The 72,089-nt window shown below is 39.7% G+C and overlaps 1 protein-coding gene across 1 annotated transcript; it reads left to right on the top strand.

Moving 5' to 3' along the window:
* Window positions 1-4,261: 4,261 nt before the first annotated feature.
* Window positions 4,262-7,700, top strand: zic6 (zic family member 6). The gene is made up of 2 exons (XM_078261347.1): window positions 4,262-5,219; window positions 7,078-7,700. The coding sequence occupies exons 1-2, from the start codon at window positions 4,262-4,264 to the stop codon at window positions 7,698-7,700; spliced, it is 1,581 nt and encodes a 526-aa protein (XP_078117473.1).
* The last annotated feature ends 64,389 nt before the right edge of the window (window positions 7,701-72,089 follow it).

A 72,089-nucleotide genomic window follows, 5' to 3' on the forward strand; every position in this document is an offset into this window, starting at 1 on the left:
ATTTGATAAATGACTTAAATGCATGATAATTATTTTCTCATAAAAAGAGATTTGCCTATGGCAGACCAAACGTCTGGATTTTCTCTTACAGCAATGTTGAGTAATTTTTTTTGTCCATGTTGTCTGGCCGGTAGCTTACAGCTTGGCTGGCTCAGGCCGCTTGTGCTATAGAAGAGTTTGTGAAGTTGAAGTTAACTCAATAGTGACCAGACAAAAGTGAAATCTTCATCTCCTGAAAACAATGACGAAACCATTAGCCCAATAGTACTTCCATACCACTGTATGTGAATGTGTTTTCCGTATTTCCATTTTAAACAGGTAGACAATGGTCAATGTATCCCAACGGCACAGTTAAATGAATATCTTGAGTCACAATTTTGCTTAAATGGACATTGTGTTGAATGAACCTGCAGGTTTTTGCTGTGGTTAAATGTGCCAACTCCCAGACTATGTCTTTGCCTTGATTTAATAGAAAATGAATTGCATTGGGTGCAGTCTCCATGGCACTTTTTTCAGTTCTCTTACATTAATTTGAGCCCACAGCAGTATAAAGGCTCAGGTTGTGGTCTGCAGTTGTATAATCCAGTAGATTTCATACATAATAGAATAAAATAAATTTTGGCTCACATTTGTTTAAGCGAAAATACTGTTTATACATGCAACATTTGCTTCCACTTTTTTTCTGAATGCTTAGGGTTTTCACAAATCAAATATTTACATTATACGTTGTATTTTGAAACACATGTATAATCAAATGTTCTTTCAGAACTCTGTGCAAGTGTCGCAGCTGATAATGACAAGGAATTTGCCACCTTAGATAGTAAAGCTTTACATGACGAATGACAATTTAACTATCTTGGAATTTGGAATTTCACAATGTAATACTTGGCTGTATTGCATCGCTTTCGGGCCTATTTTTGTGCTGTCTGTGTTTGTTATCAGAGGAAACAGAAATGTTTTGTCAGTTCGTATTCGCTTCATATTGTTCAACACAGGTTTATACTTGCATACAGTATAACTGCACAGATTGTCATGGATATTACGCACTTTATATGGTCATTTGGGCCTTGAGTGACTGCTACAGTAGTGTTTGCCTTCATATGGCTGATGGAGAGGGCTAATTGACTTCTTGCTGTGATTTACAGGAGCATCTGTCTGCAAATGGACACATCCCAAACCTGTTAATTCATCTAAATTTCATAAAGTCATGGCAAGACTGTGCCTCTGCCACCCCTCAATTATAATATCTCAGCACTACTCCACACTAATACAGTTGCAGTTGTTTAAATGTACACACAGGCATTCCTGTCTGTACCACATATATGAACATATGCGCGCGCACACACACACACACACACACACACACACACACACACACACACACACACACACACACACACACACACACACTATTATTTTTGTGAAGTGTAACACCTGATGTTTCTTATATACACTGTTTATAGCCTAAACGTTTATCGCCTTTGTGTAAATAGTTTTCCCCAAAAAGGCATTGCATGCTATTTTAAAATAATTCTTCTCCGGGTTAAATTCGAGCTGAATTTTCATTCCTGTCTACAACATGGCATTATATTGTAACTCTGGTCTTCTAACTGGCATTTGTTTTCTGTTTGATTTCTCTTCATATTGCCCCTTTGTCATTCATTTTGTCCATATAAACTGTATGGGAGTGACTGGGATCTTATGGATGTAAAGACTATTCCCTGACATGAGTGTTTTGATAGATATTTTGTGTGCAACAGTCACTAGGATTTTGTCTGGCCTGTCAAGCAACCAAGCATAAATGACCGAACTCATAAAACTGGAGGGTTAGAAGGGATTGCAAGTGTCAAAATGCTAGAATTTGGTACAATGTAGATGTTTAAACTGGAGTTTCATGTGTTTCCAAATTAAAAAATTCTGCTTTGTCACGGACTTGGCATATTTTGTCAAATTTAACAGATAATATGTGTATGTATTAGTAATAACTAATTGTGGTTTATGTTTGCATGTCTCTGCCATTACTATTACAATTGTATTGTTCACACTGTGAAGCTACCACTACAACTTTAATCCTATGAAATACAATTTTTGTTAAACGTATTTGGCAAATTCTAAATATAAATTCACCAATGAAGGCTACTACACTCGTAGTTGATTATGATGTTATTATTAAACGTCCATACTGTATTGCAGTTAAATAAAAAACTGCTTATTAGAGTAAATTCTAATTTAAGTTATGACCAGTTAAGGGTAATTTAAACATTTAAGCAAATGCAGCCTAGATGTTATGAGCCTTTAAATAACCTTTGTCCTTTATACAAAATATACTAGGTCTATAGCACACACTTGTGACTGTTATTGAAAAGGTGAGCATGACTCACAGATTCGGTTTATTAAATCACAAAAGAGGTAGTCCTCTTTCTTGTTTGGCCTTCTAGCTGCAAATGAGGACCTGGAATGATTTGGGGCGCAGGTTTGTCAGTCATTTCTGCTTTCTGAATGACAGATTGGAAACTTTCTCTTTATTGGCCTTCAACCCTCAATCATTTTCGGAAATGCATCGGGTTAAAGGTTGATAAACATGAGCATCCATTACAATCATGACGGAATTAGGCCAGTTCTGGGCATGTCTACTATTTTGCAGCACTTAATGTCAAGTGGGCCCCTTGCTTTGTCTCTGCCTAGGATCCACTGCAGGTGACGTCAGCATAACAATGTGGAAAAGGATTTTTTTCCGCTTTTTATTTTAAGAAAAGGATGAAAATTCCGCCAGCTACTGTCTATGGAAATACGTTTTTTTTTTTCTTCACCTTAAATCTCGAACCTTCAGTCTGTCGTGTAGATTTAAATAAAAGCAAAAGATAAAAGAATTTGTCTGAACTGGGCTTGCTAAAAGACAGAATCAGAGCCACGTTAAAGCGAGGAGACATGCAGAAATATGTCCTGCACTAGAGGAGCGTGCAGGGCTTGACGCTGCTGTCCTCACAGCACCCCACAGTAAGAAAGTTGATCAGAGTTTCCCAGGAACAGTGTCGTCTGTCCACTGCTGTTTGTGACGTTTCGTAATTTACATTTTACATAACTTCTGTGCTAGGCTGCAAGACGCATTGTGCACTTTTCATGATTATTAATTTATTAAAGCTTATAGTTCACGTTGGACTCAAAGGTAACACAGTACATCCCGTTCTGCAGTATTCCTCAGTAAAACTGCTGGAAAATGATCTGCAAATAACTTTTTCCAATAAAATAATTATGATATGGTGCTGGTCCGGTGTCATAGAACTACTTGTTGCTTTATGAAAGTTTTATTTTTCTTTGGACATGAGGCCAACAAGTATTTTAGTTCCCTTAAAAAATGCATGTACTATACAAGTAAAGTGTAATGCAAAGATACTCTTACCTCCATGAGAGCTCAGTCAACTATATATTACAGCCAACAAATACACCCTTAAACTTTGTGTTCATAAGGCTATGACGCACAAAAGCATTATGGGCTATTTTAAATAATTTCAAACAACTGAATTAATTGTTAGAATTACTTTCCTGTACCTTTTATATTGTATTGAAATGTGGCAGACCACTCAAAATGAAAGTCTTGACAATAATTGGCCTGGACACGCTATGGCCACTCTCTATTATTGTTGCAGGGCAGGAGTGGGACATTTGCTTTGGTAAGATTTCCAGCGATTTAAAGGACGGTAGATAGTCTTGTGTTTTTGACTTTTATCAGATGATTGGTATTACACATTAAGCTTTACATTTTTCACATATAGAGATTTAGAGAAGTGGTCTTATGAGAAGGCGCCTGAAGTTAAAGAGGCAGCAATATTTGCATGTATCGCGGCACATTTCAAAGCATTTTCTCTGCGATATTTGAAAACGGAGTCGTGCAGTGAACGCCTGCGTGTCCCTTTTAAAACAAACCCAGCGCCTGTCAATCACACCGCATTCCAACCAATCCCAAAGCTCCCTTTTTAAAAGCAGGTTTGCCTGCTGTGCTTTTATATTGCACCATGGCCTGTTTCGAAGCATTTTACTACCACGGTTATTGCCACAAATCAAGAGGGCAAAGTGAACGGCATGGGACTCACACCAACTTTAACGAAATTGAGTCTGGTTCCTACTTCTGCGAAGTTCACAGCCAAGAATTTCACATGCAGATGATACACAAACAGGGAAAATGGAAAGAGGATTTCTAGGTGAATCCTGAATGCTGAATTCGGTTGATTTTGCAAACTCATAGCCAAACCAACAACAAAAAATGACAAGCCTTTCGAGGTTTAGTGGCTGCCCTCTCTCTTGCGTCAACCCCGGGGAGAGCAATACTGAACCCAGCGTGGTGCTGCCACCTTTGGCAGGGGAGCACATGGGACTCCCCACTGGCAGTTCCTTAAAACTCTGCCCCTCGCACAATTTGCGAGACTACCCCGAGACGAGGTCCAGTGCATATGTTGACCATTCGTTTCCCAATTCTTCAGACTCTGGATACCCCAGCCACCGCTTAGAGCATAGCCCTAGGGGCATTATCATTGGAGACAATCTTTCTGGAGCCGGCATGCCACCCGTCACTGATCAACTGGCATCAAGAGCTAACCAACATGGCGGGATTGGAAGGTATCGTGACTTTCCTGGCTACAGAGACAACAGAAGCCATGGTTTTTTCTCAAGTTATCAGGAGCAGGCCCACGCCTCCACCGACGCATCTCGAGATTTTGGCAGCCAGATGATGCTGGGTTTACCTGGCGACCTCCTCGGCCGGACGCACCCTTATGGCCAAACTATCAATCCCAAGGGAAACAGCCAGCAACTTGTCTCACAATTCCTGGGTCTGTACAAACCCCTCAACATGGCAATTCACCGTGGAGGAGGCGACGCTTTCCTCAGGTGCTCTAAACAAACAGTGAAGCATGAGCTGGTGTGCAAGTGGAGTGACGGCCAAGAAGGGGCTGGGAAGCTGTCTTGCTCCAGAGCCTTCGGGACCATGTATGAACTTGTCACCCATGTAACAGTGGAGCATGTCGGAGGACCAGATCACTCTGAATATGTGTGTCACTGGGAGAATTGTGCGAGGGACAGGAAGCCTTTCAAAGCCAAATACAAGCTGGTGAACCACGTCAGAGTGCACACAGGGGAAAAGCCCTTTCCCTGCCCCTTTCACGGCTGTGAGAAAGTTTTTGCAAGATCAGAAAACCTAAAGATCCACAAGAGGACTCACACAGGTTAGTTCATAATTATACCAATGCACACGATTTGATGATATTAATAACACTAACAATATTAATAATAAGTTTTTGATAAGTGATATTTTAAATAAAAAAACTATTTGAGTTTTGCAATGTTTATCTGTGTGAACATATCCTTATGTTATTGATTATAGAAGCCAATTCTGTCACAATGTATTATTGTTATTGTTTATTATTGTTTATTATTATTATTATTATTATTATTATTATTATTATTATTATATTATTATTCATTATTCTGTGCTGTTATTTTGGCCAACATTGTTATACAATGTTTTTATTCACAGCTTCTCTCGCTGCTTTTTGCCGTCCCTGTGAGTTTTGCAGGAGAAAAGCATGTTTAGGCTCCATGCAGGCACCACAGATGAGTAGTAGTAGGCCAGTTACAAACGAGTATATTCTGCAGGCCTAGTGGTTTGGGTGCCTCTCCCACTTCATTGACTGAAATTATTAAATAAATGCCGGGACACCGGAGAGTTGTGACGTAGCCGTTACGCTGTATCTGCCTCCCAGGGACTCATCTCCTGTGCAGGAAGACTAGCAGCACAGTGATGTAGGCCTAGAAGGAAATAAAAAGGCGAGCAAACGGATGACCTCAGTCAGCAAAATGAAATGATTAGCAATATAAACAAAATGAGTCACATTTCAAAAAGCTAATTTATTTATAACCATATCCTAATTTCTATCACTTTGATAGGCCTGTTACTTGCCATGAAGGCAGCACTGTGGAATTGTCATAAAAACTGACTGACTGGGCTTTTCCTTCTATGCTCCATTTGAGCACAGAATCTAATATCTTCTATACAAAGGATTTACTGTGCAATCTTATTTTATACTTATGTGTTACACACACTTTAGGGATTGCAGTAGAAACCTGATCTCACAAGGTGTAATAATACTGAAATGTAGGCATTTAAATTGAAAATATAATTAACGAATGAAGTGAATGGCCCTCAGAGAAAAAGAGAGGCTGGAGAAAAAAAATATTTATTAGGCGCCCCCTTTTACTTCTGGTGTTAAATTGTTTTACTAATGAAAGCAAAGAGAATAGAGAGAGAAAAGGGACGCTTAATGACATTTGTTATTACTGCACATGCGTATTGTGTTAATTAGACATAATTTATGTCAGAAAAAATATATTAACATTTCTTTGAAATTCCAAAAGATAGACATCCATTTAGATACAGACCTGCACAATGATTTAACAGAAACTATTAACGTTTTATTGGGAGCCATTCCAGCTCTTTCTGGTTGGCCGCTACATCAGTGTGTGTGCAAGGAGGGACAGTGCGCAGCTGTATAGGCAATTTTGTGCAAGAAGATCAATTAGCATCTTGATAGCCATAATTCATTCTGTGCATGATAATTCCATTTAAACCAATCTTTGCACATGCTGCCACAGGTTTATCATAATCTAATGCATGTTTAACTACGGCCCAGTTGACAAACTGCCTCACTTGTTGCGGTCAGGACTGCACCAAAGTTTCAGCAAATAGTTTGAACTCTGTAATTGTATGACCCATCGTTTTTGCACATCAGTAACAAAAAACTATAAAGATGTGGCATTTTTTAACATCTATAACCAAGGCTGAAAAGCGGTTGTCACTGGTTAAAAGCTTAAGATCAGATAGCCATTTCAGTGTCGAGTGAAGCCTGAATGTGCATTTTTTTGTTTTGTTTTGCAGGCTCACTTTTCATATAACATGCCATGGTGATATAGAGTGCACTCAATTGACTTAGTGCTATAAATATTAGCATATATGGCCAAGGAGAGCATGCACGGGCCTGCAAGCATTTTCGTAACTCGCCGTCATTTCTCTCTTTGCACGTCTAGGTGAAAAACCTTTTAAATGTGAGTTCGAGGGCTGCAACCGGAGGTTTGCGAACAGCAGCGACAGAAAGAAGCATTCTCACGTGCACTCCAGTGACAAACCCTACATGTGCAAGGTCAGGGGCTGCGACAAGTGTTACACCCACCCAAGCTCCCTGCGCAAGCATATGAAGCTCCACTGCAACAAGGCCCACGTCGCCGAAAGCGATGACGCGCGTCCCGGGGACGGGGGTCACATTGCGGAGGCCAGGTCATCCCGAGTCCCCGATGGAGCCCATGTCAGCCCTCCTCACCCTCCCACCTCAACTCAAGAAGTCCCCCTGTCCCCAGAGAGTCGAGATGATTCGACCTCGAGGTCACGTTTCCATCACACGTTTGATAGCAGTTTGGACTACTCCACACACAGGTCACAGCCCCTCTTGGACCCTTTGTTGCTACAAAGAGGCAGCTACAGGTCCCAGTCCTCCCAGTACCCCTGCGGCCAGACAGGTCACACTTTTGCCCAGAGCTCAAGGACTTTCACCACTTCTCCCTTTCAGAAAAGTATTGTCAACGGATGGTACACATGCCACAACGGCGTGGACTCCTTCCCACCAAAGCAATGTAACAACATCCCGTCTCTGTGAGTTCCTGTTAGGACACATGCGGGCGACCTACCCTATTTTTTCGGGCCTATTTTGCATGTTATAGCCTAAAAAACGTACAGCTGTATCTATATTACTCTCTGTATTTTTGTGAATGTAGTATCAAATATTTTGTGACAAGTCCTGAGTCATCCTATTGAAATATTGCATTGTGCAATGTGGCGAGCTTTATGTGTTGTTGTGAGGCCTGTTTGGTTGGCTTTGGCTTGTAGCCACATCTCTCCCACAGTGGGTTATAGGAACTTTTACAAAGTGTATATGCCTAATTGTTCGCTGTGTTGCATAATTATTAAAGATATCTGTCTTAAGTGAGACAAAAAATTACAAAGGATTTTAATGGAAAGCTGCGTGTTAAGTCTTCTGAGCTTAGACTGGAAGGTAAAAGGAGACGTCTTGCTGAATGTAGCCCTTCATTAAGTGTAGGGGTCTCTGTTGAATGTAAACTAGATGTAATGTATGCCGGGGAGATAGAAACATTATTCATGTCTTTATGTATGTCGCAAGATGAAATAAATATCAGAAAGATCTTTTCTCAAGTTACGTTTTGAGACCTAACAAGCCTGCGTGATGGGCCTGAAGCATAATTTGTCTGTAATTAAAATACTGCGAGGCTCAGTAGGTTTTTTTCCCCCTCAACTTGATTAAGTTCCACTTCGTCCCCCTTTCATTACACTTTCGTATTCTTGTTTGTATTATATGTATATTTCACATTTCTGTGCAAAGTAAGACCAGTGTGAGCATAAACCAGTGTTCGTGATACTATTAAAAACGTTTAATTAGCATACAGTTCTACTGTACATAAGCCTATACTGTATAATTAATGTATTCTATATTTTATTAAAGTGTCTATATTCTCTTTGATCAGGCGTGTGATTAAACCCAATCAATGCATTTTCATCACATTGTTTTTTTATCCTTTAGTAGCCCACGCCATATTTTCAGGTTTGCAATTTTGTGCAAACTAACACAGCGGGTATTCTCACATACAAAAGATATATTCTGTGTTTTATCAGGAATTGTTCAGACCTTTACCACAAAGGTATTAAAATTGGTTTCATTAAGGGAAATCTTGTGAACAGTAACATGTGAGAAACTAAAATGTACTCAAAATTGCTTAAAACAAATCATATATTAATGTGATGGTCACTCTGCACAACAAACAACAAACTGCCGTCTCAAAACTAAGCGTTCACTTTTAAATCAGATTTTCGTTTTTTTGGGATACAGGTGTATTTGCAACAAGGTCACGCATATTCTGTCTTTCAATGAGGCGCCTCCTTGAGTGCTTTTTCTTCCACTTTAGGTCAATTTGCAGATTTTATATCCTATTAATCCATTTTTATATTTACTTCTTTTATATATACTTTCTTGCTCTGTCTTTCTGTCACTCAATGCACGAATACATGCGCGCGCGCGCGCACACACACACACACACACACACACACACACACACACACACACACACACACACACACACCCTAAAACATCTTACCTCGAAGGAAAGCAAGCTGCAAACACAAATATGTAGCATCAAAACATGTTTGTATTGTCCAAACACTAATACATAAACGCTCAATTATTATTACTATTATTCTATTCATAACACAAACACAACACTTATATTAACTCTAAAAGGCTTTTGCATTCAAATAACTGTGAGCTTTTCACTTTGAGTCTGAATTCATATTTTTTGGATTTCACTGATCAAAAATGACAATACTACTAAGAGAGGACAGATATGTGGTGTTCTGTGTAATGTGGTTATTAATTAAAGTTGAAAAAGTAAAGAAAAAAAAAAAAAGAAGCAAAAAATAAAATGAGAGAGGTTAGTTCTTCATTTTTTTTGTGTGCACACACTGTTAATACTAAAATGTTTGCTTCACTCCACCTACGTTACAGTTTGGCTGGCATATTTGCTCATGTTTGCTTGTTTATTGTGTTCTTGAATGTACATTTCAACCAACGCCTCATTATTTTAGAGAATAAGCTGAGTAGTTTTCTCTTTGAAGCCTGCCTTTTCCTCAGCAGAGCTTGAATTCAGTTTCACTGTTAGTCCTGGAGCAGAGCTAAACTCCTCCGTAGTAAGTTATTATTGTCACACAGCTCATTCTCCCCGTTTCCTGTGTCAAACATTACACCTCTCTCTAACAATATAAGTAACTTAAAAGGGAGAGTGATTGGAAACTGAGTGAGCAGGTTGAAGTACAGTTATTGGGCCATTTAATGGCATGTAGCTGAAGATTATGTATCCAGTGAGTGTCCTCGTCCCGCTCAGAAAAGCACTTCAATAGCTAAATTATTAGGGAGGTCGGATGGGTCACAATTATGATGAATAAGGTAATGAAATAAAGCCTCTGCCAGTAGCAAAGCTTTTGTACCTGTATGTATGGATGTCAGCATTTTGCATCGGGATGATGACTGCTATTATATATAGTTATATATATATATATGCTATTTGCTTCACACATATCAAAAGGAATTCAGGTCAAGAGTGCATTGATTTTACATCTCTTTGAAATATATGCTTACAGTGATCTGACAGCTAACTAGCTGTAAAAAGGATGTTCCTTATTCCAGTGTAAGGATTTGATGGAGGGGCAGTTGTCTGGATGGCAACAAAAATACATGGAGTGAATGCTCCAAGACTGCATTAGATGTTTTCCTTCCAGTGTCAACCATATTAATACACTTTCGGCACTTTAAAAGTTCAGAAGACTTTAGTTATTGTGCTGTTATAAGACAAATTGCTAGCAAGATAGGCCCACAAGACACTCATATTATTTTTACATTTTTACATTCATCCTTCCATATTCAAACAAACATTTCAAAATAACAATCATCACAAAACGGTTTTAATTCTCATATTTTAGAGTGAAACATTGCACTGTAAGCACATTTTACGTGCTCAAATTGTAATTGTTCTCAATATTTTGCAAAGCTGTGATGAAGTAGTTTGTGTGTTGTGTGCTGGTTAAAAAGTGCATGTTGCGCATGATATTTATGAGTATACATCTTTAGGGACAGTCAAGAATTTTTGATGATGCATTTGCAAATCCCTTTTGAGTTTCACTGCAGTAAATTTCCACTTTTAGCTTTCCATGAGGCATCTTGCTGAAAGCCATCCATAAGTTTCAGTACCTGGATTTTGGTTTTGATAAAGACAACTACGCTACTTTTTTATTATTTCTTTAATGAGTAATGAATGTGTATCTGATAAGTACTGCTGATTCAGTGCTGCTCAGGTCGTTTCAGATAATAATTTTCCTTGAGTTGAAGATGTTGTGGTAAGTGGTGTGATATGGTCTAAGATAGATAATTTCAAGTGGTTGATGTTGTAAAATATTTAAGTTGTGAAGATCTTCTTTCTTCCAGTAAATTGAGGTGAACAAGGTTGGCTTTGATCAGAGTACTTTAATGATGCGATGACTGAAATGTATGAGTTATCTTTTTCTTGTATTGCAACCTTATCAATAGCTTGCATCAAATGTTTTTAGTGTTACTGTAGTATCAATGCTTTTAGAGGAATCTAAAGATATTCTACCTCAGAGCTCATCTTCTAAACCCCAACTATTGTATGCATTGCCATATTCTGCCCCTCTCTTCTCCACTTCTAAAAATAGTAAATCTCTCTACAGAAAACACAATAGAGGTGATCAAACACTATTTTGTGCATAGAGAAGCCTTTTGTTTTTGCAATATGGAACTGAACTGATTTTCCGGTTGTTGTGTGAGGACATGTATGAAGCCATTAGGCAGCAACCTAAACAGTGAATTTCTCCGACTATAGTGGCCTTCGTAATTCTTCAGTCGTGTATTTTTGACCAAGCCGTGGTAATATTCCATAATCACTGAACCCTGCCACACCCTTCCCCCCAGTAATCACAACTGATTAGACCTCTGCTTCCCAGTTTGCTATTTGCCCGCCGCCATCTTTACTCTTGCGCTCTTTGCCTAGCAACAAGCGCAGGCGCCATTTTGGACAGGGTATACGTATGGTATACGTATCAATTTATTGTAAATAAATCCATTTCACCTTGGAACACATTGAATTGCCATCTTGCCTCCCCCCTGCGTTTCTGTTATGCCATACTTGGGTTGAGCCCCAGCTTTGTACCAGGAGGTGGGCTTCTTTTTTACACCAGGGTCTTTGGTTTTATGCATCATCATAACCATGTATGACATATTGCGTAACTTACACTGTGCGGCTCCCATACTTTTCCAAGTATGATTTAAGCACTCGGCTCGGGCTGGAGAGGCTGTATCAGCGTTGACTCGGACTGACCTAGTGCGATTTTAATTGAATCTCTGGCTTCAAGCCAGTGGTGATGTTGATCCCCAAGTTGCTTTCTTTTCATCCACCCCTCTGTGCCCCCTCCCCTTTTTTTTGCCAGGTCCTCTTGTTCCTCCGTCTCATCTATCTCTATCCCTGCAGCTCCTGGCTATCTTCACCCTCTATGGCTCCTTCAGGTTGGCCCCCTAATCTCTGCCAGTGTGGTTCCATGGTAAATCGCCAGATTCTCCTCCAAACATGCATGGAACTTGACTCATATATCTGCTTTTCTATACACTGCCCCTCTCTCCATGGAAAATTGCAACCCCTCATGGTAAACTGGATGCAGCTTCACTGCTGCTTTAATTTATTTTTCACATTCTCTCCAGTTGGAGAATGGTAGCTACTGAGGGGTTGGCATTGAAGCATCAATGATGCTAACAATGCATACTGAGGACAATTGTAACAATGAACAACGATTGATTCTAAAGGGAAAGATTGAACAATACATAATAGAACTGTCAATAAGAAGAAACAGTGGAGTGACGAGAATGTGTAGCTCATGTCACTTGTTCTTCTCTGAGAACATTAGTAAGGTAATCTGTTTCATGTCTAAGCCTGTGTTAATTTGACAGCTTGACAATTAATAATCTTTAACACACCTTCAGAAGCAGGGCTCTAATGTAAGATAATGCAATCATTACAATTATGTGCACATGTTTAATGTATTTACAGACCATGGAATGGTGAATATGAATGTGGAGTCCCTACGCTGTGCTCTTATGACTTAATCAGACTGATCCTTTAGATTTCTTTCTCATCTTCATCTGCAGTTTTCTGATTTCAGCGGTGCCAGCCCCCTGCATAGTCCAGCCTGCACTAGGGCTTATTAAACTAGGCTCCTATTCACACTCCCCAATGGTTGCTCCACTGTCAACTTAAGCCCAAGCCCCTTGAACACTCACTGATACACACCAAAAACGGAGTATCGCTGAATAGCCCACATGCAGCGGAATAGAAATGCCCTGCCTATCCTCATATCTAATGCATATTTGTCTTTTGATGCATTGCAACTTGCCCCTGTGGATGGTTCATAAAAAGATGTCTTTTTTTCTTCTTCTTTTTTTCATTTATTATCCATGCCTTACATAACAGATAGACATTTTCTGATGAGCCAGTTTCTGAGATATCATGAAGACTTTTAATGGTCTCCTATGAGCTGGTAAGCTCACGAGATAACCAAATGACTGACAATGATGACCTCATACGAAGAATAAACAACAAACTGAGAGGAAAAGTTTTTAGATATGGCCTGCTGTATTTGTTGCATCCTGATGCAATGCAAAAGGAAAATAAATCATATTTTAAAAGTCCCCATCTTTCAAAGTTCATACATCTAAGTTTTTTGGGGGAGTTAGAGCAGGTTGTGTGGGGTGAGCAGACCTTTGAAGATCTTTCAACTCCTGTAAGCTCCAGGCCTATGATGATGCAGTACCATCCTTTTAAAGGAATGACCATAACTTTGGTCCCCTTGCTTCTAATCCCTCCTCCAGACCCTTGTCATCAGAGATCAACCAGTCTGAGCCTTAATGTCCTCCACTTGCTGGCAAGGGCAGCTGGTAGCTTTCATGTACGTGAAGAGCCAGATGAATATGCTTAAATCTGCACGTAGGAGCAGGAATTGATGCCTTTATCTTAATTTGTGCTTCTTTACACTTCTACGGTATATGATCTTTGTTATGTTCTTTTGTTACATTTTTAAAACCTCTGCTTAATGATTCACATTTTACTGAATTCATTTGAAGCATTTGTTAGAAAATGTTATAAAGGCTTTGATCGTAACGCCTAAAGAGCACAATGCCTTAGATTTTACAAAAACGGTTGCAAGAGACCCTACGTGCCTGTTGCCTTTGCTGTCTCTCAAAACTATCACATTTCATTAGCAACAAATCACTTCTGTTATGAGACTGCATTTGAATACTTTTTCTATGATTTCTCAAATCTCTGTCCTTTGAGGTTGAACGTTAAAAAGAGATCACATTGATCACAGTCCCGGGTGTTTCAAAGCAGTAAGAAATTGGGAGTGTTTAATTTTATCTGTTGCAGTATGCATTGCAAGGCGGCTGTGTAATCAAGCCTGTGAACTCGACATCTGAAGGAAGGATTCTGTTTCTGATCACATCCCTATTGAAGTCCATCCATTCGATCAACAGGGACGTGTTGACACGCTCAAGCTGGCACTACTTGCGTATGTGGCCGTCAAATTAATATGTACTTGACATGATGCTGTATGTTGTCTTCAGCTGATGTGTAGCGTTTGTTGCAGTCCTGGGGCCCTACATGGCCACATTTTAGAGAGCTGTAAGTGAGGACGCATGGCGATCTCACTGTTAACCTTCAGCGTAACAAGAACACCCCAGGGCCTAACTTTACAATGATGGATGTAGGGTGGCGGGGGGTTAGGGGGCCCCACACACTACCCAGGAATTCCCCTTGGGCCTTTTCAATTACAGTTAGACCAAGCTCCGCACTGTGATGATATGTTGCTTTAAGGCCGTGACATTAATGGAGGGGACAAATGTGATTTGGTGTGGTGTTGACCCTAAAGTGCAAGACACAGACAGAAGCACTCTCATGGCACAGAGATAGCAGGAATACAAGGTAACCAGTTGTTGCTTTATTTGTTTACATTCAACAATAAAATAATCCAAACAGACCAAATTGTCATTTAGGTTCCTCTGAAGTGAAAGAACTATTGATGGGAACTGTTTATCATTAGCCACAGGCTAAAGGGAGCACAAGGGGCATGAGAGAGAGTAATTAGCCACTAGAGCTACTTTGAAGAGCCCAGGTAACGGATTTAAGAGTGGCAAAGGGAAAGTGATAGACTGTCCCTTCATCTTTTTCATGATCAATGAGGCAGCCTAACCTTGTATTGGATGTATGCTATGATATGGTAATGGGATGTGTAGGTGTGTGTGTGTGAGCTCTTTTAACACATTAAACATCAAGAACAGCTGCAGTGTTTTTGTCCCATGGATCAGTACTATGCCAGTATCCCTGTTGACTTAAACCAGTGAAGTTTGCACTCTTCCACAGATGACTTTCAAAAAGAACAAGGCATAACTGACTGCATCTATTTCTGTCCGCAGGGAATAATCCTGTGTTCGAGGTATCTGGAAGAGGCAGGGGATCAAAAATCCATCACCTATGCAAAAACAGAGCTTTTCATATAGTCCCTTTATTAAAGTGGGATATGGCTGAGGTAATTAGCACTTATCCTCAGCTCCACTCCTTTATCTACATTATCTGTACTGTTGTGGTGTGAATGTCATGGTATTCCTTCAGTTATGTAATTGACAAAATTATGCAATTCTTCTGTGTAACTGGGGTATGTCTCAGAAATATGTATCTGCAACAAAAATAACTTTATTCCCTTGGAAATGCAACGCCTTCAGTATAACAAAACCAAAATCCCCACCCTGCTTTGACAGATATCAGGTCAACACATGTGGAAGAGAAGACAGATGAGTTTGCTGTGGAAACAGTGACATTCTTGTTTGAAATTGTACAATATCTGAAACTTAAGAGCACCAGCATACCAAGCCCAGCTATACATTAATCACTAAAAACTGTACTGTATTTAACTTGATCAAACACATCATTAACTATGCTCTGTACATTGACTTAATTTAGGATATACCACGTTTGAGGGGCCATGAATAATGCCAAGAAGCTTATAGGGAAAAGAAGACGCTACTCCTTCTCTCCAGCTTCCTACCACACAGCTGTACTGTAAGTACAAAATGTTTTGAAATGTACATTTACTTCCTTTTTATCAACACATAAAGTAAAGATACCAGCCAGTAACATACACAACCGAGTAATCGGATCAGGAACCAGTGTGGGCTGTTGGTAATACACATGTGAACAAGATGCCAGAGGCAACGTGAAGTCACTGACATAATTATCTAAACACGCTTTATTATTCATCTCCATAATAAAAACGGTTGTTCTATGTTGTAAATCCATCACCCAGGATGCCTATATAGATGATCTCTCATCTCATATATCATATCAGATATATTGATATTAATTTATGCTTTTTTCTATTAGTTCTGTTTAATGGGTGGACAGCCTGAGCAAAGATGGAGGCCAATATGTCTTTTATTGTCCCCTGAGAAAGCAAGATGGGTGGAGTAGGTGTGTGTGTGTGTGTGTGTGTGTGTGTGTGTGTGTGTGTGTGTGTGTGTGTGTGTGTGTGTGTGTCAAAGTTAAGCCTAGGCCGCAGCAGCGTGGAGGACTGAAGTCCCTGTGTATTCTAGCTCACAGATCACAGAAGTTATGAGAGAGTGCTCTTTGATCATTTCCATTTTTACAATAATTCCCTTTGAACATTTCAAGTCACTTGTGCTTTTATTTATAAAGCCTATTTAGACAATCAAGGGGTTGAAAATAATTAGGCTTGCATACACACGAGTGTGGACATGTATTCCCTTTCAATCAGTTAAAACCAGCTCTGGTAATTAAAGTTCTGAGCTGTTACTCTGCCCAAATAATTTTCTTATTAGCTACTGCATTCCTCAGATCTGCTGTCAGCAGAGCACATTTTCGTTTGGTTGCTCCTTTTTATTTTCTTCTCTTACAGAAATCCCACTGACCCATATAGTTGATCTCATTTTTGAAGCTTATGATATAGATTCCAAGTTAAGAGAACGGAGGCTCTATTATTAGTCCCATTTGAGTTGCACAGCCTCCTTCTAGGTGTTGCTGAATTCCCTCAGTGAAAGCATTATCATCTCATTTGGGTAAGGGTGAGATTACCTCATGCAACTGAGCTGTTTCATCACAGAAAATGCAGGGAGACTGCCGACTGTTTATAGACAGCTGAAGGTAGAGACATTCCAGATACATTTCAGAAACATCACACATGACAACTTGTGATGCCACCTTACTGATGTTTCCCTTAAAAGGTCTCTCACTAACAACAACATCCTATTGATCCTCAGCACCATTTTAACAACCTACTCACACCTTCTCACACATACAGACCTGAGTGGGTATGGATTGAAAATGGTAACAGTTAGCAGGCTAGCTTTGCCAACACATCCTGGTTGTCAATTAGGCCCAGTCTCTGTGGGATCAGCCCAAGAGGAGTCTTGCGCAGGGAGAGAGTGATGAAAATCAGTAGTGTAAATAACGTGTGCTGAATTAATATGCAATACTTAAATTTTTGTGCTGATTAAAAGGCTGTGGCACATGATGAGCTATCAAAACAAGAAATAAACTACTCGGATTAGAATTCTGCTTTTAATTGGATAGATGAAAGGACCAATTAGTTGCAGTTGAGTAAAGTTGTTTTTTCCCCTCTCCAAGTCAGTTCGTCCTCATTTATTAGAAAAAGGGAGAACAAAGAAAATAATGCATTTGAACTGTCTTCATTTTTCGGCTTTATTTACACTCAGTGGCTACTTTATTAGGTACACCTGTGCAATCAATTCAACAGCTCTGCCATCTATTCTACCTTTTAAAATTTGTAAATTCAATTACATGTTTATTACTGAGGTTGTAGTCAAAGGTGGTGGTGTTGACAGGTCTAATTTGTGTCCTCCATATTTACAAATGAGGGAGGCAGAATATTAGAAACACCTTTGAATATAATGCAGTCAACACCACCAACTATAACCTCACTGCTAAAACATTTAGCACTGCACCGTTGAACACAATAAGCATCATAAAAGTAGACATCATGCACAGCTGTATTGGATTGCATTAGATTGTACAGGTGTGCTTAATAAAGTAACCACTGAGTGTATTATTACTTATTGTGATGATGGTTCTTCTCCCTGTGGTTGTGATGTTAAACCGTGCTGTAGAGGCCAGAGGGTCAAACAATACTGCATCCATCACGAAGTTGCTCCTATACAAGCAGGTTCGCTTTTTTAGATTTTAAATAGTTAGCACATACCACTCAGTTGCTAGTTTATTGGGTACATCTATCTTAAACTAATGCAGTTAACTGACGCAATGGAAAACCCATACTTTAAGCATTTATAGGCAGTATATAAAGAATTAATAAATGGTGTATAACACATGTAATGTAGTATATACCAACGTTTTTAAATGTTGATTAATCAACACTATTTGGCAACAATTATAACTTCTGCTCTAATGACATATTTTATATTATACTGTAATATATTATAACTGTTTTTACTATATTCAGTCACTCATCTGTTTATACAGGAGCCTCCACTTATGGGAGCCCATAGAAAGAGTTTTTGATAAATGCAAAACTGATGTACAACTGCATTATAGAGTGTTGTAACCCATTTATATATTTGGAACTTTGTGGTCATATTGGAGGATGTACTTTTTAGTGCTGTTTCACTGTATTGCATTTCACTGAGAGGTGTTTCTAATATCTGTGCCTTTGTTGATATAAATGTGATATTGCAAAACATTAGAAACACCTCCCAGTATAACGCACTGCAATTCAAAAGAACAACAAACTACAGCTTTCAAAATGACCGTAACATTGAATCAACACCTCTCTAATAACCGTTACAACAAAAAAATGACAATTAAAAAACACTATAACCTTTATGAATTTAGTATTTACTACAGGGCTGTATTTGAGTTTGAGCTTTGCTTAGCTAAACAACTGACACCTGAGTGTACATGCTCTATGATAGTCTTTTGAAATAACAAAAACTACAGGTTTGCCTCCATCCATGCTCAGTCAATATTATGTCACATCTTGTTTATTCTGTACATTTTTAGCCTTGAGGCACTTATTTTACAGTTTAAAATGTGATGTGGCAGCTGCTGAGGGTCTGAGGGGCAGGGCTGCTTTGCAGTTTCCTGTTGTGGGAAAAGGGCCAGTAGTGTCACTCCTTACTCATCAATCAGAAATCAAAGTTTTGACAGTTGCTAACATTAAAGGGCTTCTGCTAGCGTGTCCTGTGTCAAGAGGCCTCTTTCTACTGAGCATATTAATATACTGTAGGTTACAAGGAGGCTCATCACTGATCATGAAGGGAAGGATAGATGCTCCTGAGCCACACCAGGCACGTGTCTAGTCAATATTCATTCTGCAATATACAGTCATCAAAGACAGTAGTCTTTAGTGGGCAGGCAGTAGTGGACCACTGGAATGATTGTGTGGTGTGACCCACTATTTATTTTTTATATCTACCAGGATTTTACAGTTGTCAAATTTTATATAAAAAAACAAGATATAGATTCATTCTGGCAATAAATAAATGAATAAATAATACAATAATTGATATGTTGTTAAGGTTTCTTATATAAACTGATTATTTGTTCAAGAAGGACAGCTGTTACTTATTGTTGGTAGACTGATTGCATGTTGCCTAAAGGCCTGCAGACGTGTTTGTATTTCTGGCTGATTTAGAAATTCAGCTTCAAAAATAAACCTAAAAAAAAAAAAATCTAATAAAGCCAACCGTGATGTCACAGCTGCCAATTGCAGGCTGTGTCAAAACCCCCCAAAGTTTTCATCCCGATTTCACTTATCTGCGTTTAGGTGTGCTCACTACATTCTTTCTCTGCCCCTTTTGTGATTTTTGACTCCGGCAAGATGTCTGTTTATCTGAACAACTAGGAAAACTTCAACTGAGTCGCTTTTGCATTTAAGTTGCGTCTTTAAAATGTCAAGGAAGTCAGGTTAACAATCAAGCTACCTACTGTAACTCTCTTTGATCTGTTGCTTTAACCACACATTAATAATCACATTACGTTACGTTTTTTTTTTTTTGGCAGACTGACGTTTTTGTGACATTTTAGTCCATTTTGGAGTAAGTTAAAGTATTAACATGTGAAATGTGTGTAATGTAAATTTAAAGTGTGCATAGCATGTTTATTAGATTTGTTATTACTACTTCTATCTTCTACTTCTATCAATGTGACTGTGGCCATTCTGCTTATCAGAAGTTAACTCTTCTGTATAATATGTGTGCCTGAAAATGCACTGCATACTGCCGCTTTACAGCATCACCAGTGTCCAGTGACTAGTGCTGTTTTGCAAGGGTGGCATCTGTCAAAATGAGATGGAGCCATAAATCACCAGTTAGACCAAATATGTGCAACACAACATGCATGTTTCATGATGTCAGTGACAAGACATTCTGAGTTGGCACCATGTCCCGAGCAATGTAGTTGTATGCCTTTACCAGTATTTAGAGTATCTTAATTCTTATGCAGAGATTGTGATTTAGCCTTTTTGTCTGTGTACCAGGACATGTTTATTGGCTAATAGGCCTTTGTTAGCAGTACTCTATTTATTTAATACAATTGTAGTGTGAACAGAAGGAATAATAAACAGGCTGACTAAACATACGATTCTTCTTTTGGGCTGAGAAAACCCTGTGTAAGGACACAAAAGGGGGACGTTTCCACTGCAGAAAGTAAATTCTTTTGAAGTGGAACTAATCATCTGAGGGATGGTTCTCGTTGTCCTAACAACGCAGCTGAATTGGAATGAGCCTTTTTTTTTGTGGAAGATATGTTTTCTTTTTTTCATTCAGAGTTGATGATGATAGTAGTTTCACGCCCTGTCCACCCACATTGTCCGTCCAAACTTCTTTGCAGATAAGTCTTTACTTGGAGACGCCGAACACACGGCGGGTGACTCTTAGTCTGTGACGTCAGCCCCACTCCTCTGTCTCCCAGTCTTTACGCTTTTTAATACCGTTAGAATGAATAGGGAATCTCACAGCAAATCCTCTCCAGTAACAGTTCTTTCTTAGAGTGTGAAAAGATCAAGACTACTCCTGTATAATAATGTACCGGTCACTCTTAAGATAATACTGCTCTAATGTTTAAACTTTTGTCTGCTTTTAACAAAATTAAGAGTTAAATGTGTACACATTTATGTTATTTTATTTATTTATTTATTTTTAATATGGCTGTAGCTATGTTACTTTATACGCTTATGGACTAGTTTTTTTTTCTTACTCTTATTTTCTACCTTAAATCTGACTGTGAGCAACTGCAACTTAACAATTTCCCTGAGGGGATCAATAAAGTATTCGGATTCTGATTTAGATACATTGTCCGTCCTAGGATACTGTAGGTTTTCTTAGTGTAGAAATTTGTCATGAAAATAGTCCAAATATTCTGCAGTAAGTGGCTTTAATGCTCTTGTTTCTTTTTATTATATTAGAATATCTTGAATGCAGCAGTTAAAGCTACCATTAAAGGTCCATACACTGATGTCTGTGTTTACATTAGTGAGATAGAAGATAGAAGATAGTGCATGCCATTTCCAAACCAAGTAAGCAATTATTGGCTGGAATGATGAGGTCTCTGATTCACTGCGACAACTCCTTTGTCTCGAGATGAAGGGATGTAACTGTGTTCTCCAGCTTGAGTCCAGGGTCTCCTCATGGCCCTCAGGGAATTAAGAAAGGTAACTTTGGCTGTCTGACCTCAGACTAAGAGAATTCCGATCTCTTACCGTTACTAAATCTTTATCTTCACACAGGCTGTATAGCTTCGCCTCTCTTGAGTTATAAACTGTCGGCCTTTCTGCTAGTCCCATAGTCATCCAGCCGTTTTATTGTCTCAGTGGGGGTACAGAGTTCAGGCAGCAGTCATCCCCAAAACAGAGGTGAACTGTTTAGGGAAGCATTTTGGCTACTGTGCTAACTTATCATTCAGACCTGTCAAGGCTTTGAAGGAGCACAAAACAAACACAGGGTGGATTCTTCATTGTAAACTAGTTGTAGATTTTAGTGCGCAGACACGTTTGTCTCACGAATAAACAAAAGTTCTTGTTGCACTTGTTGAAAGTTTAAAAAATATTTACCTCTTTATCTCAAACAAGCAGATCATTTGTCATTTGATACACCATCTTTACGGTGTAAAGATCATTGCAATGGAAATGTTAGCATAAATTATCAATCAAATGTAAATGAACCATAATTAAGATTTAACATCATCAGATCAGATCTAATGAGCTTATTATTGGATTACTATATTTGTAATATTCATACTTTTGCATGGCTCTATTCAAATCTTTCCTACTGTGTTTTCATACTTATTTTATATTCAGACTTCTGATGGCTGTAAGTCTACATTATTCATAAATTCTCTAATAGATGATTTATGAATTTTCAGAATTTGCTGAGATTTACATTTCAGATGTACGTTATTTCTTTTTAAATCAAACAATTTTTTAACTCTCCAGAATAGTAGCCTGTTGGCAGGGAATTCCTAAATGTAGCCAGAGATTTGGCAAACAAATTAGACCCAATATGAGTCTGTGTTGATAACTATAGTAAAGTATTTGTATTAGAGAGGCAGGTGGCAGCCAAATGAACAAGAATAAATCTACAGGATATTCAGTTAATGCTGCAGCTTTTCACACACCGATTAAAGTGTATTTCGAATGCTGATGCAGGATTTAGTTGCAGTTTGTTCACAGTGATGTCACGCAGGGGTGGATCTCTGGTTGCAGTGACAGGAGGAGACAACTCTTGTCTTCTGAAGACAATAACAGCAGGATTAGCCTTGACTTTTTTCTTTAATTGTGAAACAAATGGATGTTGAATCTGTTTGCCACTGTCTGCTCTACACTGCCTATTTCTCTCAGCTGAAGCTTCAAACGTGCACACACACACACACACACACACACACACACACACACACACACACACACACACACACACACACACACTATTACTGAGCAGGTTAAGGCAGGACACAGCAGATAAGCTCGTGGCACACTAGAATGTAGGCCACTTTTAGTTGGTTAGAAGAAAAGCAGCCCTTTAGAGGATACAAACTTAGAATCCTCAAAGAACTAAATTTCTTCTTTCCAGTATAGCAATTGCCTCTTTTAAAGCCATGGAAAGCACACTGTACTGTAAACACTGATGAAGAGGCCGATGTCCTAGAAATGCAAAATGGTTATAGCAATGCCCAGGAATTATAGTAATGCCCAGGACTGCGTTTTCGTAACAGAGCAATTGGTCAGTGGTGTTGTATTATCTTCATATCTTCCAAATATCCCTTGGCTTGCTTTGTCATTTCTACATGCCATGTAGTAGCTGGTTGCCATTGTCATCATGGCAGACTGGGAGCCGGGGAGAGGACGCCAGCGCTGTGCCAGTTGGCTGAAGTAGTGAAAACACAAGGCAGGCACAGCACCATTCTAATCTTTATCGTTCCAGGCACGAAGGTCACTTTTGTGGCGATTGCTGTTTTTGTGTCCCATTAGTCATAAGACAGATTCCATATACTATGTATGGATCTATAAATCTTCCTACAGTAGACCATACTCTCACTGCTTTTCACGTATGTATTTAACGGAGTTAAGTACAAGATTCAGCCCATGTACACCATTAAAATAAAAAAATTAAGAGAAAATAGATTGAAGAGAAGTTATACAGACCAGTTTATGTAATACTGGGTACGCCAGAGCCACTCAAACAGGAAATGTACAATTATATTATAAGGATGTAAATGCACATCTAACTTGTAATATTTCTATTTCTAACGACAACATCTGTACAGATGGTAGGAATGTTGTTTTTTATTTGACTTACAACTGTTCCCCTATTCTGTTAAAACCAAACAAATGCTGCTTTCTTTTTTGCTGTGCTGCATTCACTGTAGCTTTCAAAACCTTAAGTTATTCTATAGCTTTATCAGTTTTCATGCAGCTCTCCAGCCTGTGGACCTATCCTCCTGGTGGTGCTTTGCTTGGTAGACAATAGTCCTGCAAATATCAGGGGCCAAGTCATTATCTCTTGCTCAGCAGGTGTAGACATTATTGGAGTGTTGAACTAATGATATGTAATGAGCTCTCTGTGACACATGTCTAGCCATGTCTTACTATCATGGGGCCCATTAATAGATAACAGCATCATAATTAGCTTTGTTGGGAAGCCAAACCTAAGCTTATAAATGTAGCAAACTAAATTTAAGTTGCGTGTGCAGCTTCACATGCTGTGTGTTCCTGCATTGGGCCACAAAGTGTATTCATCTGGCTTTTACTGTTGTTTAGTGACATTAGTTTGTGCATCAACACGGTGATGCTTACATACTATCAAAGCCCTGATACTAAGCACAGTCTTCACACAAGTGCCCTTTCTAAATGTGCACATGTGTAATTGTAACGACTTTTCTTTTTTAAACAAACCCCAAGAAATTTATTCCAGGACTAACAGAGGGATGAGTCATTATTTGTTAAGTGTTTTCAGTGTACTCAGTAAATTTAAAGCCCAGGACACAAATACATGGCTGTCTTAAACATTTATATTGGAAATGGTTTTGATGTTGTACCCCACTGCAAACACTTTCAGCCTTGTGCAGGTTTCCTAGCAACAGCAAACAAAGGCAGGACCCATCTCAAGTTTCCCGTGGAGCGGCCAGTCCGGCGTGCCTTTGATCTTGACTGGGAAAATAGCTGAGTGGGCACTACTCGCATTTGTCTTTCATTTACTCCAGCCCCCCCCCGCCCTCCTCCCAAAATGTTCCCTGAAACCGCCAAATCTTCATCTGTCCCCAGCAACCAACACCCCTCCTGGATAATCAACCATAGCGAGGGAAGTCATGGAAGCGCTACAAAGTTTAATCGAAATTGGACGTGTTTTGTTTTGGAGCATAGTAGCTTCCTTTAGAAGGCTATCATTTGTGGTTATTCTGTGCAAGAAAGTGAGTGTGTAAACCAAGATGGTATTTTATCCTTTGTTTACATTGTCTCAATGTAGTCGTACTGCAGAATGTATCAATCTGTGTCCCGGGACTTTGAGGTGAAAACCTTAATAAACACATAACGTGCCTTTCACCCTGCCTTTGCAAGTGTTTTCTACAGGCCAACCTGAAGACTGGGCACACGGTGCAGCTGATGTGTATTTTAAAAGTCGTGTGGCTACAACTGAGTGCTCTTATTTTGAATTCCACATTTAAAAAGTAGGCTGCATACAGGAAAAATTATATTTGTGCTTGGTTTTCTACGTGCTTGATAATGCTTTCTAAGTAAGTCCCAGTAATCTAAATATAAATCAGTTCCCCATTCATAAATACGACCAAGGAGAGATAGGGCAATGTGCCGTATCTTAGGGCTGTTGAATAGTATCTTACTCCAGTGCTTTGCTCTGCTTTCATCCAAAACAGCTCAGACTGCTCAGGAGATTTTACAAATGTAAGTGTTTCACACTGTTTTAGTGTAATTTACTGTAATTGATGTTTCCATCTAGTGCTGAGGCCTTCTAAAGCAATTGCTTGTGTTTGTAGGAAGACATGCAGCCCAGTGGGGTGTATTGACTTAGGCTGTCGACTAATACTGCTCTATTGGCATGTTTTAATGCTCTCCCATTGTTTGACTTAACAGACTCCTCTGTAAAGCTTAAAGTACACCCCAAAACAGCTTAAAATGGGGATCAGAGTATGTTTTATACTTTTTTTCACACTGCTGTATCTTTGAAATGGAAATAAACAAGTTTTATTTTGGTGTGAATGGGTCATCATGGGTTGTCTAACCTAGTTCTCTAACCATACTAGTGATCTGACCCGCTTCTCCTGTTGATCTCAGGAATGATTGTAGTTTTCATAAGAAGAAGAAAACATTGAAACACAATTAGCTTGTTAATGACGTGTACAGAACAACGGTGGCAGGCCCAGTTCTTTTGTTAATAACCCATATTTACTTTAAGAGTAGCCTGGTGTAAGTGTTTCAGCAAACATTCTATATTTTACATTGGTAGAAGATGTATTCACATCCTTAACTAAAGTAAAAGTAGGTGTAAAAATACTTAATTTCATACTCCAAGTCCATAAGAATTCTCAGCTAAATGTATTTCAATATACAGTATAAATAATAATTTCCCTCTGAAATGTAGTGGGGTAGAAGTAAGAAGTTGCACAAAATAAAAATACTACTGAGGTACAGTACTTAAGAACTGTAAATGTACTCAGTTACTTTCCACTGCTGCATATTCAATATAATAATATTCATACCAGAGATAGTTTGTGTATTTAAAGGTAGATAAACAGAAATTTATAAACCAGGCAGGTAGTGTTTTCTTCACCAAATACGTTATGACATGCACAACATTAGAGATATCATGAGAAATCATAGTATATTATGTGGTGAAATATTTTTGATTGAAAGCTCAGATGCATTTAAAAAGTCAGGGAAAAGCTAGTAAGTGGCCTTTGAGTTGAGATTGTCTTGTAAAACTGTTTCCAAGGGGAAGAATGAACTTTGACGCTCAGTATATTTTAATGATCAACATATTCCATATTATCTCTCAGAGCTATTTTGGCTTTGTTGCTCCTGCCTGTACACCAACTGATAGCTTTTTTTGTTGCAAAATGTCAGCTGCAATTTAACATACTAATATCACATTTCTGTGAAGGTACATGTAAACACACACACTGCAATTTGTCAAAATGCTGCAAAACATTTGACATGGCTGTGTTTTGCTAACAATATTTCATGTGAGTGCTATTTGTGTATTTTTAAGCAGCCTTTAGAGAGAAGAAAACCCATATTTCATGTGTTATAGAGATGCTTGTTTGTGAGGAACACCCGTCCTAGCTGGATCCTGTTTTGATTTGTCAAAGCAGAGCTGCAGAACAGCAGGTTGTTCCATTCCTTCATTATCCTTGTGAGTGAGTAAGGTTTGGGTTGTTACATATGAGCGCTACCTTTACCTGCCTGTATCCTCCCCTGCATTCACTTTACACACTGAGAAGTCTTACATTTGTTATCTCACAATATTCAATGCTATGTAGTCGCATTGCTCAGCACAAGACCTGAGGCAGAAAGGTACACTGTGCCAGCATGACACAGGATGGTAAACAAAAGGTTGTGATCTACTGCAGAGAAATTGAGGTGCTCAGATAAGCAGACCCGTACCTTTCAAGCAGTCTTGTGACCTGGGAAAGCCATTAAAAGGTTTGGTTTTATCTCTAACCTTCAAAAACTATTTTCTAACTGAAAGGATTTTTGTGGGTATAAAAAAGAAACATTTAAAGCCGTTTTTTTCTTTCTCGCATAAACCCAACATTTTAGCATATTTATTTATAGCGCGTTTCTGATTCAAAATCCTGCGCAAAAAGGTTGTTGTGGCATCAAGGATCATCACATTACCCCTGACAAAAAATAAAGCATGTCTTCATGCTTGTCTGCACCAAACCCCACACAGAGTTCTACCCCTCTGATATAACTGCATGTGCCATCTGACTCTGACAATAATGTTGGGGTAGAGAATATATTAATATCCTCCTGAGCCCTAAGCATGCCCATTTACTGTCACCTTTTAATTCATCCGTTTATATGCTTATCAAATATAGGTGTCCTGAAAGGTGGAATTTCAATATTTAGCCCTACTGTAGCAGAAGGGTGAGGCAAATTTTCTCTGAAAGTATCATATCAGCATTTGTTCAGTCATATAAATTTGCTATTTTTTAAAGGCAGAACTTAACTACCTTAAGAGGATGTTAATGCTGGCTGAGCTCAGGACGGCCTTATCTGATTCATTTTGGAATTACAGACCCTAGAACTGGTTACTGACACTGTAAATAGAGTTGTGGTGATGAGGACAATGATCTTGATATTTTACAGTTTGTAAACATTTATGTTTCAATATAACTTTCAGCCACCAGTAGCAGCCTTGAGGACAACAGAGCAGCACCTTGCAGTGCACAACACAATTTTTTTTTTTACAACCATTTAATACAATAATAATTGTATTACCCACAGATTTCTTCTGCTAGGCTTCTACTGTTCTTGTTCTAACATAAGACACTTCTTCATCTCCAATATGCGACCTGTGAGGGACCACAGCATGAACAGTGAGCTCACGATTCAATAATAATCGATTTTTTAGATTCGGTTTACCCAAATAAAAATAACTAAATAGTATTTTTTTCATTTGTCTCTAGTGATTTGTAGCAATGGAATGAGATTTAGCTCTATTCAGGCATGTTTTGAGATATTAATCTTATCTCATTTACATTAAAAAAGAAAAGAAAAATCTATATAAAGCAATGCCTTTTTCCAGAAACAATGGCCCCTTTACTCTGTGTCATCCAAAAACCTCAAACCCCTCTGAAATGTTTTTTATGGAACTACTTTATATTGAAGAAATAGTCCAGTTCAATTGGTGGAGGCAGAAATCTCTCAAAACCCAGACAAATTAAACCAAAACTAGATGTCTCGAGTCTTTTTTTCTTTTTGTAAACTCAAAAGACACTCACTGCACTATAACTTGTACAGTATTCTGTTCCTCCTGGGTCGACAGACTTCATTCATTACTTGAGAATAATAATCTTGCTTTGAGGGACCATATTGCTCCTGCAGTCCTGTTAGTTACCGTAATGTCTCTGCTCATTTGCAGAGTATTTGGTCCCAGTCACTCTACCACCAGATTGCAAAAGAGATCAGTTTAATTTTCGTCTGTGAAAGAGGATGTTTCAGTGTGGAGGTGTTTCTCATTTGACTGGGCCAAACCCACCTACACTTTAACAATGTGTCATAATATGAGTGTAGACCATTGTAGTGGCAACTGCAGTTAAGTTTTGCATGACATATAAAATTATTAAATACACTACCGGTCAAAAGTTTGAGGTCATTTAGAAATTTCCATTCCACTCCATTATAGACAGAATACCAGCTGAGATCAGTTGCATTGTTTTTTAACCAGGGCAGCAGTTTTCAGATTACATTATGTGCTTACATAATTGCAAAAGGGTTTTCCAATGTTTTCTCATTTAGCCTTTTAAAATGATATCAGATTAGTAAACAGAATGTGCCTTTGGAACATTAGATGAATGGTTACTGATAATGGGCAATGTAGATATTGCATTAAAGACCAGCCACTTCTTTCTACAACAGTCAAGAACCCTTTTGCAATTATGTAAGCACATAATGTAATCTGAAAACTGCTGCCCTGGTTAAAATTTTTTATCTCAGCTGGTATTCTGTCTGTACTGGAGTGGAATGGAAATTTTGAAGTGACCCCAAACTTTTGACCGGTAGTGTATGTAAACACCAACTTTTAGAGGGTTAAGTATGCTGTTTATCAATACCGTTTTCTGCATTTCTGGATTTTCTGAAATGCAGACTTCTACACAGAAACAAGAATACTATAGATTTTCACACATCACTGAGGTCTGCAATAACTTTAAACTAAGAATATCTTTTTTTTCACCTCCAGGGCTTCTGCGTTGAGTTCCTTATCCATTTAAAAAAGTTTCCACTGGAATCTATAAAAAATGTGCAACGCTCGCATGGCTATTTAGAGTAATGCAAAGATATATTACACCATCTCAATCTGTGTCAGCCTATATGCTATGTACATTTGGAAGACATCAGTGTCTGTTTGTGCCATATAGAATTATCACCTCTTAACTATATGACATTTCTGGAGAGAGAAAAAACAATCATGGCACAGACGGAGTGGGGGTGGGGTGGCATTTGTCAGTGCTCTCATTGGGGTTCAAAAGTAGAATGTAAAATGTCTGTCTTTGTCTAATCCAACACATTTTATTTTTGTAACTGCGAAATCTGTTCAGGGACCCCAACATTTTTTCCAACTGTCAGGGTGTCATTTGTCAGAAAAAAGTGAAACTCATATCCCACCCCCGGTCCTTCTGTATGTTGTGAGGTTATAGCTGTTTCAAACACACAAGGTGGGGGCGTGTAAGGGACACACACATTGACATGGCAACTTGTCACCTCAAAAACACACACACACACACACACACACACACTTCATGGTCATTTTGCCCTGCAGAATGCGCTTTCGCCGACCTCCTGCCTTCCTCTTTGACACTGTTATGCCCTATAGCCTCACCCTCCATCAGTGAACGATGACTTTTTAAGGAGCCAAAGCCGTTGGACAAGTAAGAATTGTCCGTCATGATTGAGATGTCAACCTTCAGGGCAGCCCCTTGCAATTTAGTGTCTCATTTTTTCTTCCCTCTTCTTCTTGTTCTCCTCCGCCTCCTCCTCCTCCTGCTTCTTCTTCTTTCCTTTACTGATGGTTTCTCTCTGCCAGCAGCCTGCACAGTTAGGCCGTTGAGCCATTAATGAGTCCCAGCACTGATAATGAAGCCACAGAGGTGGTCTGAGCCAGTGTGGCATAGGAGCTGGAGCACAGAAGGAAGGTAGATTAGGATAATTACCTGGCCACGGGGGAACGATGAGTAAGATGTGTCACTTCCTCGACGAAGGAGCAAGTGCGATATAATGAGGTGCAGACACCATTTGCTCAGGAAAGGAAAAAAAAAAAAAAAATAGTTCCTAATGATCAAAATGTCAAAATATGCATTTTTGATTTTGTTGTGACACTGATTGCTCATTCTCTGTTTTTGCAGGTGTCAGCCACATCCCTCACGTATGTATGTATTTGTTGTTTATTTAGCGGTGCTTTAGGTCTCTCACACATACTGTATGTAAGTCCTAAATATCCCCACTCACAGAGACTTTGAAGAGCCTATGAGGTCAGGTTTTAAATTATGGTCTGCACCCACACCAAGCTTTCTCTCCCCACTCCTGTAAATCCATTTTTCACACAATGCATTTCAAATGAAAGCAGCGTCACCATAACACGCCTTAGGAAACATTAAGCCATAGTGCAGTACTTTCATGTATGATAGCATAGCCCCTGTATGCTTTGATGTGCTCACTTTTTTTAATGCTTTATTAATAATAACACACTGGCTTCTTCTCACACCAACATCAGCTTCTGGTGCTCCTTTTTCTCCTCCTGAACTACATCCCTCACTCCTTCCATGCCTCAGCTCCTTCATCCCTCCCAAGCCCCTGAGCCTTGTCTCAGGATTGGCCTGTTTGTGTTTGGGAGGGGGATTAGAGGGAAGGACATAGGCTTTGAGATGAAGAGAGTGACAAAGACCTATCAGAGGGCAGAGAGTACACAGCGCTGCATCACCATTGGTTGCTGTGGTAATCAGACACGTCTTCATTTCTTCCAGCCATCCTCTCCGAAATGCCCAGCTGTCATTTCCACGCCCGGGGAGGGAAGCAGGGAGAGGAAGAGATGGGGGGGTCAGGATTAGAGTTTCTGTTTGTGCATTTAAGTGTGTGTGCAGTGCATGTGTGTTTGCTTGCATGCTGTGTGCAGTAAACATCTTAGATATACAGAGGGATGAGCGCGTAGACACTGATAGCACTCACCTTCTCAAGGCTGGCCAAAATACAAATACAAATGCTGGAACAGTTTTGTGTCGTTCTAGCTGAATGGGATGTTTGACTCATAGATATGTAAAACCTATTTAGGATACAAATTTCTCTCATTATTTCAGCTTTATCCCCACATATTGTGCATTAGTGTTATAGGCAAAGGTACCCAAAAGCACACAATGGCTGTTCAGTATTTGCTGTTTTTTCTTTTAACGATTTCAAAGCAATGTCAGCAATTTACTGGATCACTTATAGCAGCCTCCCCACATTCACATGCGTGTGCAGATGTGCACAAACATCTACTGAATTAATGTTCCGCTTTTGTGTTTTCGTTTTGTCTTTGTTCCTGTTTGATGTTTATTTCCTCTTTCTGTTGTGTGGTATCATTGAATCTTGATGTTTGTTATTATAATTTCAGCCCACAACTTCTGCAGCAGTTTCTCAAGTCAGTTAAATGTAATATGTGGTTGTGTTCTGTAAATAATTATACTAAAGCAGCTAATCTCCATTTCTTTCTAAATGTGCTCTGTGCAGCTAAATCTCCAAAAGCTCTACATGGATCTGCATGTATTTATTTTGTCATGTGTACCATACTGGCATGTATGCACACTCACCAATTAGTCAGTGTTATGCAATGTTTATACACAGATTTGACAGCATTCTGCAGTGGAAATCCTTTCTAAAGTTCTCATATGATGCCTATTGAGCTTGTTGTGCACCAGACTGTTGTCAGTATTTGCCTGCTTGTTAGGATGCAGCCAGTTGACTCTGGCTGTCTGAGCAGTGATATGACTGAGAGCAGTGGGGCTGGGCCCCAGCCGACTCTGCGCTCTTCTTCGCCCATAATAGACCTGCGTGGTCTGCAGGCTCTCTGGGGTCACCTGGTTCCCCTCCCTGCCATCTCTGGCCGGATCAATCGCCTAGGCCGTCCCAGCATCAGAGATCAGGGTCATTTTAAAAGGCCTCCTGCCCACTTCCTGCCACCTAGTGTTCCATCTCGGACAAAGGGTACATTTCCTTTCCATTCCCTCCAACCTCCGTTACCCTTCTGCAAACAGGTTAAGGACATGGAGGTGGTACAGCTCCTCTCTGTGATCTCCTTCAGCCTCATCCCCAGTTGCCCACACAGTGAGAGAGGGTGAGAGATCAGTCCCATCTAAACACCACACAATCACACACCCATTTAATGTCAAAATCTGTTTTTGGCCTAAGAATGCAGACCTCCTTACATGGAAGTGACTTGGTAATTTTTGGTTACCTTTACCTTTGGTTACATTCTTTTTTCATGGACTGGCAGGTGTTGAGTGGACTTAAATCTTGTATACAGTGCATCCATAAAATATTCTAAATTAAGTGAGAAAAAAACTACACACAGAACATTATTATTCATTCATAGGATATATTTTTATTCAGACATTATTACATTACAGTATGATACCAAAAGACATGTAAGGTAATGGTTTATAATGATGCATTAAATTAAGTGAACTTGTTGGCTCTCACTTGAAACATGTTTCATTATTAACTGATCAACAGATCTGCTATGGTATGAATCTCTCCATCTCATTCCCTGTTGGTCAAGTCACAAATGGCACTGCTATTGAACACACATTTTTCTCCATGAGGACTGTTGGACAATTAGCTCCAAGAATACATATTAATCAATCGAGATTTTTGAATCTGTTTATAAAGCCCAGACATTTTTTTTCCCTCCAATACATTAGCAGATCTCAGTATGTCCGCTACTCTTGTGAACAGGGATGAGAAAGAGATAGAGGGAGAGGAAATAAAGGTCTGATGAGTTTGGCAAAGAGAGGATGGAGGCTGAGACAGATGGCATGAAGTCTGCAGCACTCTGGCGTGGCTCGCCTGGTGCTAAAATCCTCCTCTCTCACATTCCAACAAATCCTACCAGGAGGCTGGGGAGTCTGTCACACCACTCCAAGGTTCCACACGGCTCTCTTCACCCCCTCCTCTCTCCTCCCCCTATTTTGTCGCCCAGGCCCAACCGAGCCTCTGACCGCTCTGTATCATATTTTATCCTTACATATGTATACATTCACACATTAACATGTATAGAGGTCGACCATTACAGGCCTGGTACGATAAGAAGCCCCAGGTGGCGCAGATATGACCAAACACTGTCTGACTGCTCTTATGGAAAGGAACCAGGGGGCTTAATTGAGAGAGGTGGCCTTTACTGACACTCCAGTATAAGAAATCGTATTCAGTAAACACTGGGCCAAATCATGGGGGAACTATACAATCCATTTATATCAGAGGAAGAAGACATAAGAAGCTTTTTGATTAGTTTCACCACAGCCCGCATCAGCCTATGGTGTTGAACAAAAACACTGTAGCCCAATCTCAATCCAAACATGCACTGCTCAGACCCATATTCCAAGGCTCCCTGTGGGCATACTATCCTGAAATGGACAGTAAGTGTAACCGTGATTACACACAAAGCACAAAACCAACAACTGGATCATGGGCTCTACGTGACATCTTCATCTCCAAACACTGAAGATATCCTTTGAATTTCTGAAGCACGCTTTCTTTTACATCTTAAAGTGGTTCATCTAATAAGAACAATCTAATTTATTTTACACTGTGCTCTCTCCCCATGTCTTTTTCTCGCTGTTTTTCTGCCTGCCTTCTGTTTGTTCTAATGAATGACTTCTGAGATGAGGTGCTGCTGTGAGGAGGTCACGGGGGGCTTCAGAATCACATTATTGTTAATGATAATAAAAAGAACAATCTGTGCTAAACCTCTTGGATGTCTTCTCTTCTCTCCCCATATGGAATGAGTGTTTTATCTGCTATTGTTTTGAAAATCTTTACATGTTTGAATTGTTCATGCAATTACAATGCACAATAAATATGGTTTTGTGTTTTTTTTTTATTATTCAGACATTTTTATTGACAAAAAAGGCTGATAAAAGGTATACAGTGGTGCACAATCTGGGTTACAAAGTACACCATCAAGCACAACATCAGGCACCTCTTAGCAACATGGTGCAGCATGATAAATATATATTCCCTACGGTAACATTTTAAGTGCACAACGAATGCAAAGAATGATCAAAATGCAAACACAAGTTCTAACTTTGACAAGGGTTATGCAGGAGTCTGGTTTTATATTGATGTGACTTCAACTTTTACTGACAAAAGGTTACAGGAGTTCTCAGCTTTTGGTCCAACTCAATTTAAATTAAAGCAATAAGGTGGAATATCTTTTTACAAACAAAGCTGTCGCAGCATGCATTTGATAGATGCTTATGTTTACACCAACACTAATAAGCACTGCATTTTTACAACTCAATGCAATGTAGAAACACTTTGAAAGAGCATTGGAAAAAGTTTTGAGCTGAAAACATAAACATATTCCACATAATAATGCACCTCGTAACTCTGGACAACTATGAACAAGTTCCGTCTTGCTATGCAGGTTTTCAACTCTAGTGCAAGCTGTCATATCAACATATACTCAACCCCAAAGTGTTTGCTGGGGTTGTTAACATGGATCTGACATTCACAAGCAGATCATCAGTGACATTACTTCCCGCTACCACAGAGATGGAGTTCCTGGCTGTCCTTCCTACGTGGAAGGGCAACGCGGCGTCCCCAGGCTCATTGGCACTGCAGCTGTCACCCACAGGATGGGAAAGTGGCAGGGTCGATGGCTCCACGGCGTGGCTCCTGGCAGCATCCGTCCCTTCCTGGCCCGGTGAAAGGGCAGGGATGGGGAGCCCGGTCTCTCAGTGCATTGATCGAGGGCCAGCTCTCCATTAGCCACCGTTAGAGCTGAAGGTCAGCTAAGGCCAACGGATGGGTCCTGTGTGCGCATCCTATGGAGTGACTTATTCTCACAACCCAAGGAGTGAATCCTTGTCACTTTGGTCTGTACTGCCCCCTACTCCTGGTGGCCACATGACGATGCCTATTCCTTTCAGATTAGTAGACACCTACCTGATGCGGACTAAACTCCCTCCAATATTGTTTTTTGTTTGATGTCAGCCACATTATGCATTATTGTTGCTTTTAGAGATATTACTATCTCCTGCCAAATTAAAAGAGCCTTCCTTTTAATTTTCTCTAACAGAAATTGCTTAATAAATGAGCAGGCCCTGATTTGCACAGATGATCACACAGCAACACAATTGTATCAAATTGCTCACCCAGAGATGGTGCACCACATCATGCTCATCACTAAGTGGCAACTACTGCCTGGTGTGGTTTACATTAATGCATCCAGGCTGTGAAATGGAGGATAATTGTGGTGCTAAATGCTGTAGAGGCTGACAGGATCCATTTCTTGACTTGTCAAGGGCAGCAGTGATGGAGAGGGTTGTGCCGGGGTCTACACATAGAGGCAGATTATTATTTGCACCAACACCCGTGCACACATGTGGGCACATAAGCACACACACACACACACACACACACACACACACACACACACACACACACACACACACACACACACACACACACACACATAGGCAGACAAAATCAGCCACACTGCACATAGAGATGATTGTCTCTTGCCTCTGTCAGGTTGTGCTTTTTCTCTCCAGCCATGGAGACCTCATCCTGGGAAATTGAGCAATTTCTGATTGAAAACAGTGGCGGTAATTAGAGCACTCACTATTTGTAAGCACTTGGCATTGCATTAGTATGCAAAGCTGGCAGCCAGCTTATCTTGGGGAAAACGTTTGTTTCCTTAATTGCCCTCTTAGGACAAAAGTGAAGGGGGTTGGTGGGGAGGGAAGAGAGTTAAAATGTTAACGTACTGCAGTAAGAATGGAGCCTGGTGTGTTGAGGGGATGTGACTCCCTGAACACAGGGGTTAAACTCCACTAATAGGCTGCATACAGCACACATGGACACACACACATACACACAGGCACAGAGTAACAGTGAAGCACTCATACACCCACATATGGGCACACACTTGCGTTGGCACATGGGCACATGGAGGCACAGACAAAAAGACAACTATGATGAGCGCACACATTCCAGGACACACACGATTAGGTACAATAAACGCCACAGACACACTGTATACTGAAAAATTAGACATGTAAAAATAACTATTCGCTAATGAATCAAACAACCCTGTCTTTAAATAAAGAATCCATTAAGGTGAAGAGTGGGAAATGAGCTTCATTCTAATGGTTTAATAAATACTGTCTTTCAAACATACAGCACATATCCCAGAATACGCAAAATGATTCATCACCCCCTATCATCCATTGAATGTAAAGCTTTCTCTGCATTTTCCACAGCTTTCACTTCATCTGTATCATTAAACATGTTAAATCTGTAAGCTCATTCCTACATGGCCTCTGTCACACTTATGGTACTTCTCTTACTGTCACTTTTCGAGGGTAGGAAGAGATGAATCTTTCATGTCAAATTCTGCATTATTTTGCTGGAAATCTTCTCCTTATCATGTCTTCACAGTAAGATGCACGTGGAAATCTTAACTGGACCCTGATGGGATCAAAACAGAAATGTTCCCGCATTGAAATGTTACTTTTTTCAGTGAAAACTAGGATTCAGGTATGCAAAGATGCTATTTTTTTTTTTTTTTTTGCACCAGTGACTCATGCTGCGTTGTACTTTGAAGTAGATGCTGAATTACTTTGATTCCCCCTGATTGTTGGACAGGGGTATATCTCAGAGGAGCAGAAAGTGAAACATTCTCATTTTCACAAAACACAAAGGAAATGTTGTATAATTAAGACTTATGCAAAGACAGGTGGGCATATTTACTTTTAATAACCACCTGTGTACATGTATGGAATCACACATGTGATCAAACAAAGGGTTTCCTGATTTTTTTGTTTCGCAATTTTCAGAAAATAAATGCATCTTTCTTGTTCCTCCACGAAAAAGACAAACTTCAGTGTGAAGCCCTAATCTTTCTGAAAAACTATAATGCAACCATTAATGAAATGGCTTGTATATCTGCATGTTGAAGACAATTTCACTTAGTTCAAACCTTCCTAATGTGATAAGGAGCGTGATATTTTTGTCTGTTTTGTAAAAAAAAAAAAAAAAAAAAAAAAGAAAAAAACATTTAATGAAATATAAGAAACTGTGATGGTGAAATGTTCTCCTCTTTGAAGAGGTTATCACCACATGTTGAAACTCCTCTGTCGAAGTCTAATCCTCACAAACAGACACAAAGACGCAAAATCATTTCACATTAAGCAGAATCAAAGTCAGTAGGCGCGAGCTTCTGGGCGATCTAAATAGAAACTGAATTGAAAACACCACAATATGTGGGTGATACAATTTTTTTTTTTTTTTAAACTGTAAACGCCAGTGATGCTAAATGTTTGTTTTTATCATAATTATGACTATAGTGTACTCCTTGGGCAATGAAAAGTGCCGTAAAGAGGTTGATTTCCCAATCGAAATATGACAATTAGCTATTGTTTGGATGATGTAAATATAATTTGCATGAATTAGTTTTTGCCTTATGTAACAATGGGTCAGTGGTAGACAATAACAAGAAGATATAACGGGGTTTGATATCAAGATTGAGCGTCTGAATATACGTCTGTACAGTTTATCTTATGTATTCTAAATAAAAATGTCGTCAGTCATGATGCAAATAGCAGCCAGGTTTAAATTACACACAGCAAATTATTATCAAAATAATAAAAAGAACGCAAACGAAATGGCTGACACAAGTAAGGCAAAAACACTTATGTGAAAACAAAAGTTTTCATTTCTACATTGCAGCTGACGCAAAATGAACAGAAGCCTCGATGCTACAGGTGATGAATAATGACAACATATCGTCCAGAGTGGGGCCTTTAGGCTTGCTGATGTACTTTGGCTACTCAGCTTCCCATAAAAAAAAAAAAAATCCGCATTAAGACTATTTTCAAATCAGCTTTACGTTAGTCACTAAAATATTAAAAGGGTCATGATGTTACATAATAGGCCAATTCCATATTAATTGATGCCCGATGAAATAAAGTTTCCTGAGATCTGTTGCATCTCATATTCACAATAAGGCAGCAGAAAGTGGAGAGAGTAAAAATAGAAGTTTTACGAGAGAAATAAGTTGATAACAAAAAGATGGGACTGCGTTCTGCAAAGTTTGCAAAAATAAAAGTACATAATCTTAAAATAACATCAAAATATAGTCTCTTCAAAACTACCTGACAGGCATGAGGGACAGTTGACCGCGAGCATCACACTTCCTTATTATTCCTAATTATTTGGATGAATCAAATTATGAAGATTGATATAAAGATAGGATACGTTCTGGGGACGTTTTAATTAGCTACGGCTAATAAACCAGTCGTTAAAATTGTCTGGCTTAATTGGTCCAAATACTGCAATTATTAAGAGATATGTGCAAATGTTTATATTTACACCTCGGAATACAGCATGCGCGCACTCACGTGCACACGCGGCGGGTGGGCTCTGAGACTGTGTGGCTGTGGAGGATTGTGCAACATGGTCACATTTCCTGATAAACGTCATGTCACTCAAATCAATCGTTCATGCGTCTGTTGATTATTTTTGATTCGATAATTATCAGTCTGCGGTTCAGCAGTTTGCTAAACAAATTCCAGGCGTCATGTGATGCGTTTAAGACATCAACAGGATGTTTTTCTTCTTCTTTGTGAACTATAACGGAGGGCTCGGACTGAATTCAATGTTTTTTGTATTTTGCCCAACAAAACCTGAACTAACTCAGTGATGAATGCTATGCAACTTCAAAAGAAGTCCCCCTTTAGATCATCTACGGCTGAAGGTTTGGGAATGTAAGACTTCCTTAAAGTTGTTAGGGCCAAAATGGCTTTAGGAGAGTTGAATCAGTGTCCGTGTGTACACACCACAACAAAAGCAGAGGCTAATCCACCTAATTCACACAATGCACAGGGCCCTGCTTACATGGGATATACCCACAGAGGGCCTCTGTTTCGTCTCCCCTACATTTCTACTGTGTTTTCACTCTCTCATATGCGAATGAAGGCAAAGTGAATGAGCATACAATCTGCAAGCAAAGCAAGTAAAGCCACTGCTCACTAAGATAAGTAATTCCAAATTTAGATTTCATTGAGACATTTATGTCAGAAAGTCTACTCCGCGAAATGTGCAAAGTTTATCTCAGTAGCCTACATTTATTAAACTGTGTAACTGTAGGCGAGTTATACTTAAAACAAGACTCGATAGTAACTAATAGGCATATCACAGAATCCAGGCTCTTTTTTCTTTTTTCTTTACTAAAATAAGGTATAGGCCTAGGCCCTAACTGACAGAACTTTCGATACAGCTCCGGAACACATCACACAGACGAACAAGGAAGAATTAACCTAAAGGATTAGGCTACATGTATTTATAACCAGAATAAGGTGCACTTGTTGTTTTTAAACGCATAGCAGGCTACTCAAGCCAATACGTTGTTATGAGTCTAACTTGATTTAATTACAAAAGGCATCTAATTTGTACCATGACTTTAAATGCAACAATAATCTAGCCTATATTTAATCCCAGTATTTAATACTGTAATATTAAAAACATGTTTTTGGCCTTTTTACTTTTTTCCATCCCCCTGTTTATGATTTCCATATATAACCTCAAACTACTGCCAATCAGTCTTCCCCACAATCATTAGAATCAATGCATGTTTCCACAATGTCTTTTTGTTGTTGTTTTTTTTACATTTTTTTTACAAATATAGCCTAATATAAATATATCAATATTAAAAATATATTCCCATCATTTATTTCTGTGTGGTCTTAGAGTATACACATTTGTGTGGGCAAATCTATGCTATTTTAGCAGATTATACTGGATTTGTTTTATCCAATTCACTACTAAATAAACACAAAAAAATGAAGCACTGCATTTTCCTGCGATTATAAATTCATATTCAAGACAGATGTTTCCGATTTCTTTTCGTTTTCAATGAACGCATCCCAAAACTATTAAACCCCAATATGTACCCTACAAAAAGATAACAAATCAAAAATGGTCTCCGTTTTGGAGACTTCTTCAAACTGTCTCTACGTTTAACACTGAATGCAGCATTGTCTTATTTTATGTCTTTTCAGCTCAATCACCTATTGACTATTTAGGCAAATTAAGAGTTCTGGCAGCTGCGTCTTTTTTTTATTACTTTCATTACAGTCGTAGATTTCCTGTTTATTTGGCTTCGAGCCCTTTATGTCTTCCTCGTCTGTAGGTGCGTTTCACTGTTTCCATAATAGCATTTTACCAGAAGGGGTAATTACTTTGGCACAGCCAGGTAAATTCCGCAGCTAAATTGAAAAATTGTGCTTTAATCCTCCCTAAATCCCAATTCTCAGGACACGGAGATGTTAGCAGCGGAGGAGTCATGTGGAGCTGCGGTTTCTCTTCAGGTGAGCGACGCGTCGCGGGGTGAGGAGGAGGAGGAGGAGGAGGATCTCCTCTCGCCGTCATAAGCATAAAACAAGATTAGGCTAACAGATCTTTATCACTTAGCGTTTTCCCCCTTACAGAACAGCAACTTCACAATCTCAGCTTCTGATAGAAAATGTTACATAACGAGCAAGAAATTAATTGTGTTTTTGTTTTTTTTATGAATAAGTAATGAATCAACTTCCCTGCATGTTTTCCAGGGGTTTCATACCTTTAAGAAAAGAGCAGGTGAAGTTGTTCATGTAAAGGACTCAGAAGAGGCAGTGGTAATAGGTACTTGATATCTTTGTTTTAAATGATATTTGAAGAAGAATAGGCTCTTATTAAAAATAAAATCTTTTTCTTCTTATTAATAAAAAAAAAAAAATCATGATTGATCACAACCAAAATCTAGATACCAGTTTTTATTGCAGGAGTAAAAACTGGCAGTAGTTTCAACATTCTGCTTGTCATGGTGCTGCCTGAATTTACCTTCCCCATATCTTTAATTTGTAGTCACCAGGAATAAAAGGCTGATTCTCAGCTCTGGCAGCTCCCATGTCACTCTTTGCAGGAGTGGGTGACAGAGAACAGCAGAGGCTGATAGCATGCTAAAATCGCTTCACTAGAGACCCTACATCAAAGTAGACCAAACCTCATATTGAGTGAACTTTTAAGCCAGAAAGACTGTGTGACATCAGAGCACCTAAAATGTGACTGTCATGTTTTTCAAACTTCGCTGAACACAGCCTCAAAGACTTGAGAAGTATTCAATGGTGTGTTCAAACACACACACACACACACACACACACACACACACACACACACACACACACACACACACACACACACACACACACACACACACACACACACACACACTAATATTAGCAGTCTTTGTCTTACAGGAACCTCAAAGACCAATTAGAATGAGAGATGGGTGTGACGAGTTTGTCAAAAATAAGATGATAGATATCACTTTGGCAGTGAGCAAACATGGCTGGGGATTTCACTCAAGTGTAGTCATTGACAAGGCACTGTCAGAAAATGTGTCATCTTCAGCAGACCTGCCAGTTGACAAGGATGCAGCTTGGGATTGAGACTGATCAATTCCCAAACTGCCAACAAGACATGGCTCTGATAGTATTTTGTGAAGTAAAAAAGTATTGCTTAGTTGGATATATTGTCAACTTTTTACTTGCATCACAAGCCTGAACCGTCCCAAGATACAGAAGTAAGAGACGGAGTGCAGCAAATTTCAGCTAAAAAAGAATCTGTTATATTTATCCCATGGTTTTAAAGCGATTAACCTTCTGACATTTCTGTTTGGACATACTTACAGAAGTGGCGTATAGTTCACATGTCTGGTTTTGTTGTTTAATGTACACCAATTCATCACGTCTAATACTTGAGCTAGTCTTCGGCCACAATTTCTAAAGTGAAATCCGATACTCAAAGCACTTTCCACTTCAAAGTAGTTTCCTGTTGTGCTTTGTGACCACAATAGTGTCAATCTTATACTTTCAAAGCCTCATCTCCGTGTCAGCTTTGAGTAGCTGTCTATACATGTCTGCGAATAGAGTCTAAGCTTTGATGGCTGGTCTGAAAGCAGTTGAGAACATTATGAAAAAGTCCAAAAAGGAAAAACTATTTCTATTGATTTGGCTGCACGTGAAATTTGACCTGTGGTTTGTGAATTTGCTTTCGTAAGCAAAAAATTGTGTTTGATGGTTACAGAAATTCAGAAACATATAGGTATTAGGCTAAAAAGCATCGTGGGAGATAGAGGAAGGAAATTCCCCATCAGCTGCAATTGACAAAAGGTTATCTCTAAATCTATGGATACCAACACTCAAGTTTGGCTCACACTGCATATTAAGCTACTTAGAATGAGCAGCATGCAGTGTCAACATTTGCTGCTGCCAGATGTTAATGTTTGAGTAGGCCTATTTGCTGCTTGTCTTTCTTCATATAATTTAAAACCAACCAATACCTTTAGCTTTTGGAGACAAAACAAGCATATTTAGATAAAGCCCTCAAACTTGTAATGGGCATTTAAAAAAAAAACCAATCAATTAATGGAAAGAAATCAACAGATAAAATAAAAAAGAATCAATAGTTTCAGCCCAGCCTTCAAAAGTAATGCGTAACACTGTATTTCAGTTTGAGATGATTGCCAAAGTATTCAATTTCTACCACCATGAATCATGCATTCTTGTCTTCAAGGATATAATAGTCAAAGATATGAGGTTTGTGGACATGTTAGAGAAAAAGCTCTTAGTGTTGTCCTAAAAAATAGCCATTTGAAAAGCTGCGTTTGAAGCCATGCCAAGTGATTGGGAATAATCAAATGACAATTATCAGATGAAAAGAGAGGCAATCTCAATAAACTTTGTCATTCAACTATTCAAGGTTCAATCATATCAGAGGTGTTTTGCATAACTCTGAGACCCTGGTTCTAATCCTCAAAGGGTTTGGGCGCTACTTGGCTTTGCACTGTAGTCATTCAAGGTTTCAACCCGGTAGGAAATATTGGGCTGCCATAGCAACACAAAGATGGCCTCTAAAGGCTTAGCATAATTCTTCCCTAATAGAAAAATAACAGCGGTAAATCCCGTCCTTAGTGAACTGGCTTATTTGACAGAGGCAGACTCCCACCTGTGAAGCACATAGTCACCACACCAATGCGCTAAGACTACGATAAGATGAAAAAGAGCCCATCTCTGGATGGGGATGGGCGCCCTAAGCTCAAGCCAAATTCTTTCTCCTCTCTGAAGCTGAAAACAGCCCACAGTGTGTCTCTGGCTTTAAAGCTGGACAATATGAGCTGCCAAATGAATCATACTCTCTATATAGTACTTAACTTTGAAGTGCTTAAGTCATACTCTGAGAAATTCTTTTTGGCAAGAGGAGATAGCTTATATTGGATCTTATCTCAGCCAGTGAATTGTTTTTACTTCCCCTCTCTGGTTTTAATGTTCACAGGATGTTCTAGTGGTAGTAATAGGGCATTAGGATGTTGTAAACCTGCCTGTAACCGTTACTCGCCCTTCTGATTGTGATCACAAAATATGTCATCCCCCTCCCTATACCCCTCCTCCCGCTTTGTTCCCAGGTACCACAGAGATGGATTCTTGTCACTGTGTGAGTTGCATCAGGATGATGAGCACCGGGGAGAGAATAAATGGAGAGAATAAATTACCGCCACACTTTAGAGTGGGAGGCATGTAAGTATCAGCTGCTACAGCAGTGCATTGCTCTCTGCTTATGGAATCACTAATGAGTGATATCCAGCGATGTTGCAGCCATGGCGATCGAGTTAAAATCAAAGGCTTTATGAAATCCTTACTGTCAAAGCGAGCTATACAAATCAAATGACTGCCCAACATGGCTTTCTGTAAGAGGAATTATAGTGCTGTTTTGTCTCATGCAAAGGCTATGATAGGGAGGCAGAGGGAGAGAGAAAGAGAGAGTTGTAATCGAGAAATACGATGCTTCCTCTGCTGCACACCTGAGTCAGCCATTTTTAGCTCGACTGGATTTCTGTTTATTCACTATTCAACAGCTAGAGCCTCATTGTCTGGCTCAGACGCTGCAGCTTCCTGTCAGTATCCACTTGTTTTATTCAGCTGCATTTGAATGGTATTTCAGCCCGCCGGGATGAAGTCCTGCTAACCCATTCCTGACTGTGTATAATCTCATTATTGTCAGCAATTTTTTGCTGTTTCATGGCATTCAAAAGCATGTAGTCAAGATGACAGAGCAGAACTTAAAGCAAGATTATCATTATATCATGATGTCCTCTCAGCTCAGGGCAGAGAAAGCTACATGTTTTTGGCTTGCTGTTAACCTAACAACAATATCGATATAAAAATCACAAAAATCTAAAAAGATTCAAGGCTTAATATCTTAATTTCATTAAAGATCATTTCTCCCTATCTTAATATCTGGCACTTGTGGTTCTGATAACCATGAGGGTGATGTATTAGTACTCTAAAGGGATTTTTTTGTCATGCAAATTAACCAGCATTCTTTTCTTATCAATTCATCTTTTTGCTGTTGGGCAAATATGCAAAATTAATATATTAATATTCTATTCTTCCCAATATATTAAGACTTATTCAATGTATTTTCATCAAAAACAATATCTTCGCCCTTTACACCTTGAAATCCTGGCGATGAAAGCCTCTTCACTGGAGCCTGTACATTCCCGCGGCTTGTCTATATTATGGAGTGATTCGCAGTGGTGTCTTCACATTAAATAGGCAATGACATCCATAATGGCCATATGTGGGACTGAATCTATTTTATAGTGCAGCCTTAGTGGCTAGGTATGGAGTAATTAAATCAACGCTGTCAAATGAGAGGCCAGAAGGGAATGCCACTGAATGTTTGCCTGTTAGCCTCCTGTTTCAGTCTTACACCTAGCACCTTCCTACATCAAAGCGTGCTCCGAAACCATGTCTCAAAGATTCACATCTCCAGGAAAGAATGGCCTCTGCTGAGATATGGGCACCTCTGGCCTCATTTACCGTGCATGGTCCCCTCCCCCTCTCCAGGCCTGAATCTGAGGATAGAGTGGCTATCTGACGAGATCACACAGAGAGGTGCGGGAACTTAAAGGCAAAGAGTTACTGTGCATCCTACCAGGAGTGTTAAAAGGGTTCTATTAAAACACGTTCAATATGCCGGTCAGGGTTTTCAAAGTGCTGCACACCCTCTAGCCCCGGCAAACTCAAAGGGCATCAGTGCACATTCAGTGAGGGGAATCTGGCCCCCATTAATTTAATTAGTCCAGGGTATTAGTATGCCATAGCCAGCTGCAAAGTCTCCCTTTTTTCATCTCTGGTAGAGTTTTTAAAGAAAGATCCACCAACTTGGGTGTGACAAAGGAGAGCAGGGAACGAGGTGCGCTCATCTAATCTGAGATCAATTTCTCGCTGTCAGTCCTCAGAGGGCAATTTCCAGTGGTTAAGATGTCTTTGTGCAAGCTGGAAATCCAGATAAAGAACGCAGAGTGGCACTTTTACTGTCACCAAGAGAACTTTGCAGTCTCTTAATCATGATTGCATCCTCAAAAAACAGACACAAAAGTTGTAAAAGAAATAATAATGGGAAGGGGATTGGTGCTCAGAGACATATTTGCATAACATATTTGGAAACATGCTGTGGTCATTATAACACCGTGAGTTTTTTTTTTTTTTTTTTTCATTTAAATCTTGTCTACAGTCACTACACAGTTAATTAGCTTCGTAAAGAGCGATGTTGCTTTCGAAAGCTCTAACACCTGACTTAAAGAATAACACACAGCCTGTCACTATACAATGAGCTGACATGCAACTGACAGTCACCTGTAAAAGATTACAGAGACAGTGGAGTTTGCCAGGGCCTGTCAACCAGGAAATAGCAGCTGCTGGAGCTAATTAAAGACATAGCAACATGGTAACATAGCCCAGCTCCGGGCCACATCAAACGCTCCTCTTCATGCCAGTCTGGAGTCTCATCTTTGGGATGTTGAGGCCCTTTGTGACCTGTGCTGGGAGCCTGCTGGGCCCTAGGCCTGACCCCTGAGCTGAGAAGTGAATTTGAACTGGTCAGGATCACTGTGGGGTGCACCTGGAGCAGACTTACCTGCGTCTGTGTATCTGCATACCAAAACGTGGCCATGCGGCTGTGTAGGCGCGGGTGCATGGACTATGACCTGCACAACAAAGTGAAAGAGAGAGCCTTGGTGAGAGGTCAGGAGGAGACAGGAGGCTCAGGAAAAAGCCCATAGGATGCATTGGCTAAACATGATCAGAGGGACACATATGGCTCAGCTGAGGTAGAACCAGATGCCCTCAGATGTCCTAGTGAAACATAAGCTCAGTGTAAACAGTACTCATTGTGTTTAAGTTATGCTCAATTTAGCGATAAGCTTCCATTAGGAGTCCATAACACTGTGTTTATCTGGTTATGTCCTGATAAAAAATAATTATATTTGCCCAGTTACAAATTAAAAAGCTCTTTCTCTCAAAATAAGAGTTCAATCATATAATGAGCACTCTCGCTGAACAAAAGTACCTGAGGCCCACTGAGGAAACGTTCCAGCCATTATTTATAGCCATTATTTTTTTGTGATAAAAGAACAAATAGTTGACTCTCTCTGGCCCGTCTGTTTCTTCTCTGATTCTGTATGTCTGTTGTAGAGCCTGTGTGTAACTAACCAGAGAGACATATCCTAACAAATCTATTATGAAAACTTTGCACAGATGCAGTTGCAGCGATGATATACCAGATAAAGCAGTGGAAATAAAATTCCTTCCCTTAATATTGAGTTAATACTAAAAGCTTCTGCGTAAATATAAACTGTTATTTGTGTTTGAATATTGCACCACCATTTTCTGATTTTGAATTTTCATCACCTTCTGATCCAAATGTTTGCCTGTTTACTTACTTCAAAGTCAGCTTTGAAGACTCATAATGGCATGACAGGGTTGATGGGCACGATAACATAGGTGGCAGTTGCAGTAATGATTCAACATTGAGCCTAAAAGGAGTGTGGCAGAAGGGTGTGGGCGTTGTCTATGTCCATTGATCTGGCCCTGTTCGGTGGAAGGCTCTGGGTGCTGTTGCAGGAGCCCTGCAGCCACGTCTAGGAGGACATCTGCAGTACGGCACCATGGCACGTCTCCCCGGGGAGCCACGCTGCAGCACACGGCCCACCTGAAGCAGGTCTCTGTCTCCACCTGCCACACACAACGCTGACACAACGTCACCCAGGGATGCATGTAGGCAGACCTGTCTGCAGGCATGTCACTGTCAGCTGAGACAGACACAAAGTTCAAATCTGCACCCTCAAAATAGAGGATTGTTTTTTTTTTTTTGTCTGCTAACTTCACAATAGCAGTGAAAAATTCAATGCAGCCTATGCTGAATATTTTGTGTGCCTGCCAAGCAGTAGGCCTGGACAAAATGAAAAAGTCCTTGACTGGATTTCGGGGGCCTAATAATATTTTGCCACCCAGGTTTTGCAGCCCAGGTTCTCTTGTTGTGTAAAATAGAGTGAATGAAACTTTCCGCTTCAAGTCTTTATGGCTTCATGCTCAGAGTGACTGGCTGTGAGGGTCTGAGTGCTGTGTTCTTTCAGCAGTCATCGTGTGGTCTCAATCTCTTTACACGTTTCACTGCCAGGCTCCTCTCTACCAGGCCTCCCCAAACTGTGTAATCAGCAGATGTCTTTATAGAGCAGCCCACAGCCACATGCACACCCTGCATTCTTTGCCAATTTCATTTTGGCAATATATAATTTTTCTTTTAGAATATTATTATTCTTTTAAGCCTAGCAGCCATGTTGATTTGGTTCTTAATGTCGCCTGGGGTTGCAAATATCGCTTCACTCAGCAGTTTGAATTCATATGCCTGAATGATATATCCCGAGTGTACTTAGGTTAGTCCATTCTATTATACCGCAGACCTGCTGATTTAAACAAACTGACGTAAAATAATTCAGCTAAATCCCTTGACCTTCATAAAGACAAAGTCAAACCAACTGAGCAGGTATAAGGGCTCAACATCCATCAATACCAAGGACTTTACTTGCCTGAATTACTTCATACAAAGACACACAAACTGTAACAAAACTCCAGATTATGGTCTCTCTGAGAGCAAACGTATGAACACATTTTCAAAACTATGATACAAAACATATAATGTTAAATGAATTAGCAGTGACATTTGTGATATTGCACTAAAATTATAGACAATACTTGGTTTGGCAATGCCTCATTTACACTATGATGAAATGGATGTCATAGCCATGCACATACATGAGACATTAGTCATATAATCAGCGCACTATGTAAGTATGATTTTGAGGCACTTGTTTTTTACTTTAGTATTTTCATTTCATGCTACTTTATACTTCTACTACATCTCAGAGGGAAATATTGTTTGGAATATTACTCTAATGCAGCTATAGCTGGTAATTTCTTTTCAGATTACTGTATGATAAATTTGTTAAATGATACATTGTTAAGGATTAAACGAGGGCTGCAGCTCTCGATTCATTTCAACAGAGGTGGAAAGTAACGAAATACATTTACTCACGTTACTGTATTGAGTAGTTTTGTTGTGTATTTTGTATTTTTCAAGTAGTTTTTTAAATCAGTAATTTAAAATGTACTTGATTACATTTTGAGTGAAGTATTGTATTTCGCTACATTAGAAATCCCATCCTTTACTGAGTAAAAAAAACCAACTTTGACTAACAAAAACCGAAAGGAAGAAAAAAAAATCACGCCCGGAACCACTACAGTGACGAATTATAAGCATCTAGGCTGCCTACCAGGCGCCAGGTCTTTCTGTAGGAGATTAAGAACGAGATGGAGGTGGATCAGGTGAGTGACGACGGTTCAGAGACTGTTACAGTAGAAATTCTAGCTGAAACATCGAATTCTGCTGCCCAAAACGACGAAAATCCTTGGTCACATTTGAAAGACTGTTTTTCATTTAAATTCAAGAGGGCCAATAGTATCATCATGAAATGCCAGATGTGCCTGCCAAAGGTGACTGAACTGGCAGCATTCAATAACGCCACACCTAATCTGCGGAAACATGTTTTGGTAAGTATTTGTGCATTGGTGCATGGCATTGCATTTTCATGACTAATAGCAAATTGCCAATTAGCAAAACAACATTTTTCGTGGCATTGCTCATTTTTTACTAGCACTAGCAAACCGTAGGACAACGTATGTAGGACACTGGATAAATTAATTCACATACATCTAATACGGGCTACTTAGGTGTATAGAAGCTAGTTGCTAGTCTGGGCTGTGAACATTAGTCTTGGTTGAACAAATCCGCTGTGACCCACCAAAATTGTTTGAATGTAATCCAGCCTTTGAATTTACAGTCACATCAAATGTATCAGCAGTGTGAATGGTAAAGGGAGAGCTCAGTTTTTTTGGAGAGGATTGTAGCATGAAATGTCATGTGTGACATGTGTTATGTTGTTATTACATGTGTATACATTTGTATAGATGTTTATACATTTGTATAGATTTTTCTTGAAATAAAAACAAAATAGTTTTGGATTTATGACCCCTTGTCCTATTTTCACTACAAGGGAGAGATCCCCCCGCCCCGTTTTACAGTTTTTTAAATGGAACTAAGTAACTTTTACTTAAAGTACATTTTAAATTAACTACTTATTACTTTTACTTGAGTCATTTTTCATCTAAGTATTGGGACTTTTACTTCAGTACAATGTTTTAGTACTTTTTCTATGATATTTAGTCATAGTATTGAAAAACAATTAACGCAACTTGGCTGAGCCCAATGTGATGTCTTTAAATACCTTGTTTTATCCGACTGGTAGTCCAAAAACAATACATATTTAATTTACTGTCATATATAATATAAACAAGAACCAGCTGGAACCAGTCTGGCATTTTGCTTGAAAACGATTAATACCGACGAATATCGGTAATAGTTGCAGATTAATTTTCTTTCGATTGACCGATCGATTAGTCGACTAATCGTTGCAGCTCTAGATTAACTACCTGATACTATATAAAGTAGTTAAACTTACCACCTTGTACAACTAAAACATTAAAATGCTGTTTATGATTAAGAATATAATGATACAACATAATGATACAATATAATGATACCTAAATATAACACTGACAAGCAGCCATACACTGAGTACTCTTACACTTTTGCTGCTAATACTTTTCTTCTTTTACTTCAGTAGAATTTTGAATACAAGACTTGTACTTACAAACAAAGTATTTCTAGAGTGTGGTACTGTACTTTTACTTAAAGGGATAGTTCAGATTTTTTGAAGCGGTATTGTATGAGTTACTTATGTATAATCAGTCATATTCGGTCGGCATATCCCCAGTTTGGAGAAGAAAGCAGGAGCTAAGCAATGTATTGATGTGGACGCAGCAGTAGTATTTTATTACCATAAAAAAATCAATATCAGTTTTAGAATATTTTCACTTTGCCATCAGGAAACACTTTACGACGGGTAACTTAATCCATTATGTACTATATATATACCCATTATAACTATCTAGGCTCTCTTCAAAGCCGCCAGAATCCTTTGACAAAAACAGTAATTTTTCCTCGCAGAACACTGGAGTTGCTGGTCTACCTCCTTGATCGGTTAGTTTGTTTGTGTTATTGTGTGACTTTGGTGTTTTAAGGGGTTAGCTCAGATTCACCAAGGTCACCAATAACACAAACTAACTAACAGATTGAGGCAGCGGTATACCAGCAACTCCCGTGTTCTGCGAGGTAAAATTAGTTTTTCATTAGTCAAAGTAGTCTGGTGGCTTTGAAGAGAGCATAGATAACGGCTTCAGTTCCCCGTCAAAAAGGACTGTCTGATGGCAAGGTAAAGTGGTGAAAATATTCAAAATATAGCGTACACTTAAATTGATGATGATATTTTTAGGTAGTCCCTTTTTTAGGTGGCTATGTTTTGCTGCTGGCCCCGTCCACAGCAGTACATTGCTTTGCTTCCGAGCCAGTATTCCTGCCTGCTTCTCCAAACTGGGGGCATGTCGACAGCCATCTAGTGTAGGCACACAGTACCTCTTAGATTACAACTCCACTTAAAAAAAATCTGAACTATAAATCAGAAACAGTTTGCAAAACTAACTTTTCTGGCCTCAACATGGCTCAGCAAGGCAACATCCATTCATCCATTATGGGCATGTGGCAGCATGTATTTCAGCACCACCAGGGCACCATCAGCATGCCAGTGTTCCTTGTCTGTCACCATCTACAATATTGTTGCAGAAGGCTGCAGACTTGTTAAGGGTTGGGTACTCGTGAAGTGAGCTGTCAAAATTAGCAACGTTTCTGATTTGCTTAAAAGGCAAAATGGGTCGCACGCCACGGCAACAGTTAAGACCCAAGAGGGATGCCGTGATGTTCGTCACTGAGAAATTATTCATTATTGTATGTTATCACATCGAGAAAATGTTTTAAAATGTTTCCTCATTAACATCTGAAATAATCTGTCAGTTATAGGAACTAATTATTTTTCATAGTAAGCCATAAAATAGTGTTGATACTTCTGTCACTTAATGTCTAACCTGACCTTTGATAGCGATTGTGTTAATGACAACTCCAAGAATTCTCTTTTTATTAATTGCCGATTTTGCTAGTATAATGACATGGAGATAGGGGTGTGTGTATGTATGTGTGTGTGTGTGTGTGTGTCATAAGAGGTGATGTTAGACTTGTGCACTTGGCAAGCATTTTTTTCACTCCATTTGGTGACAGATTGGGTTTAAATAACATTATATCTTCACAGTTGTGACTCACAAGCCTCAGCGTTGCAAAGTCAGGGTGAGGTTTAACACTTCAGATGAGGACCACAGAGGACCAGGTCGCCTCGTCTTTTAGTTTATCACTTTCTGCTGGGCCTAATATGGGACTCAATAAAACAAGCCTTCAACACTTACTGTTGTCAATCAATCCAGCCAATCCCATTCTTTCTCCATCTATCTTACTGATCTATTCACTGCATATATAGTGTTTAGTGATATACATGCTTAAGACACTTTGGTATAATGTCCAACATGCTTTAAAAATATAAATACAGGTAAGCAGCTGACATTTCAACTGAAAAGGGGTTTGCAAAAGTTGTGATACATGCAGTAAATTGAACAGCACAGTGGCCAGGGTTTGCATGCCTGCTTTACATTGATTACTGAATGTTGCATTGTGGGTTGCTAAAGCATTGCTGAATAATACTTAGCAACCATGCTAACAGCAGTGCTATAGTTTTTAACATGACTTAGATTTTTTCAGCTGAGGTCTTAGCAGGGTGTGTCTTCTCTCTGAGCCCCAGGTAGGAGGCCATGCCAGGGGATCTTTTTTTTTTTTAATATCAATGCTCCTGCCTTGAAAAGCTCCTCAGACGGTAACGTTGCGTTAACTCCCTGTACCAGTATATGTTACTGTCGGCCCTGCCCATCTCATCAGCCATGTTTGTTTTTGCTGGTGCTATCAAAGGCTATAACTGCTTTACAGCACCTCCTGGTGCTCCCCTAGAGGAAACTTTCCCTTCTGGAATAAAAAATGCAGCAGACAGATTTAAAGGCAATAACAACTGTCGGTTTCACAATGTTTCTATCATTCTGTTCTTTTTTAATTTAACAAAATGTTGTTTACTTTTGCTGTCAGGATCCAGGATCTGTCTGACCATGGGGCTTTTAAAAAAGATGTGAGGATTTGGGTGGCGGATTCATTATAGATCAACTTCACACACCCAACAGATACTTCTTGCTCATAGCTGTTGCCCTTTAACTTTTGTTTGGCTAAACCTGTAGCTGTATGGCAGATGAAGCATTAACTGTGACATGTCTTTTTTAAGCAGCGAATGTGGTGTACTTGTTGTCCATAAAAGATACACCGGAAAGTGGCCTTTGCTCTAAAGCTTTGCTTACGCTCTGCTTTGGTGCACTTGTTCTGTCCTGAGCTGTCTGTCCTTCAAATCCAGGGCTTAGTATGAGGTGGGGCACAGAGGAGGGATAAGGGCTGTCACTGCTGCTGCTGGGGTGCCCACGCCAGCAGTGCACAGAAACTAATAAAGATGCACACTGGCAGGACCCTGCCGACCAAGCAATGAGATGTCACCATAAACAAGCTGCAGGACCTTGGCAGTCAACTTCCTGGTTATATAATGCCGACCCATTTTTACTGAAAGGAAGATATAGGTCCCACTCAAGTGTACTGCACCAATCTCAATTCTGAAGAAAACTATTTTTTGTTATTTATGAAGACACCAACATTAGCATCACTTTGTTTAATATTCTCCACTGTTTTTCATTTTTACAATTAAGCACAATTTCACCAGTCACTCTGCAGCAAAGATGGCAGATGTCGTCTAACATCGATGCTAGCTGCAAATATGTGTTTTTACAAGCATAAGCCAAACTAAAGGTTACTAAATCTCCTCACTTTGTCAGTTTCACTTCCTCTTTCAAACTTGCACATCAGAGTCCTTCAAATAAGTATCAGCTCCAGCACTAACATGTGCACGGGTCACACATCATGTATCATGTATGTCATCTTTTGCAAATATTGGGTGACATGCACCAGAACAAAAAGTGATGCATGGCAGCACTCAGCTCAGACAAGTGTCATGATGTGATATGTCGTGATGGCAGGACAGGTAACGACATTGTTGACAAATCTTCATCCAAAATATACATCAGCAATCAAAACAGAGTACTGATATAAATAACAAACATGACTCAAGTGTAGCCCAGATATGATTGCATGTCTTCAAATTTGAATGGAACTGTTATAGTGTGCCGAAAAGCAGCGAGCTAAAGGTGTCAATCCATCAACATAAAAGTAAAAATGTAGATTAAAATAACTTACAGTATTTCAATTTCTAACAATCTCTAAACCATTATTTATTCATTTTACAAAATATATATCATTTTGAACAATTTAACACAAAACTATAATTTCTCAGATTGCATAAATTAAGGAAAAAGCCTGAAGACCAAACAGCAGGAATAACACCAATGGAACTAAAATATAACGGTGCTTTAATTTGACAGTGTGAAATTGGAGCCCCTTTAAAGAACATCCACAAAAACCTACTCCCTATTAATTTCGCGTCGATTGTGGGACTCTGACATGTCCCTTTTGTACACTAGAATTATGGTCAGGCTCCTTTAAGGTACATTTAAAGAAATATGTGACCAGAACCTTCAGGTGAATCAATTTAACTCGACAAAATGAAAGTGGGGCCTCTGTGATATAAGCAGGCCTCCTACTTCTTTGAATGGATTTACTTTACAGATACTGATACTATTTTCACAATACTCTCGGTCATCATCATCATCATCATCATCATCATCATCATCATCATCAGCAGTTTTCTGATTGGTAAAACATTCAGAATATCTATTGTAAAAGAAAAAGCATTTTATTGTTCCCTTTTACTTAAGGGCTAATAGTGTTTAAAAAAAATAATAAAAATCTGTAATAACAAAAAAACATTAAAATAATGCCACAGCGTATTAATAGGAAACGGTCAAATGTTGTTCGATGTTTTGTTGTTGTGCTGTTCGAACTTTTCATTTGTAGAATAAGTCGTACTCCATAACTTTGACTTTATAATATATGTGAAATTAAAATTCACATCACACAGTCACATAAAAATTCATTTGATAGTGTTGCTGTAATTTAAAGCTAAGGGTGTAGCATATGTGGTTTTTGTTTAAGTACATTTTAAGTTTTGGTCAAAAATAAACTTAAGAATTATATTATTCAATATGTAGACGTAGATAAACAAAAACAAGACTATTTCAAGGTACAAGCGATAATAAAAAGCAAGGTATTTCTAGTGTTTTTATTCTAGATTTAAAAATACATTAAAACAAAATGTATTAGCATATTGATGAGATAAGTAAAAGGTTCATTTAAAAAAAAAGATTGTAAAAACTATTGCTAAATTTACAATTTTACAATCTCGCTGTCAGTGAGCACAGGTGTCTTAAAATTTAAAACCTTAATTTTCATTCAGTGTGCAGGAACTTGGTTTTGACCTCGTATACACACACAAATACTTTTCACGAAAGAGAAACAGTTGATTACTCACAGTAATGACAGTTCTAAACTGACATTATGGTTTTAATCGTAGTTTCAGCAGATGGAGAAAAGAAAGTTATACGAGCATTGTGGGAAACTTTTCTGGCTTATGTCAGACAAATGTATCTACGAGAACAATCGGAAAGTGATTACTTTGTGTTAGTTTAGCTGTTTGTTGAAGGAGCCATCTGTTTGTACGTTTCTTTGTAATTCTTTTTAATTGTTTTTACATTTGTAAAACTTCATGCGCAGCATCAAATGGAATGGAATTCATTAGCTCTCTATTTCAAGGTGGCATCTAACTGGCAGAAGATTCTTTTATTTCTTCAAGGGACATTGTCTCTTTGGCTCTCATCATAATCTAATAATATGCAACGATAAATAAGAAGCAGAGTTTTTGATCAAAAACTGTGAGTCAAATCAGATGTTTCTCCTAGATTGAAATAAGAAACATCTCTCAGTTTGCAGAATGAAAGGCCACCATCTGTTTTTCGTATGTTCTGTAGAGAGGACTTGAACTGTCAGCAGAGTCCCTCCTACTTATCAGGACACTTCGACATCCCCACAACACAAATCTTCAATTCTATACCAATCTTTTGTTCTGTATTTACATCAGTGGGTCAACTGTATAAATGGTGTTCAAATAAATCATTTTAGTTTGTGCTAACTGCTGTAATGTCACTGTAAATTATTATTTTACAATCAAAGTCTGATTACAACATTGATATAAAGTAGGCGTTTAAACAGATACAATACTCATTTTAATTTCATCATATTTTAAAGCTTTTTCTATCTTTCTTCTTTTCTTTTTGTTCGTTTGTTTCTTTCCGTTTCTTTCTTTTGCTATCTTAACCTACTTTAAGAAACTTTAACATTACTGTAAAAAAGATAAATAAAAAAAAAATGTATTCACTTCCATAATCTACACTTTAAAATTTGAGATCAATAGAAAAGTATACTGGGAGAGAAAGTTACCAATCTTATCCTTTAAATCTCGATTACAAAGAAAAATATCACTCACATGATTTTCCAAAGTAAACGCATAGGGAGAAAAAAAAAAGCTAACAAAAATGTGAAGGCTTTCCTGGTGTCATACTATGAAAGCTTTTAACTGCAAAAACTCAAACACACTTTCATATGAAGCTGTCACATTTTACTCATCTCATAACTCACAAATTCTTGCTGAAAATATTTAAGTAGTCACTCATTCTAATGCTGAAGTCTGTTGAAGTGTGCGCTGTTTCTTATTTACGCCGTCAACATTTTGTAAATAAAAACAATCTCATTTATTAAACTCTCATTAAATTAAACTATTGTGCATGTTTTAAAAGTCAATCTGAAGCTGTAATGTCAGGAGACCTTTAAGACTGCACCGCTTGTATAACACAGCACATACTGCACATCTGAAAGAAAATGTACTCGAGAAGGCAAACTGAGTTTTAAGCTGCTCAAACATGCTGGACAAAATAAAACATGTCAACTATGAACATGCTGCTTTCAAACAGCATTCAAAGAGTATCAGCTCCATCTTCTTCTTCCCCTATTAGCTTAGCAACAGCGGCCATTTTGTCTGCATTTGCATTGGTCCAAACGTCTTTCTCGGGTCATCCCTCAATTCTTTGAAATTCCGGTTGGGTGATGATGGTAACATCAATTTCAAGACATGTTGCAGCAACGAGATCTCTTAATTTGCGCCTTTAACCGAGATATTTAGCGGAAAATGTGGATTATATCAGGCATGCGCCATGCATGTTCCGCGCAGTAATTCTTTCATTTGCTGCACCAGACTGAGTGTTTAGTACTAACCACATGGCGCGCACACATGCACACACACACACACACACACACACACACACACACACACACACACACACACACACACACACACACACACACACAGACACACACATACACATGAAATAGGAGGAACTGATCCCTTCCTTAGAGTCTGTGTCAACCACCCACTGCTACCAACGCACACATACGTAGAACCAACCACAGGATGTAGAAACCCAGCTGTCCAGAGGTCACCTTGGCATGTTTACTTGACTGGAGTGGATGCAGAGTGGCGGAGTGGACAACCACCATCCACAACAGCTCACCTACCAACATGTATTCAGCCCTCATCTCTTACTGGATCCTTAGTCACGCTGTATGGGTAAGTAGCACACTCTGTAGCACACTCTGTACTTTATACTCAAGTCAGCTGCACCATAGAGGAAAAACTGTGATGGACAGACCTGCTGGAGACTGCTCTCTCTTATGTCTTTCCACTCTTTGAAAAGCTGTAATTTACACACACGCCATCAATTAGTTATACTTGGACCAATTAGCATCTTCCTTTAAAACTTTGCCAGAATAATTCACAGGAAATCAATACATTTGTTATCTAGTGGAGATGGATATTTTCATGTATTAGATCTTCTCCAAATTTGGCACAACACAGTTTTAACAACTAATACATGCTGACGTGTTAACTGTCTCTTCATTTCAGGGGTTTACGGGCCCGTTGTCACCTCACAGGCCGAGCCACCAATCCTGATCACGCTTATACGTACCAGGTACTAACCCAGCTACTGTATGTTGTCGCAGACAGCTCTGGACACACACGCCCACACAGACACTCACCTCTGCACTGCTGAAACACACCACTCTGGAAACACTGGAGCTTCATCTGATTCTGGTAAGGTCCAAAATGTCCACGTTATTGGCACAGAGGGATAAAAATACTGTCTGGGAGTGAGGCCCAGACACTAGGCTTTCTGTGTTTCCAGAGAGCTGCCCTGACCACCCTGGTAAATATAAGAGAGCAAATCCTTTTCAGGTTGAGAGTATGACACGGGACTGCCACATAAATCAGTGCAGGCCCAGCCCGGCACAGGCTGGGAACGCCATGGGAGTGGTAGGCGGCACTACGGTGAGGTTTTTGGGGAAGGATTATGGATTGAGACATACAGCTGGGAGGCTAAAGTTAGACTTTTCATTACCACTTCGAGGGGGTCTTGGCTGCCGGGAAGCCAGTCAGATTTGTGAAGACCTCTTTCTCTCCCTGGAATGGTTGTAATTCTGCAGGCACATTCTTCACCTGAAGACAATTGTTTTTGATTTGGCAAAAACAATTTGGTGAAACGCAATGGGAAATGATGTTTTTTCTTTTTTTCTTTCCATTTTTTTTGCCAATGGAAGAATGAAAAAAGAAAGAAAAAAGAGAGGGCATTGTGAAAAGTCCTCATTCACCAAAAGACCAGAGTAAAGAGAGAGCAGTATGCCCCCTTCTGGCTCTTTTCTTCTCTCCCTCTTTTCTTCTCCTTTTTTCCCTGGCGTCTGGAGATGTGAAGAAATGTCTTTTGATCAGCTCTGACAGAGCCTGGGCCATGTGAAGAGGGTGGCTAGCGGGATTCTGCCAATCCATGCAAGGCAAAAATGTTCCTAATAAGAGAGTAATAAGCTAACAAATGCTCGGTGTGTGTCTGATCCATATTCTGGGTAGTATTTGTGCCAGCATGCCCAGTGTCTTCTGACGTGTACCCGACTCTCATCAATCTTTGGACTGTTTGCCAGGTCACTGCGTTTCACATGGCCAGTCCCATATGCTCTCACCAGTGGTGCAATAGTCTGAAATTTGGAACCTTGTGGGTACAACAAAATTGAAAGTGGGAACATTTCTATTTCTGGTTTTACACACATTGCAGGATTGTCAATGTTCAGAGTGTACAATATGTTTCGTATTTGCTCTGCTGAAAATATATACTGATGGAAAAATAAAGTGCAGGGATTGGTTTTGAGCAAAGCAAATTTGTCTCACCTTGCCCACACAACATCAACTTGGGCTATTTCCACAACTGACTGCTTCCATTGTATGTGTGTGTTTGATGTGGTCATATATCAAAGGGCTCTGTCTCTGCAGGGTGGATTTTCTGGTACTCTGTAGAGCACAACAAGGAGATAGTTACCTCTGACAGCTTCTCACTGCAGCATCCCAACCCAAATAAACACATCACCTCCACTGCTGGGGGAGGAGGACAACAGCACAGCTGCCAGCCCCTTTCTTTTTCCTACCCAGCAGCAGCACCAGCCAAGTTCACAGTGCTGCGGGGCATCCCAGGCATGAACAGGTGCTCTGTTGGTGGAGTTGGGCCTGGTCTTAGGCCTGTGTCTGGGCCTGTGCTAAGTGCTGGATGTGTGAGGGCTGGTGAGGACTGGCTGGCCAGACTTTAATGGTGTGTTGGTGAGTCCTGGGCTCAGCGCTGGTAATTATGGTGGGGAGAAGGCGATTAGGCAGTGCTGAGCTGCCCAGCGAGGGGGACGGGCCCACGCCCAGCAGGGAGGGGAGTCCTGCCACGGGAGGGACCAATCAAGTGTAAAGCAGAGCGCAGACCCTGGGACTTGGTTCAGTGGGAAAAGGCTTGGCCACTGGTTCAGAGCGCCGCAACTTTGACGGATTAGTAGAGACACTATTCTGAAGACTGAAAGGGGGAACACAGCACGGAGGCAGCATCAATGCATGCGTGCACGCACACAAACACACAGTCACACAGTCTCTCTCTCTTTCCTTTTCTCTCTCTCTCTTATACACAAAACACACCAACAGCTGGGAGGAGGGCTACAGCCATTGCCATATTACCATAGCAACGGCATATCTCACATTTGAGCCCAAATGAAGACACTTTGGGCAACCAGGGTATTTTTTTTTCCAGTTAATGGAAGTATTTTAATAGTTTCTCTGTGTGCTTGTAGAACGCTTCCCCCTGACTGAGTTAATGAGCTGCAATTGGAGGTGCTTGGTGCATCACCCAAGCATCTTGTCATTTTGCAAATTAAAGGACATCTACACTGCGAATCTAACTTGTGTATTTATGTGACAAAGAGGCTTCAATATATGCTGTTAAGACTTTCAAATTTTGGTTAATTTTTATTACTTCCTTAGGTCCACTGTGGAATTTAGTGCATGCAAATGGATCACATTTGAAAGAAGAAGCACGTTCAAGTAAAGTGATTACAGTTTGCCCAAATTAAACAATTTACACTGTTCAATGCCTTTAGCAGGTCCAACAACTTTGAAGAATAAGCTTATGCTGGGCTCTACATGCATTAGATCCTTTTTTCATTTGGTTTGAAATGTAATTCTTGAAAAGCAGATAAGAAACTGGAGAGCTGTTAAATAGCAGGGTTGGGTGCTGTGTGGAAAAAGAGCCTTAGTCATGATGAAGTGACTAAAAATGACAAATTACTTAAAGACAAGTTTTAGAAAACCTTTCTGTATTGTGGATACAATAGAAAGTGGTAAACAAATTATTGAGATAAACTTTCGAATAAAGTGCCATTTATCTTAACTTTCTTATAAGAATACAATAAACAAATTAGACCATTTTGAATCACTGAATTGGCAGTGCAATCTAAAATTACACCAGTATGCTGTATGCTGAGTATAAGCGTATTTGCAGTGAAAACACAAAGTGTAACCATCACAGTAAACATCTGGCTTCGACTGCTGTTGTTGAAGGAAACATTGGAGGCCTTCATCAAGCATGACAAACGTCTTCAATTTCCATAGCATGCTTATTTGTGGTGACTGTTTTGGTTCAGTTTTGTCCTCATTTCTGAAAAGAGAGTAAACACGTAAACTGTGACGCTGATTTGTTTCTGGATGGGTTTCAGGTTTGAGAGCTCAAGTCCTATTTTATTCTGTTTTAATGGCATCTTTTCCCCAGACAGTCTGTGTGTGTGTGTGTGTGTGTGTGTGTGTGTGTGTGTGTGTGTGTGTGTGTGTGTGTGTGATTTAGCATTCTTTGAGATGAGGAGAGTACGCCTGTATCCAGGGGCCTCCCCCCACCATCCTGTGCTTGCTTTGGGTACTATCATCCTGCAAAGCTCTCTCTCTCTCGCTCTCTCTCTCTCTCTCTCTCTGACACATACACACACACTTCCTGTCTCTCTCTTGGTTTCTCACTCTCTCCTCCTCTCTCTCTCTGTGCATTTCTCATCATGCTATGACTTTGAAGTTGCAGCTTTCTCTTCCCCGTTTTTGTCTCTGTGTGGCTTTGATTCACTAACATTCTGTGCATAGTTCCTCTAATGCCTGGATCCTTGTGCCTTATTCTTCCTTCTCTGCCAGTGTAGGAACGGTGAGTCTCTTGCCTTTGAAACAACGTCCATGAATTACAACTTGTCAAGTGTCATTTTTCTTGTTTACAGCCATTTTGGGCTCCCACTCCCCCATGTTCCTCGCTTGTGTTTCACGTTTAATTGGACCAATAATGTTGGTGGAGCTCACCAGCTCTGCACATGCAGCTTGTTGCCGCTAAGGGGGTGCGGAAACTATTAAAATATTTTCCAGGCTTTACGAGTTTTATGTGTGTAATTTGTGTGGATATATCCCACTGTGTTACCACCAACTAGGAGAACAGAATCAGATTGTGCTGTGGCCTGTGTTACAACAGTGAGAGGGAGTCAGGAAGAGACGGAGGGAATGGGCTATAAGGGTAAGAGGAGGAGTTAGAAAGGAAGAGAGGGAGACAGAATGAAGGAGAGAAGGAGAAGGAGAAAGAGAGTTAAGTCTGTACAGGAAATCTGCACTAAGTGTTCCTAAAGAGCTTGTGTTTTTCCTCCCCTGCACAAACAGCTTAATTTATTGCATGTCTGCTGAAGTCAACAGCCCTTTATAACCCCACAATAATTTCCCATATGTTCCATATATTACCACAGAGAGAGGGCGGAGGAGAGAGGGAAAAAAAGACTGAGGCAGCAAATACATTCAAGACCCAACACACACACACACACACACACACACACACACACACACACACACACACACACACACACACACACACACACACACACACACACACACACACACACACAGGAGATCTGGCCAATTGCAACAGGGACAATACCCTCATCTTAATCAGATCCACATTGGAATGTGTTGATGTATGTGTTATTCCCAGCACACCGCTACACCTGTGGGTGGGCCATGAAATATTAAACACTCTTGTATATGTTGTTTACTTTCATCATTAAGGGAGAGTCCTTGAAAGTAGAAAACTTCGCTCCTCTGGTTTTTCAGCAGGGAGTACCTTGTAAGGGTCTGGCACAACCTCCACTTCACCAGCAGGACCAGTTTGTTCTTGTCAAATCCTATGTGCCATGACGAGGCTGATGAGGTGTAGGAGTTCTAAACTAAGAGGGATTTGAGTCAGCAGCCCTCCAAATCTCCTTCTTAGTTTCAGTGTTTGGAATGAAGGATGGGCAGAGTTCAACCTGTGCTCTGTTGATAGGCTATGAGTAATGAGTGTCTTAGTTTGTGTCTGACTCTGTAAGCAATTGCATGCCTTAATGTACACACACACACACACACACACACACACACACACACACACACACACACACACACACACACACACACACACACACACACACACACACACACACACACACACACACAAACACACCAATTTAGCATGAACCCTTTGAGGTCTAAGCCATTTCTTTCCAATATTTGGTTTGCCTGGTCACCTGTAATAATTCTTGTATTACCTCAACCCTGTGATGCACAATCAAGTTATAGACATCATTTCTTTCGGGAGAACCTGGGCTATCAGGTAATGCATGCTGCAGGGATGCCACATAAATGTATACATTGTTATATGACTATAAAGACAAAAGAAAAGACAAATGTATTGCAATCACACAGAGAAGAAAAATGACCATTCCTTTTGGCTTTTGAAAAGTGTTCTTCACGGTGTTGGCAATCAAGGGAAACAAAATAAACTCTATAACTAACAAAAATATAAAACTATTTAGGTTTTTTCCCAGAAAAGTCCACATGCTTTTATCCCAAAATGTTAGTTGTGTCCTCTCTAATTCATTTTATATCTGCTATTAGATATCAATATACTAAATCACACTCATTTCAGCCTCCAGGGGGGCTCCAGGGGGCCTCCTGGCCTGTCTGTGTCTATTTCCCCAATACACACACACTGAATACAAGTCCCTCCTACTAGGGGTTTCTATTGGCTGACTAAATGCCACATTGAGCTGACAAACTGCATGTAATTGGTTCATAGACCCGTCAGTCAGCTCCATCTTGGATCTTGGGCGAATTATTAATTATTAATAAGTATTCTTATTATTTTCATACAGAACAAAGACTAAATAGCCGTTCAGATGGATTTATTGTTTTGGAATGACTCGTCAGAGTCTTCGAAAACTCTCCGAAAAGCTTCTGGAAGGGCTACAAAGACACAAAAAAAACATATTGCTGGAAAGCTGGAGCTAACGGCTACACAGCTTAAAACAAGACGCTGGGTTGAAAAGGTCGCGGAGCAAACCAGAGATTTGTGAGTTGATTTTTGGATTTATAATTATTTATTTATGTTACAAAGACACTGTAATTTCATAATGATTTAAAAAAGCTTCTGGATGGCCTACAATTGTTAGATGATATCGTTAAAATGGCGCATTTCTCTGCTTCTAAAAAAACAAAAAGTAAGTCTCTACACTGTATTGGTCTGGAGATATTCAGTATTAAATTATACCACAGAGTTTTATGTCGTATAAGTCATGGCCGACTTTAGAGGGTAATGAGCACTATATAAAAAATGTATACATTTTAAGTGTATTGATGTACAATATGTTTCAATCATTCTAACTTCTCCTAAATACATATTATATATTACTATTAAACTGTGTTTTATCATTCATTATCTGTTCATACACTAGCATCTACTTAGTAGTGCCCTACAGAAGTTTGTAGTTCTAGTTGTTGAGAAATACCTTAATAAACATGTATATCTGCGTACAACTACATTATGTGTTATAATCTATTTATAAAAAATGTTTTTTACAACTTAATGCTAGATGGTGAGGTATAGTAAAGTGTTACAGATAAATGCACAATAAAAAATAGAAAAATACATGTTTATGATATGCCTGAAAGTGTCTAAATTATCCTCCTGTGGCTATTTCACAGATTTTTCTACATGACATATTACAGCTTTGGTAAGACAGTGGTTTATGTTTTGTGAGTTTTGTGTCAACTTATGTTATGGTATTTGTGTCCTTTGACATAGCGCGGATGTGATCTTCACTCAGACAAGAGAAATAAAGAAACTGGGCTTGTTGGTCTGGTTGATACAGCCAGGGGTGGGATGGGATTCTATAGGTGGGGGCCGGTTGTTGGGGTGGTTAGTATGGGGTGCCAGAGAGCTGATCGATCCCCAGCTGCAGGTGGCCGAGCTGGAGAACAGGCGCCGAGCTCTCTAAAACCTGTCCTGACTACCAAGCAAACCGCATACGCAGGCACATACACACAAACAAAACAGCACATACAGTATGGAGGGACCATACGCTCCAGCAATCATCGGATCAGACAGATGTACTGACTTGAGAAAATAGTTTAGTGTATGAGAGTTGTTTGATTCAATAGTCATTATGATCCTCATACATAATGCTTCATCATTTGATGAGTCGAGTAAATGATCTTCCTTGGCTCAGCCTGTGATTCATAGTACAGTTCTATTCTATTTGTTAATGTGTTATTTAAAGCTCAGAAAATGCTCCTCTTCCCATAATGGATGAACATTGTGGTTGGAGATTGAACTTCCTCTTTAACAGGCCACACTACAGCACCATCATACATTAGAAACATTGTGGTTGATCATACACAGACAGTAAGATACATATTCAGTCACAGGCAGAGTGTACATCTCCTAAAATCCTTTCATGCTTGTTAAGACAAAAGGGTCTTGTTTGGGAATACGTTTTTAAGATCATAGTTTGTAGTGGCAGCGGCTACATTTGAATCAATATAAGGTACAATGGTGTAAGAGACGGATGCAAAGCTGGAGTCAGAACACAGGAGAAAGAGAGAGTCAGGCGGGAAAAATGAGAGATTTCACTTTAAAGTTTGTCTACCCTGAGAGCTTTGGCAGCTCTGCAGACATACAAGTTAGCTTAAAATGAGAGAATGATTTAGTGTTTGGGCCCCTTGGGATGGAAACTGTCTGGACACAGTGTGCACTCAATAGCAGATCAATATATCTACAATAAAAAGACGACCCAAACTGTCTCCCTCCTCCCACTATCCGAAGAAGAAACAACATGAAATGAAATTTTATTTGATGTTGCTCTGTGGTCAAATGATTGAAGGTTGCCTTAGGCTAAAGAAGATTTGGTAGGAAAAGAAAACTTAAACACGTCACTGGTGCTTAATGACTTACTGTACTTACAGGTAGTGCAGTGAGAAGCACATATGTATCACAAGGATTGCAGTAGCTTAATTCAGGTCTATTGCTGCCTGTAATACAATATATTACCTTGTAGGCGTGTGTGCTAAAGGCCAGGATTCAAAAAGGAGTTTTACTGCCTCTCTAAAATTGAACAAACAGGCTTTATTTGCCCTTTCCTACTGGCACACAGGGAAATTATTTTCTCTGACATGCAGCAGTGAAGAACTGATATTAAAGCGGTGATGAATCCAGTATGTTACAGCTGAGGCTACCAGTCCTGCTCATGACTGCTTATAGCAGTTGTTAAAATAGAAGGAAGAGAAAATTGGATCCTGCCTGAAACACTGAATACTTGATGAAAGCCATATCCTCAGAAATGTGTATTAATGCCCCCCTAAAGACTGTAAGAAGATTAGGGGAAGATATGTAGCAGTGGCTTGAAATGATTCACAGGATGCAGCTGCCATTTGTCAGATAAGAGGGTCTTCTATTTCACTTCTCCTTAGTATAGATTCATGTAACGTATAGCAAACAAAGACACGGAAAAAGAGGGAAATCATGTAGTTGATTAGAGGAAATGAGTGAAATGTCAACGACTTGTCTTCATTACCATAAAGGCCTTCTCAAAACTCCTTCCTGGTGAATGAGCTTTTGTGAATAGACTGCAGCATCCACTATCCTATGCAAACAAGTTGTCCAAGAACCACATTGTTTCAAAAGACCTTGTGACACACAAAAAAAGCGGGCAAGGTCTTGGACACACATGCTATCCCAGACTCTTTCACGCCCAGGCTAAACGTTTAGCCACCCTGGCTAATTAACTGCTGTGAAAGAGTGTGCATCAAAGGGAGGCGGAATTTGGAGACTCTCTGACCAACCCTCAGGTCCAGGGGACAGCCCTCTCCAAGACAGAAGTTAGGACGTCCTGGCCCTGGACCTCTGGTCGCTAACCCTTAACCCCTGCTGGAGCATATCAAAGCTCCGGCAGCAGAGGGTTGTACAGACGTCCCCCAACAATAACAGGAGGACATCAAAGAGCTGGTTGGAAATAGACGAGAGGACGAAAAGAAAAAGCAGGCCAATATCAAGTTCCCTCTTATTCTGCAGATATTCCAAAAGATGAATATAATTAATCTCTCCAAGTTGTCATGGGTCTAAAGGGCTCTTGCTGTGCTGCAGCCTCCTCGGGGCACTTGAGGAGAATTATGTGATTAAACAGACCTGTGAATTCTGGACACAGGCGGAGAGAAGAAAGCTCCAGTCCTCTTCATAATGCTCCTAATGAAGTGGCTGGTGGCTCCGTCATCCCTGGCTGGGCCTTGTGCAGCCTGTTCACAATCTGTCTAATGACAGAGAGGGGGCTGCCGAGCGCACCAATGCTTCCCAATGAGCCACAAAGGGAGATCACAGGCTCCATTGTGGCTAGGCACAGGAGCTTAGCACTCATCAGGCCCAATAAACCTGTCTCTATTCTGGGTAGGACACACCCCTCCGCTGCCAGCCAAGAGCCCCACGCAGCACACTCCTTCAGTCACTCACTTTGTCATTATGACATCAGGGTGGCATGGCCTTATCACCCACTGATATACAACTTACACTCTCTCTCGCTACTGTTTATATTTACATGTTGACACTGGAATAACAAGCCTTTTGTCTCTCTTGGCCACTGCTGTTCTGTGTACTGTAGTGCAGATGATGTATGGGTATGTATCTGCATACACTGGGTGTTTACTTGCCCGCCCTTTCGCCTCCATTTTAAACAGGGCCGCTCCTCTTGGCCTGTGCTGCCTCCTGGAGCTCCTGCCAAACGTATGCTAATGAGCATGTCCACAATGGTGCCCACAGCTGCACGCAGTCGGCCAAAAACAGAGGACAAGGCGGCCGTCCCTTTCATCCATAACCCCTGATCCCCTCGCAGTGACACATCATGTTCACCCCAACACTGGTCCCCGCCAAAGAACCATGTCGCCTCCCAGCCCAGATACTCACTCCCAACAGCTTTTCTCTATACACACAGATGAGCCTTTGGCCTGGCTGTTAGGAGCATTGGACAGACTGTCCAGAATCTGCTCAGACATTCTGCATCGTGATTCACATACCTCCACCCTGTCTATGGCACTTGAACCTTTGTTAAACCAAAGTGAAAAAGGAAATGTGGGGAAAAGTAAACAACTTGTGCCTTTTTTCCTTCACACTCTTTGAACAGGCTTTCCTCTGTGGTCATTATTTGGGCTGAAATTACTGTGCCGAGCGGACGAGGACAGAAGGAGGGAGGAGGAGGGTTATCCAAAAAGAGTGGGGGTAAAGAACCTGATTGCTTTAATCTCAGTGCTCGCGGCGCACCCCTTTTCATAAAGCTCTTTGGCCGTGTGATTCAGACCCAGGCTCCAGTGTTCTGCACCCCACTATTGTTCTCACATGAAAATCAATTCCCTTGAAGACCCTCCTTAATCCCGTTTTTGGCGTCAACAATGGCCACTTGTGCACGGCCTGATAGACGAAGAGCTGGGATGATGCGGCTGTCTGCTCTGATTCCAGCCCATTCAGGTAATGGCGGCCCGCATCACTTTGTAGTGCCAAGTGCAGGACTCGACAGGAAGACGTTTGCGATCATAATTTCCTGCAGAGCAGAGGCCCCTGCACCCTACACACCCACAATACTTTTAATTAGGGCAGACAACCACAGAGATTAGAGATCAGCCTGTAACAATGACTGTCTCTTTGAACGGGCCTCAGCCTCTGTCCCCACTGAGCCCATATGGAGAGTATAGTGCCATGATCACGCTAATAACAATCACCTCAGCAATTATAGCACACAGCAGTTGTCGCCACACTGGACCACTCTGGACATCTCTCTGTATGCAAATGAGAATTTTGAAAAATATAATGTCAGCAGTCTGACTCAATCTTATTTAACTAAACTTTCATTTGGGTGAAAGTATAAAAGACAAATAATTTAATTTAGTTTTTTTCTTTATCTAGATTTTCAAAGGAAGCTCAAAGCTTCTTCTGAGGTGTCTTAAGGACAACCCAGAGTGGTTTCCTGCAGCAGGTCTGTTCATAATTCAGTTTGTTTCTGGGAGATTTTTAGATGCTCAGCTGTCTGTTTGTGTCTTGAAGACAAAAACAGTCCTGTCTCGGCCTGTCAGGTACCGGTTTTCGACAAGTTCTGATGTCCGCTGATCTTTTCTATTGGAGTCACACATCAAAACAGTGCAGTTTCTGTTATTGCTGGACGTCAGATATAAGCTTTGATGCAGCCTTCCTCTAACTCTCCAAAGACCAACAGGAAAGGCAGCAGAGAGCAGCATCACAACAACAATCCCCCTTAATTACAGTCAGAGCTATATCTAAAAATCCTGATGATGGATACAAAGGCCTAAGTCTACTGAGGAGATTTCATTACTCGTTCCTCTCCTTACCTTTTCTGTGTTTGGTAAAGAAAAGGAACAAAGCAGGAACCCTACTGATCGAAAACTAGCAGAACAGTGAAACAACAGGACACAACTGATCGCTCATGCATGGCTTGGATTAGGATAAAAGTAGAAAGAGCATGGAGAAGAAAGCACACAACTGACAAACTTTTTTCTTTTTCTTTTGTGGTGAAAAGGATGAAATGAAAGGTCTGGTCATATGAAAAGATAGAGAGAGAGAACGATTACCAAACAGAGGCGGTCCTTTTTTAGCCTCTGTACGCCTCCACTCTCGTTCCTTTTAACCAGCTACATGAAAGATGAAGCTCAGGTCTCTGGTGGCGGATATGAGACAAACATACCACATAAAAATTAATTGTTTATCACGATATTAGGATTAATTCATTCATTATTTCTTTAAAAACAAAGCAGTTAAGTACCATCCTCAATGTGAATTTTCTAAGAGCACACAAATGGAACATTCTGATTCCTATTGTGAAAGTACTTCATTACATACTAACTAACAAGACAGCACTCTTATCAGCCCCTGACTCAACTAAGTGGAGATCATCCAACAATACTTTGAGTGCCTCCCCTGTCTTTGGCCTCACTTCAAATCAAATTTTATTTTATTTATCTCCCTCAACAAAAAAGGAGGGGAAGGCAAGTGATTAGAATTTCTGTCTTTGACTTCTCCTCGTTTAAGGGGATATTTGTGAATGTCGGGAGGTGATGGCTACGCCTCTATTTCGGCTCGTTTTAAGTGGTGCACCACTCATCCTCCCTCATATTGGACCAAGGGTGAGGTTAGGGGGAGGGGGGTTAACTATAGTTAACTTGTCTGGAGGTGAATGAGGTCACGATGCGAGTGTGAAGAGGAGCACAGGCTTACTAGATAGAGGATGAAGAATTAACAGTGTGGACAAAAGCAAAGACTTAACTCACAGCTGAACACCTCAAAGTGTTTGTGTTTCATTCAGTGAAATGTTTGCATTCAAAATAATTGGGTTTAAATGTACCATACCATACAGAAACTGCATCATGCACCTCTCCCTTTTTGTAAGAGGGTTTATTGTATCATATAACTGATGAATAACAATTTTATAATTATAAACTGCTGATATCAGTAGATTCTCAGCTATGCGTATGTCTTATGATGATACACCGGAGAAAATAAGTTCCCTACTCATAATTTAAGTATTTTCCCAGGTGACATTCTACAGAAATCTGATATGATGTAAGTGCATTATTACAGTTTTTTACAAGAGCCAACAGAGTAAATAACCCTTGTGTTTTGTTAACAATGGCTTTTCATCCAAAATGTTTGTGGTCTCCCAGACTTCACTGCTGTATGTGTAAAAATAATAACGATGACTACACATTTTGTTCTGCCAGATACTCTTTTTCTTTTTCTTCTGACCTTATTAAACCCAATATATATAAAAGTATTGAAGCGGTAACCCTTCCCTTCAACACAAGCTAGACTTGCACATTTGTTGAAGGTGACAAAATACAGAAATAACCATAAAGTACTGTTATTACACCAAATAAGGAAAATATGTTATGTTTTACATGTTAAATGCGCTATGCACAAACAAATGTATACTCCGTTTATGTTTGAGGTCAGTTAGTTGACCTCTTATACAACTTGAATAACAGAAATCCAAATAGACTTAATTGGGAATGGGAGGGGTAGTGCTGCTTAAAGAGTTCTGTCAGCACCAATCATAGGTGTAGAGCAGATGAAGATCCATTGTATTTAACAATGTTTTACAGTTGACCTCAAACAGAGGTAATGCGTAATTATCGGAAACATGTCATCGGTTTAAAATCAGGTTTATAAGCAATTCTCATTTAATTAGGAAATGTCAAAATATTAAACTGCTATGTTTTTTTGAGCTATGACACAGAGCACGAGGTCTCCAGGACCCAAACAGAACATGAGGGTTACAATAACATATTCATTGTGACAGTAAATCCAGATAATGTAACTGCAGTGTGAGAATCAATATGTTAAAATGGACATGGCTTGCATTAAGGTTATTGATAAGTTTTGTGTGGGCCCTGCATTTGGGTTCAATTATAAACTGTAGCATGTTAAATTGTTTTCAGAGAGCAGTGCACAATCCAAACTGTCCATTTTCTGTGAATGTCTTTGTAAAATCTTCATGGGATTGATCAAGATAATGCCATAAACTGGGAAAACAAGGCTGAAAATAACTAGAACTGTCCTTTAATTTGATAGGTATCTCTTGTGAGCATGGATGGATGCAGAGTAAGCCAACAATAGCAGAGAACTATATCTCAGTTTGATAGATATTGTGTGCAGCATCACATCAGGGAGTCTCTGGAGCACATAGAAATCCCACAAATACTGTTCGGCATAAATGAGAGCGATGAGTTTTTAAGTGATTGCTGAGAGAAAATAGTCTGTCTTACTGGCCAGCTGTGCATGCACCAGCGGAAAATACACACAGCCGTTTGAAATCTGTGTGTGGTTTGTATCTTAACTACAGGCTCACACTCTAAGACTTTACAAACATAAAACTTCCTGATCTAAGTATGTTTTGATAGCTTGAAAATGACATTTTGTTAAAGAAAACACTCATTTTGTGCAATTTCTCTATGCAACTGTAAAGTGAACACCTGAATTACACAAAATGATTAATCAAGTCTTTCCAATTATTTGCTGATAAAGAAGTAGACTCCACTAAAGAAACGTTTATTCCTCAGCATTTCTTCCCAGAAGGGGCGGTCTTGACAAAACACTTTGCGCTGATAATGTGGGACAAACATGCAGTATTAAATTAATCAACCCAAAAGTGACTTAGACAGAGCTAGAGCACCTCGGGTCTCCTACAACCAGAGGAAAAATATAGAAGACATCACATTTAAATGCATCATTCACTGACTTTTCAGAGCAAAAAAACTAAACTAGAAACCCCACTAAGCCACGATCATATTCTAACCATAGACTGTTAGGGTTCTAACCAGACAAAAATAACCAAACACAGACGTGCACATGCAGACACATAGGAAAAAACAATCAAAACACTTTCAGTCAACAGACATTGTCACATTATTCATATGTTTGCTTAAGGGCTCCTGTCTCTTTTGAGGAAACGCTCGCTATTATCCTGAAATATAAACCAGGCATGTCGTCAAAGTGGCTTTCTGGGAAACAATAGTGTCTGTCCTCGAATGCAGGGGTCCAATAGAGGGATTTTTCTGTGCCACCCCCGATTCTCTCGC

Source organism: Sander vitreus, chromosome 10, assembly GCF_031162955.1.
Source record: "Sander vitreus isolate 19-12246 chromosome 10, sanVit1, whole genome shotgun sequence".
NCBI classification, from domain to species: Eukaryota; Metazoa; Chordata; class Actinopteri; order Perciformes; family Percidae; genus Sander; species Sander vitreus.

Bases quoted from the DNA above. Each gene is read 5' to 3' on its own strand.
- zic6 (XM_078261347.1), top strand. From the start codon at position 4,262: ATGACAAGCCTTTCGAGGTTTAGTGGCTGCCCTCTCTCTTGCGTCAAC. The intron at 5,220-7,077 runs GTTAGTTCATAA...TTGCACGTCTAG, and splicing joins CCACAAGAGGACTCACACAG to GTGAAAAACCTTTTAAATGT.